General features: G+C 47.4%; 2 protein-coding genes and 1 long non-coding RNA gene across 3 annotated transcripts; 1 reads left to right on the top strand and 2 right to left on the bottom strand.

Annotated features, from left to right (window-relative positions):
- Positions 1 to 17,608: 17,608 nt before the first annotated feature.
- LOC123466148 (60S ribosomal protein L9) lies at positions 17,609 to 18,301 on the top strand. Its single transcript, XM_045166559.1, has one exon. The coding sequence runs from the start codon at positions 17,628 to 17,630 to the stop codon at positions 18,204 to 18,206; it is 579 nt and encodes a 192-aa protein (XP_045022494.1). The 5' UTR covers positions 17,609 to 17,627; the 3' UTR covers positions 18,207 to 18,301.
- A 4,513-nt stretch (positions 18,302 to 22,814) lies between these two features.
- SPARC (secreted protein acidic and cysteine rich) lies at positions 22,815 to 45,672 on the bottom strand. Its single transcript, XM_044947433.2, has 10 exons — positions 45,578 to 45,672; positions 34,783 to 34,852; positions 33,867 to 33,929; positions 33,175 to 33,262; positions 31,678 to 31,799; positions 29,780 to 29,900; positions 27,925 to 28,058; positions 26,771 to 26,919; positions 24,500 to 24,648; positions 22,815 to 24,030 (listed from the first exon to the last, which is right to left on the bottom strand). The coding sequence occupies exons 2-10, from the start codon at positions 34,837 to 34,839 to the stop codon at positions 24,002 to 24,004; spliced, it is 912 nt and encodes a 303-aa protein (XP_044803368.2). The 5' UTR covers positions 34,840 to 34,852; positions 45,578 to 45,672; the 3' UTR covers positions 22,815 to 24,001.
- A 4,410-nt stretch (positions 45,673 to 50,082) lies between these two features.
- Positions 50,083 to 55,450, bottom strand: LOC112586860. The gene is made up of 2 exons (XR_003111330.2): positions 54,768 to 55,450; positions 50,083 to 50,385 (listed from the first exon to the last, which is right to left on the bottom strand). It is a non-coding gene; the product is annotated as an uncharacterized LOC112586860 (long non-coding RNA).
- Positions 55,451 to 70,929: the final 15,479 nt, after the last annotated feature.

Below are 70,929 nucleotides of genomic sequence, written 5' to 3'. Positions count from 1 at the left end.
CTTACGCATCTTGATGCAGAGACAAGACGTTGAAACTAATCAAACCTGTGGTCTCTGGTGGTGGTGACTGTTGCTGGTTCCTCCTACCAGATTCCCTGCCCTTTCCTATCCTGGTGACTCAGTATTCCCTCTGTTCTGCAAGTATACCCCCATCCTTTTGTAAATTTCCGTTCTGCTGTATTCGCTGGCATCCACTTCTGTTGCTCACAACTAGAAAATCTTGACTGATCATTGAGTTTTTAAAAAATATTTATTTATTTATTTGTCTGTTCTGGGTCTTAGTTGTAGAACATGGGATCTCTAGTTGCAGCCATGTGGGATCTAGTTTCCTGACCAGGGATCCAACCCAGGCCCCCTGCATTGGGAGCACAGAGTCTTAGCCACTGGACTACTAGGAAGTCCTTGATCACTGACTTTTAAGGAACAATATCCTATAAATTTCTTTAATCACAAAATCCCCAGGGGGGTTGGGGGAGAATTGATAGATGTGTATGTATGGCTAAATCCCTTCACTGTTCACCTGAAACTACCACAACATTGTTAATCAGCTATATCCCAATACAAAATAAAAAGTTTAAAGTTTGAAAAAAAAAAAAAAGCCCCCAGAGAGCTAAAATAGAATTTGATTTCTTAAAATGCAATTATGCTGAAGCTGAAGGACGTCTCAGATTCATCAGTTGAAATGCTGCCTTCCATGCCTGCCAGTGCAGACACACCACAGGGACGACCCTTACCCTTGTTTCTTAGTTCAGCGAACACCCCAGCCCTCCCCAGCTGCCATTCATGCAAGCCCCTTGCCCTCTCTGGGCCTCAGTTTCTCCATCTGTAACATGGGGGTGGGCAGAGTGAACAACCATGGTGATTCAGGTTCCATCCAGCTCCAGGCTTTTGTATCAGGGTCTCGTACTGTGTGCTCAGCTCTGAACTGCAGAGAGATGTCAGGCATTGGTAAGCAGTAGTGACACGGGGCTGCCTGTGCAAAATGCCAGGTGAAGAAAAGAGCTACGGGTGATCAGAGGGAAGAGAGCTGCTGTGGACTGGAAAGGACTTTATTTGAGCCTTTAATAACAGATAGGCTTTGAATAGGGAGAGAAGGAAAAACTTCATGCGCTTCAGGATCCGCTTAGCCCTCAGACTAAGCTCTGGCAGCAGGTCCTGGCTTCATTTCCCTCCCTGGAGCAGCTGAGGATGAATGGAACCAACCAGGGGATGCTCAGGTCCACTTCTACTGGTGACATTATTTGTTGCATTCAGTTTCTTGTAGGTGTTTCCAGTTGTTGACTGCAGGGAGAGGGGTGTGGTCAGTTCTGAGCTCTCTAGCTAGAATATCAAAGTCTTGCTGAACTTGCTTGTTTTCTGCCCGTTCCAGCTGTCCAAGCAGTCACAGACAGCCCCCTGCGTCCTCCCCACCCCACCCTCCAGGAGGGCAGGAATGAAGAGGGGCTTGGAGTGTGTGGTTCAGGCCCCCAGGAGGTGCCTCTGATGGGAGGGAACTGGGAGGGAACACTCTTGTTCCTTTACCACAGGGGGTGCTGGGCAGGGTGACAAAAGGCAGCAGGGGGTGGCCCTCTCCCCTCCTCAGCTTTCTAGACGCCATCTGTTCCCAAACCCAAGCTTGCTTTCCGCTACACCCGAGCCACCTGTGGGACCGGTTATCCGCAGCACAAACACCTCTTTGTTTGCTGCTTTGTATTTGTTTGTTGGCATTTGAACAGTTCTCTGTGGTTCAGGTTTGAGGCCAGCATGAGACAAAATGAGATTGGCAAAGGTGGGCATGGGTGCCACACCTCTTTTCCACCCTCCTGCCCCCAAGTCTAGACCCCCCAGCTCCCCTTTATATTAATAACAAATACCACCACCACCACCTTTGGAATTTCCTCCTCCCTCAGGGTCTCATTCTTTGCTGTTTCATATGGCTTATCTCAGAAACAAATCTCTTCAAAGGGATGAAATTTTGATAAAGTATTTCTGTTTTAATAGGAATCTTCAGGAGACACAATGCCCAGGCATTGTGAAAGGTTTCTCACAGAAGATCAGGCTGCCCCTCAAATACAGTCCCCTCTCTGTTCTTTGTCTAAGCAAAGAACACCAGGGTACACTGGCCAAGCAAGAAGGGGGCCTGAGCTGCTAGCCTCAGTTCAGCCATTAATATCGATTTCTTCTACCCCTTTGGAAGAGCCTTAGTTTTCCCATCATTACGGCAAAGGGGTTGGATGGAACGATTACCCCCAGCCCCACCATTTACAAACCTGTGTGAGTGAGAGGGAGAAACTGATGTGCTGACCACCCCCCCAACCCCCCCCCCAAAAAGTTCTCTGCTTTTTAAGAACTGCTCGTGAAACTAGGAGACAGTAAGATTTCTGTAATTCTAACACACATGGCTTTTCTGCTACTTGGGGTGGTTTTCCCCAAGCCATAGCGCTTTACAGACTTCCTTATTGACTCAGTGGTAAAGAATCTGCCTGCAGTGCAGAAGACTCAGGTTCAGTCCCTCGGTTGGGAGGATCCCCTGGAGAAGGATATGAACAACCCACTCTAATATTCTTGCCTGGGAAATCCCATGGACAGAGGAGCCTGGTGGGCTACAATCCATGGGGTTGCAAAAGAGTCAGACACGACTGAGCGACTAAACGACAACCACAACATAACGCTTCACAGCTTCCACGGTGCTGTCACTGCCCTGACTCAATGCAATGCTTGTTCTGTAAGAAAAATTATTAAATAGAAACCTCAATTAAATAAACTTGAGAGACCTCAAGGAGGAGCTCTCACGCCATGCAATGATAACAGAGCCCAACAGGAAGAAGAAAGACTCCCGGCAAGGACTCAGCCAGTGAAAAGCCATAGACTCTTTGTTAACTAGAGCCCTCCCACCTTCCTTTTCCCTCTATAAAAGAGTTCTCCTTCCCTTGCCATGCTGGGACTTGCATGTGGCTTGCCAGAGTTGCAGATCCCAAATTGCAATTCTTTGCTGATCCCAAATAAACTCATCTTTGCTGGAGAGATATCCAGCAGTCTGTTCTAGGTCAACAGTTCAACAAATAATTTTGAGCAACTGTAAGGTGTCAGTCATTGTCTCACCTCTACAGATACAAGCATGAATGAGATGTTCAGTTCAGTTGCTCAGTTATGTCTGACTCTTTGCGACCCCATGAACCGCAGCACACCAGGTCTTCCTGTCCATCACCAACTCCCGGAGTCCACCCAAACCCATGTCCATTGAGTTGGTGATGCCATCCAACCATCTCATCCTCTGTCGTCCCCTTCTCCTCCTGCCCTCAATCTTTCCCAGCATCAGGGGCTTTTCAAATGAGTCAGCTCTTCACATCAGGTGGCCAAAGTATTAAAGTTTCAGCTACAACATCAGTCCTACCAATGAACACCCAGGACTGATCTCCTTTAGGATGGACTGGTTGGATCTCCTTGCAGTCCAAGGAAGAGTCTTCTCCAACACCACAGTTCAAAAGCATCAATTCTTCTGCGCACAGCTTTCTTTATTGTCCAACTCTCACATCCATACATGACCACTGGGAAAACCATAGCCTTGACTAGACAGACCTTTGTTGGCAAAGTAATGTCTCTGCTTTTTAATATGCTGTCTAGGTTGGTCATAAATTTCCTTCCAAGGAGCAAGAATCTTTTAATTTCATGGCTACAATCACTATCTGCAGTGATTTTGGAGCCCAGAAAAATAAAGTCAGCCACTGTTTCCACTGTTTCCCCATCTATTTGCCGTGAAGTGATAGACAGAGTGCCTGAAGAACTATGGATGGAGGTTTGTGACATTGTACAGGAGACAGGAATCAAGACCATCCCCAAGAAAAAGAAATGCAAAAAGGCAAAATGGTTGTCTGAGGAGGCCTTACACATAGCTGTGAAAAGAAGGGAAGCAAATAGCAAAGGAAAAAAGGAGATATACCCATTTGAATGCAGAGTTTCAAAGAATAGCAAGGAGAGATAAGAAAGCCTTCCTCAGTGATCAATGCAAAGAAATAGAGGAAAACAATAGTATGGGAAAGACTACAGATCTCTTCAAGAAAATTAGAGATACCAAGGGAACATTTCATGCAAAGATGGGCTCAATAAAGGACAGAAACGGTAGGGACCTAACAGAAGCAGAAGATATTAAGAAGAAGTGGCAAGAATACACAGAACTATACAAAAAAGATCTTCATGACCCAGATAATCACGATGGTGTGATCACTCACCTAGAGCCAGACATCCTGGAATGTGAAGTCAAGTGGGCCTTAGGAAGCATCACTACAAACAAAGCTAGTGGAGGTATGGAATTCCAGTTGAGCTATTTCAAATCCTGAAAGATGATGCTGTGAAAGTGCTGCACTCAATATGCCAGCAAATTTGGAAAACTCAGCAGTAGCCACAGGACTGGAAAAGGTCAGTTTTCATTCCAATCGCAAAGAAAGGCAATGCCAAAGAATGTTCAAACTACCACACATCTCACATGCTAGTAAAGTGATGCTTAAAATTCTCCAAGCCAGCCTTCAGCAATATGTGAATCATGAACTTCCAGATGTTCAAGCTGGTTTTAGAAAAGGCAGAGGAACCAGAGATCAAATTGCCAACATCTGCTGGATCATCAAAAAAGCAAGAGAGTTCTAGAAAAATATCTATTTCTGCTTTATTGACTATGCCAAAGTCTTTGATTGTGTGGATCACAAGAAATTGTGGAAAATTCTGAAAGAGATGGGAATACCAGACCACCTGACCTGCCTGTTGAGAAATCTGTGTGCAGGTCAGGAAGCAATGGTTAGAACTGGACATGGAGCCACAGACTGGTTCCAAATAGGAAAAGGAGTATGCTAAGGCTGTATGTTGTCACCCTGCTTATTTAACTTATATGCAGAGTACATCATGAGAAATGCTGGGTTGGATGAAGCCAAGCTGGAATCAAGATTGCCAGGAGAAATATCAATAGCCTCAGATGTGCAGATGACACCACCCTTATGGAAGAAAGTGAAGAAGAACTAAAGAGCCTCTTGATGAAAGTGAAAGAGGAGAGTGAAAAAGTTGGCTTAAAGGTCAGCATTCAGAAAACTACAATCATGAATGAGGTGAGGGGTTTGGAAATAATATGGTAGGGAAAAGGAAGTGTGGATTAAGAAGGAGCATCGTTCCTTGTGAGGGGAACTTTGAATGTATGTGGGACTGAATAGAGGGAGCCCATGTCTGAAAGCAAAATGAGCATTTAGGGGTAGCCAACCTAGGAGAAGGCAATGGCCACCCACTCCAGTACTCTTGCCTGGAAAATCCCATGGACAGAGGAGCCTGGTTGGCTGCAGTCCATGGGGTTGCAAAGAGTCGGACACAACTGAGTGACTTCACTTTCACTTTTCGCTTTCATGCATTGGAGAAGGAAATGGCAACCCACTCCAATGTTCTTGCCTGGAGAATCCCAGGGATGGCAGAGCCTGGTGGGCTGCCATCTATGGGGTCTCACAGAGTCGGACACGACTGAAGTGACTTAGCAACTTAGCAGCAACCTTGGGAAGGTCTAGAGGCAGCTTGTGCAAAGGCCCTGAGGCAGGAGCTAAAAAAGCACCTGAGGCCCTGGGGATCAGAAAGTGTGTTTGGAACTTAGGAAGCCAGGGTGATGGCAAGACATGAAATTGGACAGGAAAATTGGGTTGGATTTTGAGTGTAACCAAAAATCATTAGAGTTCTTTCAACATTAAAAAGTCATGCTGGGACTTCCCTGATGGTCCAATGGCTAAGATGCCACGCTCCCAATACAAGGGGTCTAGGTTCAATTTCTTGGTTAGGGAACTAGATTCCACATACTGCAACTAAGACCCAGTGCAGCCAAATATTAATAACTAAACAAATTTTCTTTTTAAAAAGTCATCCTGGCTGCTGTATCATTGTCATTAGCACTGCTGTGAACTTCTCCAGGGCACCATGCGCTGCGTGGTCAGTGTAGCAGAGCCCCCTGGAATTGTGCAAAGTGCAGCAGCCCTGTCTGTCCTCCTCCATCCCCATGAGCGTTGGAGGATCCTGAGGCTAAGTGACTTTGGGGTAGAAAGTTTTTCTTGGGGCTTTGATGATGTCAATCCTCTGTCATCTTTGAGAAGCCCAAGGGGAACTCTGGCCCCTCCAGGGTGTCTGCACTGATCCCCATAAACACTCCCTTCTCCCTTTCATCTGAGAGGCTGAGCGTGGCGGCAGACGCTTCCTCACTCTCTCCTCCCTTCAAACTGACACTCTCTAAGCCTTTAAGCAGCTTGTAACTCCATCATCTCAGTGCCCCTTGGAAGGGAGCAACCGGCAGATTAAGCGATTCTGGGATCCAGGCGCTAAGGAATTCGGGGCCTCTCCCGTTTCTTGGCAGGAGTTACAAGTACATGCAGAGACTCTTCTTCAGAACAAGTGAAAATAATTCCTTCCAGGGGCAGAAAAAGGCATGCTTTTGGCAAAGGACTTCATATGATGTTATCTCAAGAGACCCGCATGGGAGCCCTGGGAGGGAAGGCAGAAGTTGCTAAACCAGGTGAGGAAATGGACAGATGGGTGGGGAGATGCTTACTAGGCTGACTGACTGAACTGAACTGAACTGCATTTTCCACTCCCCTGGGACTTGGAGGGAGGGATGGGAGGGGAGAGGAAGGGAGGGGAGGGGAGTGTAGTGGAGCAGAGATCTGCTGAAGATGAGGCTCAGTGCCACTCCGCATGCTGGACATCTTAGAGGGAAAACAAGTCAGATTTAGAAAGTTAGGGCTGCAGGGGACCCCGGGTATCATCCAGTCCAACCTTATTCCTTGGATGAAAAGAATGAGACCCCAAAGCTGAGTGCTTCCCCTTGCTGGCTAGCAGGGGAGGTGGCCTTCTACGCCAGAGCAGAAATTGGAATTGTATGCATTTTGGAGGACACTTTGGCAACATCTGTCAATGTTTTAAACACACATATGTTCTTGGACCCAGCAATTCCACTTCTATGAATTCATCCTACAGAAATCTTATACATGTGCACAGAGCTGTATGTATGAGGTGCCCTATAGCATGCACCTTGTCAGTGCAAGAATCCTCAAGAAACAGCACAGGGCATGGTGTTGGTTGTTGTTCAGCCCCCCATTCGTGTCCGACTCTGTGTGAACCCTGGACTGCAGAATGCCAAGCCTCTCTGTCCCTCGCCATCTCCCAAAGTTTGCCCAAGTTCATGTCCATTGCATCAGTGATGCCATCCAGCCATCTCAACCTCTGACATCCTTTTCTTCTTCTGCCCTCAATCTTTCCCAGCATCAGGGGCTTTTCCAATGAGTCAGCTGTTCGCATCAGATGACCAAAATACAGGAGTTTCAGGTTCAGCATCAGGCCTTCCAAGAGTATTCAGGGTTGATTTTCCTTAAGATTGACTGGTTTGATCTCCTTGCTATTAAAGGGACTCTCAGGAGTCTTCTCCAGCACCACAGTTCCCACAGATTAAACTGTGGGACTTTTGTTTTATGGAATACTTTGCAGACACTGGGAAGAAGAAGGAGGCAAATGTGCATCACCGCTATGGGAAGATTACTAGTGATATTTTAAATGAAAAATAAATCACATAAAACGTATGGTATAGTAACAAAAAGCATATGTACTTTTAAATGACACACATGTCAGACCGAGAAGGACAAATAGTGTATGATATCGCTTATATGTGGGATCTAAAAGCATGAGCCAAATGAGCTCATTTACAAAACAGAAATACAGTCACAGACATAGAAAACAATCTTATGGTTACCAGTGGGGAAGCAGGGGAGGGATAAACTGGGAGATTGGGATGGACGTATACACACTGCTGAATATCAAATAGGTAATTAATAAGAGGTCTTCCCTAGTACCTCAACTGGTAAAGAGTCTGCCTGCAAGGTAAGAGACTTCAGTTTGGTTTCTGGGTTGGGAAGATCCACTGGAGAAGGGATTAGGCTACCCACTCCAGTATTCTTGGGCTTCCCTGGAGGCTCCTTATTATCCTGGTAGATAATTCATAAGAATCTGTTGTATAGCACTGGAAACTCAACTCAATGCTCTATAATGACCTATATGGGAAAAAAATCTAAAAAAGAGTGGATATATGTATACGTATAACTTTACTATACAGCAGAAAGTAACACAACATTGTAAAAATCAACTAGCCTCCAACAAAATTTTTAGAAATAAAATAAATGTACACACCTGTATTTTTATATATTATTAGTGTATTTTCCGGAGAAGGCAATGGCACCCCACTCCAGTACTCTCACCTGGAGAATCCCATGGACGGAGGAGCCTGGTGGGCTGCAGTCCATGGGGTCGCGAAGAGTCAGACACGACTGAGCCCGACTTCACTTTCACTTTTCACTTTCATGCATTGGAGAAGGAAATGGCAACCCACTCCAGTGTTCTTGCCTGGAGAATCCCAGGGACGGGGAGCCTGGTGGGCTGCCGTCTATGGGGTCGCACAGAGTCGGACACGACTGAAGCAAATTAGCAGCAGCAGCACAGCATATTTTCAGAAAGATATCTAAAGAATATCAACAGTTTAGGAAATGAAATGGGAACTGAAGAGAAAACATTTTCGTTTCATTTTATTCCTTTCTGCAAAGTCTGGAGTCTAATGTTGGGCAGGTTTTAATCAGGTTTGTGATGCTTCGTCACAGGGCACAGCAATGACAGCTTTGGGCTTCTGCTTCTTGAATTCCTTTGCTGGCTGTGTCCCTAAGATATGGAGCAAATGGCAAATCCCTTTTCCTCCCCGAGACTCAGTTTCCCTATCTGTAAAACACGGTGTGTGTGTGGCAGGAAGTGTGGTACAACAGGTGGTCCCTCAGTGTCCTTCTGGGGGCAACCCCCCCTGGAGTTGGGGCACACGCATGCACACACACACACACATCTAGGAGTACACACACATACCTAAGACACGCACACACCTAGGAGTACACACACACACCCCTAGAGCACACACATACACCTAGGAGATACACACACACACACCCCTAGGGCACACACACACACCTAGGAGATACACACACACACACCCCTAGGGCACACACACACACACCCCTAGGAGTACCACACACACCTAGGACACACACACACACCCCTAGGGCACATGCACACACACACCTTGGAATACACATACACACCTAGGACACACACACACCTAGGAATACACACACACACCCCTAGGACACACACACACACACACACACACACACACACACACCCTCAGTTCAGTTCAGTTCAGTTCAGTGGCTCAGTCATGTCCGACTCTTTGCGACCCCATGAATCGCAGCACGCCAGGCCTCCCTGTCCATCACCAACTCCCGGAGTTCACCCAGACCCACATCCATCGAGTCAGTGATGCCATCCAGCCATCTCATCCTCTGTCATCCCCTTCTCCTCCTGCTCCCAATCCCTCCTAGCATCAGAGTCTTTTCCAATGAGTCAACTCTTCACAGGAGGTGGCCAAAGTACTGGAGTTTCAGCTTTAGCATCATTCCTTCCAAAGAAATCCCAGGGCTGATCTCCTTCAGAATGGACTGGTTGGATCTCCTTGCAGTCCAAGGGACTCGCAAGAGTCTTCTCCAACACCACAGTTCAAAAGCATCAATTCTTCGGCGCTCAGCCTTCTTCACAGTCCAACTCTCACATCCATACATGACCACTGGAAAAACCATAGCCTTGACTAGACGGACCTTTGTTGGCAAAGTAATGTCTCTGCTTTTGAATATGCTATCTAGGTTGGTCATAACTTTCCTTCCAAGGAGTAAGCGTCTTTTAATTTCATGGCTGCAGTCACCATCTGCAGTGATTTTGGAGCCCCCCAAAAATAAAGTCTGACACTGTTTCCACTGTTTCCCCATCTATTTCCCATGAAGTGATGGGACCGGATGCCCTAGTTGTTCTCATTTCTTGCGTCAGGTTTCCCCCTGCTGGTTTCTTCAGGAAGCTGCTACAAGAGAGATTCTCAAGGGTGGCTGTACACTCCGTGATGGTCTTTTGGAGATGTGTGGGATTGTCTGTGGCTCTGGGGACAGTGGTGTTTAACAGGCGGGGCTGAGAGAGCCTGGACATCCTCCAATGCAGGAGACAGTCCTACACAATGAAGAACTGTCCTACATCCTGCGTGACTTTTGAATGAGCCAATGAAGAAATCCCGTTCATAATCATCTGAGCCTGGAATCTCACTCTCCTTTATAAGCATTAACCAAATCACTTGAGTGTTTGTTTGTCTGTTGTTGTAGTTTGCACTGTTTTAGGATCTACTGAGCCGCAGCTATCCTGTAAATCAATGGATGCTCGCGCTTTGCTTTGTGTAGAGCTTTATCAAGAGTTGTTCACCATCTCATTCCACCCACTTGTATCCACCTGCATTTGTAGCCATGTCAGTGTTAGTTGCTCAGTTGTGTCCAACTCTTTGGGACCCTGTGGACTGTAGCCTACCAGGCTCTTCTATCCATGGAATTCTCCAGGCAAGAATACTGGAATGGGTAGCTATTCCCTTCTCCGGGGTATCTTCCTGACACAGAGACTGAACCCACATCTCCTGCATTTTAGGCAGATTCTATATCCCTTGGAAAATATGTAGCCTAAGAAATCTTAGACTTCTTTTAACAGATGGAAAACTAAATATTACTAAATTAGCAGTTGTATATGAAATGCAGAGGTTTTGTTTATTTTTTAATTTTTTTGAGCTTTGAGATATTAGGTGAAATGTGATTTGATGCATGTGTGTGTTGCAAAATGCTTGCCACAACACCTGTTGTTGTTGCTGTTTGGTCACTAAGTCATGTCTGACTCCTTTGTGACCCCATGAACTGTGCCAGTCAGGCTCCTCTGTCCATGGGATTTCCCAGGCAAGAATACTAGAGTGGGCTGCCATTTTCTTCTCCAGGGGATCTTCCCAACTCAGGGATCAAACCTGCGTCTCCTGCATTGGCAGAGAGATTCTTTTCCATGAGTCAACAGGGAAGCCCTAGTTACCACCCCCATCCCCTCATAAAATTGCCTCTTTTTTGTGTATGATGATAGCATTTAAGACCTCTGTTAACAACTTTCGAGTATATAGCACATTTTTGTGGCTTATAGTCACCAGGTTGTAGATTAATCCCCAGAATTTATTCATTTTAAAGCTGGGAGTATGTGCCCTTTAACCAATATTTTCCCCACACCCCCCTCCCCAGCCTCAGGCAGTCACCAGGCTGCTGTCTCTAAGTTCAACTTCTTTAGATTCCAGATAGAAGTGAGAACACGCAGTGTTTATCTCTGTCAGATTTATTTCACTTAGCTCAATGCCCTCAAGGTCCACCCATATTGTTGCAAAGGGCAGGATTTCCTTCCTTTATGGCTGAATAACATTCCTCTGTGTGTGTACAATTTTTTTCTCTTTGTTGAAGTGTAGTTGACTTATGTTAGTTCCAGGTGTACAGCAAAGTGGTTCAGTTCTATTTTTCAGATTATTTTCCATTATAGATTATTACTATAAGATACTGAATATAGTTCCCTGTACTATGTAGTAAATCCACGTTGCTTCTCTATTTTTATATATAGTAGTTTGTATCTGTTAATCTCATACTCCTAGTTCTCCCTCCTCTAACCCCCTTTAGTAACCATAAATTTATGCATTTCCTTCATCCATTTATGCATTCATGAACATTAAAGTTGTCTCCATGTCTTGACTATTGTTAATAATGCTGCCATGAGCACAGAGGTGGCGATACCTCCTTAAAATAGTTTATTTGCTTCAGATATATACCTGGAAGAGGGAATGCTGGATCGTATGGTAGCTCTATTTTTAGTTTTTTGAAGAACCTGCATACTGTTCTCCATAGTGGCTGTACCACTTCACACTCCCACCAACAGTATATGAGGGCTCCCTTTTCCTACATCCTCACAAATACTCACCATCCTTGTGTTTTTGTTGACAGCCATTCTAATAGATGTGAGATGGTATCTCGTTGTGGCTTTGACTTGCATTTCCCTGATGATTAGTGATGTTGAGCATCTTTTCATGTACATATTGGTCATTTGAATATCTTTTTGGGGGAATATCTATTCAAGTTCTCTGCCCATATTTTAATTAGATTGTTGGCTTTTTTGCTGCTGAGCTGTTTGAGTTCCTAGCATATTTTAGATATTAACCTTTTATCAGATAGATGACTTGCAAACATGTTATCCCACTCTGTAAGTTGCCTTTTTATTTTGCTGATAATTTCTTTTGCTGTGAGGAATCTTTAGTGTTTGATGTAATCTCAATTTTTATTTTTGTTTTGGTTGCTTACACTTTTAGTGTCATAGCTAAAAAATCTTTGCCAAGACCAATGTCAAAGGAGTTTTTCTCTGTCAGACTCCAATATCCACCTGCCCTTTTTCTTGGTCCCAAGACTTTTACTATGCTTTGTCCCACATCTCATTAATTAACTTATTTTCTCTTAACAAATATTAATGAAATCTTAATATGTTCCAAGAAATGTGCTCAGGGTGAGGGCCACAGCAGTGAACAAAGAGATCAGGTCCCTATTTTCATGGACCTTACGTTTTCATTGAGGGAGGAGTGTCAGATTGGTGTTCAGTTGCTCAGTTGTGTCCGACTCTGCGACCCCATGAACTGCAGCACGCCAGACTTCCCTGTCCTTCTCTATCTCCTGGAGTTTGCTCAAACTCATGTTCATTGAATCAATGATGCCATCCAACCATCTCATCCTCTGTCGTCCCCTTCTCCTCCTGCCCTCAATCTTTCCCAGCATCAGGGTCTTTTCCAATGTGTTGAGGTCCTTTAATGGACCAGAACCTGGTGGTCCAGAGTCAACCGATAAGAAAGTAAAGGAGAGAGAAAGAGGCTGATATTCCTTGGTTTACGCAGAAAGCCAATAAAGCCCCTGGCACGGGGCTTGCTCTGTTCACAGGGGCCTCAGGCGCCTCTCAATGGGGGAAGGCACAGAGTGCCTTCTTGAGAGGGTCTTAGAAGCCCAGGCAGGAAAGTGAACTCAGAGGGCCTCTGCACTCCGATGAAATAGCCTGAGAAAGAGAGAGAAAGAAAGACACGGGGACCAGAGCTCTGATGGAGCAAAGGTGTTTTAATCAACATGGTGTGGGCATATATACTGTAGTTATTCTCAGCAAAGGTAAAGATTAAAATTCCAGACTTACAAAACATAGGTGATCCATATTAAAGAGAGAGAGAGTTGTAAATAATCACTTTTACCATATGGTTCATAAAAAGAAAGAGGGTACTTATCACCATAGAGAACAACTAACAAAGGAAATGCCTGGATCCCTCAGCCCCCGGAGAGGCTTGCCTCTCCTCTTAATTCCTGAATATTCAGGAATTAATAAGGAACAGAGAATTCCTGACAGATCCAAAACAGCACACAGGAAGCCTCCTATTAAATGCTTCCTGACACAGTAAGTCCACTGTTCACATCAGGTGGCCAAAGTATTGGAGCTTCAGCTTCAGCATTAGTCCTTCCAATGAATGTTTAGGGTTGATTTCCTTTAGGATAGCTTGGTTTGATCTCTCTGCTGTCCAAGGGACTCTTAAGAGTCTTTTCTAGCACCACAGTTAAAAGGCATCAATTCTTCAGCTCTCAGCCCTCTTTATAGTCCAACTCTGCACATGACTACTGGAAAAACTATATAGCTTTGACTATACAGACCTTTGTCAGCAAAGTGATGTCTCTGCTTTTCAATGTGCTATCTAGGCTTGTCATAGCTTTTTTTCTAAGGAGCAAGGGTCTTTTAATTTCATGGCTGCAGTCACATCCTCCTTGATTTGGAGCCCAAGAAAATAGTCTGTCACTGTTTCCATTTTTTTCCCCATCTATTAGCCATGAAGTGATGGGACTGGATGCCATGATCTTAGTTTTTTGAATGTTGAGTTTTTGGCCAGCTTTTCCACTCTCCTCTTTCACCTTCATCAAGAGGCTCTTAGGTTCCTCTTTGCTTTCTGCCTTTAAGGTGGTGTCATCTGCATATATGAAGGAGGGGAAAGAGGGGTAAGAGGAGTAGACCTGAAAGGTCTCTCTGAGGGTATGACATTTGAACTGAGTTCTGATAGTGGCAAAGAGGCAATGTTTTTGTTACTAATGAAAAGCTAGTAATAAAAGTGTTTTAATGTGGAAAGCTGGGGAAAGAGTGTAGTTTCAACAACTGGGACAGCAAGTGCAAAGGCCATGAGGCAGGGCAGACCTCAGCTATTTCAGGAATACAAAGTGGGCCATTATGGCTCTAGTAGAGTGACTAGGATGTGCTGGGAGACATGGCTAGTTATTGTCGTTCAGTCCCCCAGTTGTGTGCAACTCTTTGCAACCCCACGGACTGCAGCACGCCAGGTCTCCCTGTTTCTCACCATCTCCCAAAGTTTGCCCAAGTTCATATCCATTGCATTGGTGATGTCATCCAGCCATCTCATCTTCTGATGCCGTCTTCTCTTTCTGCCCTCCATCTTTCCCAGCATCAGGGACTTTTCCAATGAGTCAGCTGTTTGCATCAGGGGACCAAAATACTGGAGTGTTAGCTTCAGCATCAGTCCTTGCAAGAGTATTCAGGGTTGATTTTCCTTAAGATTGACTGGTTTGATCTACTTGCTGTCCAAGGGACTCTCAGGAGTCTTCCCCAGCGCCATAGTTCGAAGGCATCAATTCTTCGGCACTCTGCCTTCTTTACGGTCCAGGTCTCACAACCATACATGACCACTGGGAAGACCATAGCCTTGACTATATGGACCTTTGTCAGCAGAGTAATGTCTCTGCTTTACAACACACTGTCTAGGTTTGTCATATGTTTCCTGCCAAGAAGCAAACGTCTTCTGATTTCATGGCTGATGTCACCATCCACAGTGATTTTAGAGCCCAAGAAGAGGAAATCTGTCACTAATTCCACCTCTTCCCCCTTTATTTGCCATGAAGTAATGGGGCCAGATGCCATGATCTTAGTTTTTTTAGTATTTAGTTTTAAGCCAGCTCTTTCACTCATGTTCTTCAGCCTCATCAAGAAGGTCTTTAGTTCCTCTTCGCCTTCTGCCATTAGAGTGGTATCATCTGCATATCTGAGGTTGTTGATGTTTCCCCTGCCTGTCTTGATTCCAGCTTCTAACTCATCCAGCCTGGCATTTCTCATGTTGTGCTCAGAATATAGATTAAACGAACAGGGTGACAGCAGACAGCCCTGTCATACTCCTTTCTCAATCTTGAACCAATCAGTTGTTCCCTACAGGGTTGTAGCTGTTGCTTCTTGACCCGCATATAGGTTTCTCGGGAGACAGGTAAGATGGTCTAGTATTCCCACCTCTTTAAGAACTTTCCACAGTTTGTTATGATCCACACAGTCAAAAGGCTTTGGTGTAGTTGATGAAACAGCAGTAGATGTTTTTCTGGAATTCCCTAGCTTTCTCTGTGATCCAGCAAATGTTGGCAATTTGATCTCTGGTTCCTCTTCTTTTTCTAAACCCAGCTAGGACATCTGGAAGTTCTTGTTTTGTATAATGCTGAAGCCTAGCATGCAAGATTTTAAGCGTGACCTTACTAGCATGGGTTCAGTTCAGTCGCTCAGTCGTGTCCGACTCTTTGAGACCCCATGAACTGCAGCACGCCAGGCCTTCCTGTCCATCACCAACTCCCGGAGTCTACCCAAACCCATGTCCATTGAGTTGGTGATGTCATCCAGCCATCTCATCCTCTGTCATCCCCTTCTCCTCCTGCCCTCAATCTTTCCCAGCATCAGGGTCTTTTCAAATGAGTCACCTCTTCATATCAGGTGGTCAAAGTACTGGAGTTTCAGCTTCAACATCAGTCCTTCCAATGAACACCCAGGACTGATCTCCTTTAGGATGGACTGGTTGGATCTCCTTGCAGTCCAAGGGACTCTCAAGAGTCTTCTCCAACACCACAGTTTAAAAACATCAATTCTTCGGTGCTCAGCTTTCTTTATAGTCCAACTCTCACATTCATACATGACTACTAGAAAAACCATAGCCTTGACTAGACAGACCTTTGTTGACTAAGTAATATCACTGCTTTTTAATATACTATCTAGGTTGGTCATAACTTTCCTTCCAAGCATGGGAGATGAGTGCAATTGTTCAGTGGTCAGCACATTCTTTAGTACTACCCTTCTTGGGAATCGGGATGAGGATTGACCTTTTCCAGCCCTGTAGCCACTGCTGGGTCTTACAGAGTTGCTGACATATGAATGCAACACCTTGATGGCATCATCCTTTAGGATTTTGAAGAGTTCTACTGGAATTTCATCACATCCACTAACTTATTAGCTTTACTCCATCACATCCAACACAGCAGTGCTTCTTAAGGCCCACTTGACTTCACTCTCCAGAATGTCTGGCTCTGGGTGGCTGACCACACCATCGTAGCAATCTGGTTCATTTGGATCTTTTTTGTACAGTTCTTCTGTGTATTCTTTCCATCTTTTCTTGAGTCCTTCAGTGTCTACTAGGTCTCAACCACTTATGTCCTTTATTGTGCCCATCTTTGGGCAAAATGTCCTCTTGATACCCCCAATTTTCCTGAAGAGGTCTCTAGTCTTTCCTCTTCTGTTTTTCTCTTCCAGTTTTATACACTGTTCATTCATAAAGGTCTTCTTGTCTCTCTGTGCTATTCTCTGGAAATCTGCATTTGGTTGGATGTACCTTTCCCCTTCTCCCTTGCTTTTTGTTTCTCGTCTTTCTTTAGCTATTTGTAAGGCCTCCTCAGATAACCACTTTGCCTTCTTGTTTGTCTTTTTGTTCAAGATGGTTTTGTTTGCTGCCTCCCATACATTATTACAGACCTCCATCCACAGTTCTTCAGGCATGCTGTTTATAAGCTCTAATCCCTTGAATCTATTCGTTACCTCCACTGCATATTCATAGGAGATTTGATTTAAGTCGTACCTGGTTGGCCTAGTGGTTTTCCCAGCTTTCTTGGGTTTAAGCCTGAATTTTGCAATGAGAAGCTGATGATCTGAGCCACAGTTAGATCCAGGTCTTGTTTTTGCTGATTGTATACAGCTTCTCCATCTTCAGCTCTAAAGAATATAACCAGTTTGATTTCAGTATTGACCATGCATTCTCTTGGCAGAGTTCAGAGGCTGCCACAGCAAGTATACTGGGGTGGTTTGCCATTCCCTCCTCCAGTGGATCACGTCAGAACTCTCCACTATGACTCGTCCATTTTGGCTGGCCCTACCCGGCACGGTTCATAGCTTCATTGAGTTATGCAAACCCCTTCAATACGACAAGGCAGTGATCCGTGAAGGGGGGGCATGGCTAGAGGGATCATTTATTAGACACCATCTGTAAACAAGACACAACCCTCTCTCCTGGCACTTACTTTCTCATCTGCTCAGACTGCTTGCTTCCTGCCCATAAATACTTCCTTCTATTAATACTCCTCTGAGTCTTATCTACCTTTCAAGACCTGCCCCTGCCCATCTCCTCCCAGAAGCTTCCTTGACTCTCCCAGCTCTTAGACATGGCAGGGTGGGGGTGGGGAGATTGGCACCCAGTATGTGTTGAAGCAGGAAGCTCTGTTTACTCTCTTGCCTCCTAAGCCAGTGTTTCTCAGGGTGCGGTCTTCAGACCACTTGCATCACAGTTTCCCTAAAATGTTCCTAAGTTTTAAAAGTGTTTTTAGCTCTTTGCCGCATCTACTGCGAGAATGAAGACCATTCTCAGCAACCAGACTGTCGACATCCCAGAAAATGTCGACATTAACTTGAAGGGACGGACAGTTATTGTGAAGGGCCCCAGAGGCACCCTGCGGAGGGACTTCAATCACATCAATGTAGAACTCAGTCTCCTTGGAAAGAAAAAGAAGAGGCTCCGTGTTGACAAATGGTGGGGAAACAGAAAGGAACTGGCCACTGTTCGCACAATCTGTAGTCACGTACAGAACATGATCAAGGGTGTTACACTGGGTTTCCGTTACAAGATGAGGTCAGTGTATGCCCACTTCCCCATCAACGTTGTTATTCAGGAGAATGGTTCTCTTGTGGAAATCCGAAATTTTTTGGGTGAAAAATATATACGCAGGGTTCGAATGAGGCCAGGGGTTGCCTGTTCAGTATCTCAAGCCCAGAAAGATGAGTTGATTCTTGAAGGAAATGACATTGAACTTGTGTCAAATTCAGCTGCTTTGATTCAGCAAGCCACCACAGTTAAAAACAAGGATATCAGAAAATTTTTGGATGGTATCTATGTTTCTGAAAAAGGAACAGTTCAGCAGGCTGATGAATAAGATCTCAGTGATCCTGCTGCAGAAACAACAAGATAGCAGATGGTTCTATGGACTCAGTTGTGATGTTTTAAAGAGACAATAAAAACTTGATTTGAGAAAAAAAAAAAAAAAAAAAAAAAAAAAAAAAAATAAAAGTGTTTTTAGTGAAATATTTAAGTTTTAGCAAGTGGAATAATGTATATTTCTATGCTCACCATCTGTTTTTAAGAACTTTACCACTTGTCCATGCTTGCTTCAGTAATCATAAATACAGGTGAAACCTGAGTGCTTGTCAGAAGTGCAGATTCCAAGGCCCTAGCCTGGGTCTACTCATTCAGAATCTCTGGACAAAGAGCTGTGCATTTTTAACAATCCGTTTTCCCTCTTCCTACCTCACCCACCATGATTCCTATGCATAGTGAAGTTTGACAATCACTGACATATCTTGGTTAAAATCTGCTCCATCAAGCAGTGGTCTGTTCTTTTTACAGCCAGCTCCGAAGGTTTTAATCTTTGCTATGCATCAGAGGCACCTGGGGGAACTTTCAGAAATGCAGATCCCAGGCTCCTCCCTAACCTTGTAAATCAGAATGGGTCACAGGGATGTCAGCAAACTCTATGACCAAAACCTGGAAAAGGTGGATTTTGAACGGTTGCTGGGGGCTGGGGGAAGAGGGGGGAGGGAGTGGGGAAGACCCGTCTCCCTTGTTCTGTTTGAAACATTCCTGGCATCATCTAAGTCGGATTCTGATATCCTTACACTTGCTTTCCCCCAGAATAATGTCAGCAAGCATTTCCTATGGCTCTTTGTGCTGGGCAGAGCTGCTTGCAAGAGCCCTGACCCATGTCTGGGCTGCATTCCCAGCTCAGACATTAACTCAGTGAGTGGACTGGAAGTTGAGTCACCAGATTTAGCAAAGTTTTAAGTATGTAATGAATAATTTTCTAATAGAAGTATGTTCTAAACATTCCACGGGACATACACTAAAAAAAAAATTGTTTATATAAAATTCAAGTTTAACTGAAAGTCCTGTGTTTTATCTGGCAGTCTTGCCTTAGGCAGTATCTTCTGTTCCTGCAAACCTCCGTTTCCACGTTTGGAAGATGAGGGGGCCTCGGCTAGATGACTTCTGTGGGTTCTTAGGACTTGGATGCTGTGGTAGTCAATTCAGAGGCATCCCACAGTTCCGGGAGCTCTTCTCCCCGGCTCCACCAGAGGGCGCCCTGGCTCTCCTCAGCGGGTTCGGGGATTACGGTTCAGGGAGCAGACTGCTCGGTCCGTCTGGCTCTGTGGGGGCCATCTGGAAACCGGGTTGTGAGGCTTCGATGTCCCCAGGCCTTTACTCATCCCTGGTACCGCTGGTTCAGAAGGAGAGACGGGGAGAGCTCATAGGATGGGACCATCTTATCCAGCTGCCCCTCTACCATTATTTAGAAGGAGAGGCTGGACCCCTGAGGGGAAGGCCCTAATCCAGGCAAAGACCACTGTCCTGGAAACTAGGCTTTAACTCCCTCTTCAGGGCCCCTTTGCCTCATGAGGGTTCCCTTATTTCTATTTCCGGCTGGACATATTTTAACCCTTGCAGTTCTAAAACCAAAACCAGTGTAGAGACCAGGCAGCCCAGCACAGCCTAACCACTGTGACATGCCTGAGCACCTTCACAAAGAGGATGTGGTCTTGAAACTTTGTAAATGAGAGCGCACCAGGGATAAAGGACTCATCTAGGCAGTAGGGAAAGTGCAGGCCCCTCTCGTTTAAGTCGGGAATGTTGCCATCAACATCGTCTTCCTCTCTGCCAGATACATGACCCATCAGGCAGGGGCCATTATCATCAGGATTTTACAGATGAGGAAACAAGCTCAGCGTTTGGTCATTGGGCTAAATGGGGCTCAGACCAGTTCTGTAGCTGTTGGGAGAGAAGACCTAGAAGATCTCTAAAGGACCCCCAACCCCTTCAAGAAAAAGAGGAATTGCTCAAAGGGAGAGATACCCACCACTTCAGGACTGGAAATGATTTTAGGAGACTTACCAATTTGGCATTGAATTAGGTGTAATTCAATTCTCTTCTGGACCATTGGATTATCAAAGAGAAAGTCTTTTCTTCCTTTAATAAGAAACAGCATCCTTCAGGCACAGGGAATATTTGTAATTGCATCACATTTTTTTCCACTGTATTTTTTTTTCCTGTTTTTTTTTTTAATTTTATTTATGTCAATAGTAAATGATACTGATTTTTCTCTCAGGGTAATGAGATGATTTCCTTTAAACGTTAATTTTTTTTTTTTTTTTAAGAGATTTGACTTACAGGGAGCGAAGCACTGATGGAAGGAGAAAATGAGAACATTGCCTGTAAGGACTCTGAGGCCCCTCAACTCCGCTCCTCAGCGTTGCTGCCACCCCTCTTGTCCTCCGAGGGCTCCTTGATGCTGCCTTTCCCTTGAAAACTCAGCAAAACTCCCTAGAGGGAGAATTCTAGATATGGGCGGAGGGGGGAAGCTCTGGTTTCCAATTTCCCCCATTTTATGAAAAATGAGCAAGTCACTCAGCCTCCCTGAACCTCAATTTCCTCCTCTGTGAGTATGGGGAGCAGAGCTGTTCTGAGAGCGAGAGCTGTGTATTATACAGATGATCTCCCCAGGCACAAGGACTGCATCCTACAGTCTCCGGGAAATGTCACAGCTCCATCCCTACCCGAAGGAACAACCCATTCAAGCCAGGTTCCGTCAGAGCTCTCTGCTTTATGGCCTTTGCAGCACATGTTTCTGCCTCAAACGGTCTGACTTGTGCACAGTCTGCCTAGCCAGGATGAAAGCTCCAGGACAGCAGAGGCCATGCCTGTGCTTACTCAGGAGAACATAAAACGTTATTGCGGGCATCTGGTAAACACCATAGATGAAGGTATGAGCCAGTTCCGAAATGCACCCTGTCAGTCTCTGCCTGGATTCCTCTAGATGATGGTACTAGGCTGGACTTGCTTCCGCAAATGGCCAGGATTAAACTGCCCAGTTCTTGCCTGCCATTGTGTGAACAAGCAACACCGTAATACAAGTTTATGAGTTTTATGATTTTTTTAAATGACTTTGAATTGTTAGCAGTTTGAAAATAATGTAAGAGAGGGATAAACCAACTCTAGACTTGGCATCTGGAGACCTCGCTCTGTGTGTGGCCCATTGCAACGGACACTTCCTGGAACTATTTCTCTGTCTCAAAGGTGAGCCTCAGAACACCAGCCTGAAATATCACACCAGCATGATGGGCATGCATGGGCCTTGAAAAAATGCTCAGTGGACTTAGCGGTGGGCCTTTCCAGAACTAGAGCGTTCTTTTTAAAGGCAGTCTAATCTTGTCTCTGTTTCTCTGGTTTAAAATCCTCCTACAACTTCCACTGCAAACAAAAAAATAAAATTCAAACTCCTCACATGGCCTACCAGACTTCAGGGTCTGGCCTCTGCCCACTTGTTCAGCTTCATCCAGTACCAGACAGCCCTCAGCCTGGACACCAGCCACGCAGGGGGACTCGTCATGTTCCCCACCCACTCAAGACCTTTGCCTGTGCTGTTCCCCTGCCTGGAATGCCCTTTCCCCGACCTTTCTCCTCTCTCACCTCTGCCCCTCCAAACACATCATTCTTTTCCTTTGTGACCCAGGTTTTTTCAAGGAAGCCCTAGAACAGCCCTGTGCAATAGAACGCTCTGTGATGATGAAAATGTTCTGGATCTGCCCTGTTCAGTAGGGTAACTGCTAACCACATTTTGCTGTTGAGCACTTGAAATGTTTCTGGAGTGACTGAGGGACTGAATTTTAAATTTTAAGTTAAATTTAAATGTAAATAGCCAGGCATGGGGAGTGATTACCGTGGAACAAGAGTAATCCTGATTCCTTCTGTGACATACACTGCTGGTTTCTTATATTCTCCCTTCAGTGTGAAAAGTGGAAGTGTTAGTCACTCAGTCCAACTCTTTGTGACCCCATAGACTGTAGCCTGCCAGGCTCCTCTGTCCATGGAATTCTCCAGGCAAGAATACTGGAGTGGGTAGCCATTCCCTTCTCCAGGGGACCTTCCCGACCCAGGGATCACACCTGTGTGTCCCTCATTGCAGTTGGATTCTTTACTGTCTGAACCACCAGGGGAGCCCTTCAGTGCACCTATCACATATTGTCATTTGTATTTAGTTGGGCATTTTTAAAACCCATTCCTCGTTAGACTGTAAGTTCCAGAAGAACAAACGCTTTATCTGCTTTGCCACAGCTGTGTCTGTAGTACCTGGAATGGGATCAGTCCATAGTAAGTACATCATAAACATTTCTTGATGGATGGGTGAATGAATGAGTGAATGCTTAGCGAAGGCATTGCTTTCATTGGTGCTTTCCCTGGTTGCTTAGCCCCGTGCTCTGATAATGAAATGCAATCATGAAAAAGGTCAGCCCCCAGGTCATAAAATTAAAAGCTAAATCCATGCTTATAGGCACCATACATTCCCGTGTATAAGTAAGCTTGTGTGTACAAAAGGGTAATAATGCATTTGCGAGGCTTTGCATCTATGTATTCATGTGTGGACATGTTATGTCCACATATCTCCATGTCAGGGAAATGAGGTCACTAGGACACATGCAAAGTCACTCAGGGAGGCAGTTTCTAAATCAGTACTTTTTATTTTGAAAGATTTGTCAAACTCTTCACACCGTGGCAAGAGTTTGCATGATTAATAAGAAGCAGCTTTTTCATGAAATGCTTGGAGGTGAACGAGTTCTCAGCCTGTGAGATCCGACCATCCCATTGATTTTGAAATTTCTTTTGATTAATAGAAAGAAAAAGTGGGGAGGGGAGAAGAGGAGGAACATGCTAGCAACTGAATGAAAGATCTCTGGTGACAGCCATCCAGATGTGAAAAAAAGAAAACAGAAAACCCAAAAGAAAACCAATTTGCCACCTGCCCTTTTTCTGTTTTACCACGTTCTGCTCCTCGCTCTTGATTTTGGTCTTTCTGGCTGAAACAGCCTCCCTGTCCTGCATCTCCTAAAGGTAGTTTGGAGGGGAGCAGCCCTGCAGGACGTGGTGATCCACCTCTCAGAGGTGTAGGGGATTCCAGAGAACGGATGGGCCATGGCTCTGGAAAGTCTGAGCAAATTGCCTAATGCAAAAAGAAATGACACTGCAAAGTGAGGAGGGGAGATGGTGAAGAACTGGGTTTATGTGAGAGTTTATGTACTTTCAGAACACAGCCTCAGTTTCCTTCTCTCAGTCACAGCCCCTGACCACAAGATTCGTTATCTGCAGTTCTGGCTGGTGGATTCTGCAGGTCTCTCCAACCACTGATCCTCTAGCCCTAGAAGCATCCTTGCCAACATCACGTGTCTGTTACTTCCCTTTGTCCATCTTCAGGCCGCTTAGGGATGACCCCCTGGCAGCCAATACCCTGAAATAAAATTAACACAAAGTCTGACTTGGTGAATATTAGTTTCGAACAGAAAAGTAGAAAATCTGAAGATGCAATGTGTGTTGAAGGCAGACTCGAGCAGATCAAGTGTTCCACCCATGTGCCACCAAGACAATGGGTGGAGGTGCACACGGCAAGAGGAAAACGGGACCATTCGTGGGTGAGCAAGAGGCTGTGAGAGCTGAGTTACAGCTAAGAATGTCGTGACTTGGGTTAAAATGTCTATGTTTAGCACCGTTAATGTATTCGTTTAAGTCTATATTAGCACCTTGACCCCAGGCAGAACAACAAACCATCCAAACATTTTAAACATTGGGGAAAACAGGAGGGGGAAGGTCAAAGAGAGAGAATCTGGTTCTGCAGGAGGAGGCGTGGCTTTAGATCACGAGGTCCTTGTCGATGTCCTCTGCAAGGCAAGAAGGAGCAGAATTAGACTTGGGGGCCGGGGTCAATGAGGAAATGCTTCCCAAGGAGTTGGCGGATCCCACCCATCCTGGGGGCCGGGGGCCAGGTAACCAGTCCAAGGTCACCAAGGGAGTCTATGACTGAGAACTTCGGTCTCCCCCATCCCTGGCTGGTCCTTGTCACTTGTGCTGCCAAATTACACGTGCTGTTTCCTGTAGGTGCCTGTCAGTTCCCAAAGCAGTGCTAGACACAGAGTGAGTACTGATGCTTGAAAAGGGAGAGAGAGACAGCAGATGGATAGAGAAGGACCAGGAAGTCACCTGAAAGAGTGAGGCCCACCCAGGCAGGGAGAGCAGACAGGAGTTAACCAGGCACAGAGAAGAGATGGACAGGAAGGACAGACACACAGACAGCAGCAAAGAGGGAGTCTTTGTCCTCTCGGACAGTGGATCCTTTGCTCAAACACTCACTCTCCTTGATGCCGAAGCAGCCGGCCCACTCATCCAGGGCGATGTACTTGTCGTTGTCCAGGTCACAGGTCTCGAAAAAGCGGGTGGTGCAATGTTCCATGGGGATAAGGGGGGCGCGCAGTGGGGCCAGCTCGGTGTGAGACAGGTACCTGCAGGGGTGAGGTGGGGAGAGGCTGAGGCTGAGCGAGCCCCACAGCCCTGCTTGGGGAGACAGAGGGAGGGAGCCTGCCCCTTGGGGCTGAAGGAGAGGATGTTCCATGGGCTCTGCCACTGACCTGCTGTGGTTCTGAGCATACAGCACTGCCCCACTCTGACCGTCAGTTTCCTCCTCCATCAAAGGGGGAGGAGTTGATCATAACGTCTAAAAGGCCCTTCCAGGTCTGAGGTCTGTGGGTTCATAACACAGGTCTCTTGGTGCATTTCATTGTTTCCTAATTGGCTAAGACTTGAGGGCACAGACGCTTAAGATATTCAGCATTTCTGCTATTGGTAGATCAAAATCTGGTATGAAACAACAATGCATGATTTCTGCAGACACACATTTATACATCTGTAAATGCTCGGAAAAGAGATGAAAAAGAGGTGCATCAAAATGAAGAGAGTGCTGAAAAAGTTGGAGAGGAGGGGTGGGGTTTCCCTGGCAGTCCAGTGGTTAAGACTCTGCACTTTCACTGCTAAGGGCCCAGTTTGATCCCTGGTCAGGAAACTATGATCCCATAAGATGTGTGGCTGGAAAAAAAAAAAGGAAGAGGGTGCCGACTTCTGGGGAGGGAGCGTGGGAAGGGACTGGAATTGGCAGGCAGAGGGTGAATAGAACTTATCTTTTATGTACTGTGTCCCTTGTGAGAGGGAGGCCTTCTGGTTTCTCTCCCCATCTCCTATTCCTGTCCTCCCAGCTGGCCTGGACTCCAGAGCACATGTAGGATTTTTTCCCCTTGTTCCCCAGAGCCCTCCATTAGTTGTCCTCAAAACACTCTTCCCCAAGGAGCCCCAGGCCCTCCTATCTGGCCCAGCTCATGGAAGGGATTGGTTGAACTGAAGTTCCTTCCCCTTCTTTGTATATCAGTGAGGAAAGCGAGCCCCAGAGAAGGGCAGGGACTCAGGCAAGGTCACCGGGCAGCTCTGGGACAAGGAGAGGGGAAGGACGGAGACTCTGACCCAGGCTGCTTTCCCAGATGCAGGGTCCTTGCAGCCCCATCTGGAAGCCTCCCTCCAGGCCCCTTCCTTGCTCAGCCTGAGTCCAGATGTTCCTACTTCTCCCCTCCCCTTCACGGTATGACTCAGATGGATCCCAGCCATGGAAAGAGCCTGGGAGAGAAGCTACAGGCAGTTTCCCAGCACTCAGGAGACCCCAGCCCCCCAGGATCACCCACAGGGTAGGCTGGACCAGGAGGGAGGGTTGAGCCTCCCAGAGGGGCACAGCCCTGGGCATCCTGTGCAAGCAGAGTGGCCCTCCTCTTGAGCTGCTCCAGGAGCACACAGCAAGGGAAGGCGGGGCGAGAGGGGCTGGTCCTGCTCAGCTGCAGACCATCAGCCACCACCTGCAACTTCCGGGCACATTCCTTACTTTTTCCTTCCATTGTGAGAAACAGATCACCACCCAGAGGGTGAGCTCCATGGGGGCAAGGGCCTACGTGGCAGTTCTCACTACAGTTAAATCCCCTGCCTGGAATCATGCTGGACATGTAATAGACACTCAATAAATGTTGGTTGGCTGACCAACTCCTGGCCTATCCCACAGGGCTTTTACACAGCACTTCCTAACTCATTTCAACATGGGGCAGGAGTGATCAAACCAAAGGCTTGCCATGGAGATAGGATGGGCACTCTGATGGTCTTAAGAACTTCCAGAGCCAGTTTGCCCCATTGGGGCCGGGTCTCAGGGCCTTGCTGCCCCACCTCAGCCTTGCCACCCCATGGAGTCTGGCGCTCCTTCCCAGCTCCTTCTACCTTGCTGAATGGATACCCAAGGCTGGCACTCACGGGGTTAAGGAGGGGTTTTCAGTTCTGATGGCTTCTGCCTCTTAGGCAGTAAGGAGGGAATGTCTCATGGCACTAAATCCTTTCTACATTCTTTCTCCTACACCTATCCTCTCCTGTCGCAGCCCTTAGGCAAGCTATGGGCCTCCAGGGCTGGGAGCAGCAGAGGCCATTGGTCAGAAGTCTTCTGACCACATCTAGTGCACCTAGCAGCCCTGACCAGCGACTGCCCACTCCAGGGCCAAACTAGAGGCAGCTCCCCTCTGTGATCCTGAGGTTCTGGGGTCTTACCCGTCAATGGGGTGCTGATCCAGCTGCCCGAACTGCCAGTGCACAGGGAAGATGTACATGTTGTAGTTCTTCTCGAAGTCCCGGGCCAGCAGTTCCACGGGATGGTCACCAGCCTCCAGGCGCTTCTCATTCTCGTGGATCTTTTTCACCTGTGGGAGCAGAGATGCTGAGTGACAAAGGGTCCAGGGAGGTTGTCGGGGCCAGTCAAGGTCCCACCCCCCCGACAGGAGGCCAGAGTAGGCAGAGACCAGCCAAAGTCAGGGTTCAGAATGAGGGAAGGTGCTCCAGGGGTTAAGACTGTGCTTCCACTGCAGGGGGCACAGGTTTGATCCCTATTGGGAATCTAAGATCCCACATGCTGAGCAGTGTGGCCAGGAAAAAAAAGACCAAATGAGGGAAGGAAGTGGTTAGATGAGTACCAGCATTATCTCATCCACAGAAGTGGAGGCATGGGGCCATCTCAATCAGAATGACTGGGGAGTGTGTCAAAATGCAGCTTCCTGGGCCTTCCTTCACAGAGACACTGGTTCATTGTGCCTGAGGTGGGGCCCAGGGAGCTGTATTTTATCAGTACTCCTAGTGCTTGATATGTCTCTTAAAGTCCACAGACTCAGAAAGAAAAAGGAATAGAATTGTTTATGTCTCGTACTTGGCATGGAGCTAAACAAAGTGAGCAGGTCCTTTCATATCAGGACTCCTCAGAGGCTTTAAGATGTGAATGTGCTCTGCCTGCATGCTAAGTCACTTCAGTCATGTTCAACTCTTTTTGACCCTATGGAGTATATAGCTCGCCAGGCTCCTCTGTTCGTGGGATTCTCCAGGCAAGAATACTGGAGTGGGTTGCCATGCCTTCTTCCTCCAGGGGATCTTCCCAGCCCAGGGATTGAACCCATGTCTCTTATGTCTCCTGCATTGGCAGGTGGGTTCTTTACCACTACGCCACCTGGGAAGCCCCTGAATGTGTTCTAGGAGCTTTCAAAGGCCGCACGGAGGAGCCTGGGACAGAGGTGCTCGTTGGAGCAGGGATGTGGGCTTACATTTGGGGGCCTAGATCTGGGAATGGGACTGGGGATCTCAGCCAGCCTGGGGCCCAAGGTCAGGGCCAGTTCAGGGCCCAGCAAGTGCCCTGAGACAGAATGAAAAAAGACCCTTACTCGCAGCTTCTGCTTCTCGGTCAGGAGGTTGTTGTCCTCGTCCCTCTCATACAGCGTGACCAGGACGTTCTTGAGCCAGTCCCGCATGCGCAGGGGGAATTCAGTCAGCTCGGAGTCCAGGCAGGGGGGGATGTCTAGGGTCAACACACAGGGATGGTCAGCACAGACCCTGACTCCCTGCCCGAGGGCCAGTGTGCTGGCCAGGTCGCTCTCCCCACCCTCGCCCTTCTCCTGCTACTGCTTCAGTCTGTGGCCTTGGCACCGGGCTCAGCCTCTCTGGGCTGCATTTTCTACATACCTTTTGAACAAAGGAGATTGGGGGGAGGGTGGGGAGAATACTCTGCAAATGGACAAGTACAAAGGCACATCCCCGGTTCCCTTGACTTTGATCTGATCTGGGGAGGAAAATGGTTTGCTCCAGAGACTCCTGCTTTTCTGGATGTTGGGCCCTGAAAACAGAGGCCAGGACCCACCATGATGATGTTGACCCTTGAGAGGTGTTTGAAGCTAGGAGACTGAGGAACAGCATTCACTCAGAGGCCCGGCTTAGCCGGCTGGGGGTTCAGGTATGCTTAATCACCAGAACATTCTTAGTGATAGGATTGCATCCTGGTCTTTGGAACTCAAGGTGACATAATGTCGGTCCTGGAGATTTCATCTAAGTCCACCCTCTTGGAATTATTAGAGATCAGTGTGGAGAGAAAGGGCTTGCTTAAGGCCACATTATCAGAGCCTCATCCAGCACCAGGGCATGTGGGTGCCAGGGGACCTAGGGGTCCATCGTTCCCCCATCCTTGGGCCTATGGAAAGTCCCCTCAGTGGTTAGGACCATGACCTTCTTCACCAGCAGCTGGGGAGTGGAAGAGAGCATCTGAGAGGGAAACACTAGGAGTCGGAGCAAGCGATACGCCCCAGAGAACAGAAGAGCCACTGGCACAAGCGTCAGTCTCACTGCCCAAGGATTCCTGCCAACGTTCCTCCCCTGCCCTCCTTCCCCAGGCCTGAGCCGTCTCTTTTCACATCCAGGGCCCTGTAACTAGAAGAGCGGTGCTGACCACAGGAGAACCTGGTTCCCCCTCCTCCACCTTTCTGCACTCTGCACATCTGAGACAGGTGAGTGGCCCTCCCCGGTGTCATCTGGTGCCAGAATGTACCAGACACACCATGCAGATGTTGTCTTGGAGGGGAGCAGAGGAGGCCTTGCCTGTCTCGGATGACAGGGAGGCAGACACGCTGGAGCAGGAGCCTGGGCCAGCTGAGTCTGCACCTGGGATCACTCCCCAGAGGCCAGGCAAACCCTGGCATCCCTGCCCCCAGCACCTGGCTCCCAGGTTTCTAGAAGCAGGTGCTTAATCATATGTTTTACGCAGGCAGATGGGAATGTAGCAGAGTAAAAGGGCCTAGGATATGACAATATTGAGTAACAGGGCCTAAAGGGAACTGACAGGATTGCCTTGATTTTAAAGCATTCAAATCAAGTATTTTTAGGCCCAGGAAGAACATCATTTTTGCTTCACAACTTTGAAGCAGGAAATATTGTGGTTCTACCTGTAGAAGAACTTCCTTATCATTACAGAAAAGAAGCGAGCTGTCTCGGATGCTAGTGAGAGGCTCCAGAAATCCGCCCTGATCCTGTGTTCCCTCCACTGCTCAGTCCTTCCCTGGAGGGGTCCTGAGTATAGATATCAGCTCATAAACAATCATCTCATTTTATAACTGGGATCCCTGACGCTCAGACAGGGGAAGAGAGGTGCCCAAGATCACACAGCGCACAGGTGGCAGAACCAGCATCAGTGCCAGGTTGGTGCCTTTTCCCCGAGAAGGGAGGCTTGGCGGGGCCCGCGGAGAGACTCACATTTGCAAGGCCCGATGTAGTCCAGGTGGAGTTTGTGGCCCTTCTTGGTGCCCTCCAGTGTGCACTTGGTGGCAAAGAAGTGGCAGGAAGAGTCGAAGGTCTTGTTGTCGTTGCTGCACACCTGTCGGCAAAGCAGAGCGCCTCGCCCTCATTCCCAAAGCCCTTCACCAGTACTGCCATCCGTGCCCATTTCAGAGATGGGGACACTGAGGACCAGGCAAGGAACGTGATTAGCCCGGGGTCCACACAGTGAGTTAGGGGTGGGGCCCTGGCAAGGAGCCACTCTTTAGGCTCCTAAGTCAATGTTCAGCCCATGCTGAGAGCTGCTGCTGGTCTCTGAGCAGCGGAATGACAGAGTCAGGGCTGAGATATGGGAAAGCAAACCTGGGAGACACAGAAAAGATGAATTGAAGGTGAGGATGAGGGAAAGGTAGAGTATGCAGAAGAGTTAATACAGCAGGCCTGGGATTGTTATCCTTAGAAAGGCCTTCTTGTGATGTTGGCCCTTGGCTGGTGTCTGGGAGCGAGGCTGGTGAACAGTTGCCTGCACTGTTAGAAAACTGTCCACAAATGATGCAAGTGTCTCAATTTGCCTGGGTTGCTCATACAAATAGTATGGTTCATGCTGAACATCTCTTTTCCTGCTCGGAGTCTGGCATTTGGGTATATGCCAGGCATGGGATGCCTGCGTGGCCAGGCTTCAACTAAACAGTGGGTGCTGAGTCTGTAATGGGCTTCGTTGGGCAGAAGCCTTGCTCGCATGAGGCTGCAGTTCATCTTTGCAGCCAGGGAAAGAGACCCTTCATGGCAGGGGGAGAATAAGCAAGACTGTGCATGGATCCCTCCACATTCAGCCTGTATCCAATTCCCTTTTCATCCAGCTACGTATCCTTAACTATTAGCAGTGAGTGCAAAGATGTGGTGAGTTATGTTGGTCCTTCTTGCGAATCTCTGCGTATGAGGATGGCAGAGCAGAGATGCTGTGGGCTGAACAAGGGCAGTGACAGGAAGGAGTTGTGTCAGGAGGAGAGAAGCCTTGTCTTGAACACCTTGCACATACTTACTGCTTACATATCACTGCAGAGGGATTACTGATGGGCACTGGTCACCAGTGTGATAGGTGGTGAAGGGGTGAGGAGGAGAGAAGAGCTGACGAAGATGCTAAAATTTGGACCTCAAAGGGTGAGTTGTACTGGGGAGAGGTTGAAGATGGAGAGATCAGGTGGAGGTTGTGGGAATGATCCTGGAACTCAATTTGTGGCCCTGAGCTAGGTGACCACTAGCAAAATTGTTGATATGCATGAGTGCTCAATAAATATTTACTTGGATGGATGGATGGACAGATGAGTCCTATTGGAGACCAAATGGACAGCTTTGAAAGTTTTTTTTAAATAGTACATATTGGGTACTTACTAAGTACCAGGCATTATCTGACAAATCCCTGCAATAGCTCTATGAGATAAAGTCTATTTCTGGTCCATCTTTAGAGGTGAGAAAACTTGAAGAGGATCAGGAACATAGCTAAGATCTCACACTTGATGTCAACCTTTGCTGTGACCCAGAACCCACATGTTTGGACTTGATGCTTTGCCAAGATTCTCCCACATGAGAAAGTCCCTCGTGTGTGTTCCCTTCTGAGTCTCAGTAGGGCTGGAAGCTGGTGGTGCTGAGTAAATTCTTGCCCGTTGCTGGAGAGTCCAGTGACAGTCACTCTCCAGTGACTGCTGGAGCATCCCAGACAGAGACCCTCTCTGGCTGGGTCTCTTGCTGTGACTAGACCTAGCTAGGGGACTTCTGAGACTGGAGCTGCCCTGTGGGACCCCCCAGGCTGGCAGTGTTCTGGGCAGACGCCCTGAAGACCACAGTCCTCACCCCCTGCCCTGTCCCTTGGGCCTCACCTTCTCAAACTCGCCAATGGGGGCAGGGCAGCTGGTGGGGTCCTGGCACACACACATAGGGGTGTTGTTCTCGTCCAGTTCGCACACCTTGCCGTGTTTGCAGTGGTGGTTCTGGCAGGGGTCTGGTAGAGCATGAGGGCAACGTGGTTAGTCTCACCCGGGCTAGCACATCCATCGCGACCCAACCCACATGGATCCTTGGACAGAAGTCCTCAGCTCTGGCCCCCGACTTGACCTTTGGGCAGCCCTGCGCCCTCCCTTCTCTTCTGCTGAAATCAGCTTGTCGGGGAGCAGTTGGCTCTGTCTGGGGACTAGAGATTTGGTCTGAGGTCAGGGCCAGGCACACCTGCGGGGGCTGGGGATTCAGTCTGGGACCCAGGAGCACTGGATGCCATATGGCTCCCCCGAGGATAGAAGCAACCACTGTGTTCTCGGCTGTTCATGGATCAGTGACAGTGAGGTATTTTGGACTTCTAGAATAGACTTTCTAGGATGACTTGGAAAGTCAGCTGTTGTCAAGGAGCCAGGAAGCTATGCAGCCCAGCAAAACAGACCTGAGTGTCCGTAGCAGAAAAGGGAACAGAGCCCCAGGACCAAACTGAACAATAGAGTCTGCCTGTGTCTCGTAAACACCGGATAAGGGACGTGGAGGGGAAGGAACAGGACTCAGTAGATGCCCTTCTGCTCCAGTAGATACTCAGGCCCTGAGGATGAGAGCTCATCTAGCCTTTCCTCCTGGTGCTTGACTATGGTGTCGTAGTCTTCCTCTGTTAGATGCCTGACCTGCCAGATCCTGGGCAAGGGTGCCTCTACTTTTATCTCATAGTCCCTCGACAACCCTGGGGCGAGGGTCTACTGTCTTCACCCTTCCCCACAGAAGACATGAGCAAGCTGGGCTGAGAGCAGGTTTGAGGGCTGTCAGAGGACATTGCAGAAAGTTTGGAGGCAGACCTTGGTTGGTCCACCTCCAGAGTTAGGGCTTTAGCCCCTGGAGTGCGGTGAGTCTCCATTCTGCCGGTTAGGGATGCTGGATTGTGGGCAGGAGCCAGAAGCCCCAGGTCATGGTTCTCACAGCCTTATAGGAGTTGTGTCAGGCTTCCAGGCTTATTTCCTCATGGCCATGTGAAAATTAAATAAGCTTATAAGTGTGAAAGCGTCTGGGGCCATCAAGTGACCGGACGGGACTGGGGATCTCAGTAGGAACCTGAAACCCAACTCTGGAACTAGATTAAAGTGCTGCAAGGGTACAAGGCCACTTCCAGCTTGAGACTTCCCTTCCTGGCACTCACAGCCTGGCTATAAATAGATCTTTCCAGATTCCAGAAAACACTCCCAATCTTTCAGTCAAGGCAGTTTGTCCTTCACAGCCCCTCCCATAGGGAGGACCCCACCCTGCGTTTCCTTGGGAAGGAACCTCACACAGGCTTGGCCCACACCCCAGGCCCGGGCGGCAGAGGGCAAAAGCTTGGTGTAACAAGACAAGGAGAAGGGACCTACTCTCAGCCACCACCTCCTCCTCAGTTTCCTCGGCACCATCATCGAATTCTCCTACTTCCACCTGGACAGGGTTGGCTCCCACGGGTACCTGGGGTGGAGGGAGAAGAGTGAGTCAAATGCCCCACCCCACCCCCAGACCTGGAGGAAAGGGGCAAAGGCTGGAGGGGACTTGCCCGAAGCCTTGGGTACCCACAGGGGATGGGGATAGACATGCTGAAATGGGTGCTGGGTTCAGATCCCAGGAGGCACAAATGCCAGGTCCAGAATTGAGACTGAATCTATGGACCCACTCTACCTCAAGGGCCCAGAACTCTATGGAGATGCCCTAGAGGCCACCAGGGGTGTCAGGGCAAGAGGGGTTGCCAAGCTCCCTCCCCTTCCAGCTGCACCAGGGTAGTCTCCCTTTCATCAGTGGGTATTTGGGGAAACTGTGGATGACCATCTGAGAAAAAAAATGCCACACAATTCAAACAGTAAAAAACAAATTCAGAATCATAACTCCCACCTATGAGGTTGCAGGGAGAGTTTGGGGAGAACTCAGGCATGTGTCATCATTGGGGGATCCACAGGATTTACATCTGTGCTGTGCATGCATGTGGGAAGGGGAACAATGGCCTGCTTCGACAGCCCCTGTCTGGATTCCCCAGCGAGTGGATGTTGGCAGAGAGGAGTCTGGGGCCCCCACCACCTACCTCGGCCACCTCGGCCACGGTTTCTTCCACCACTTCTGTCTCATCAGGCAAGGCTTCCTGTTGCTGTTGGGAGGTGAAAATGGGGTTCAGAAAGGTTGGGGCCCAGGCCAGCTTCCCACCACTAACATACCTCAGCCTAGACCACTGAAGCTGGGGAGCTAGGAGAGAGGCTCATGGGAGACCCCCCGAGGCTGTGCCTCAGGGCCTGCCATGGGTGGACAACTCGGGCACAGGAGAAGCCAAACACACAGGCCCTGTGGGGCTCTGGAGCACCGCGCTTTGTATAGTTATATCTGGAGTGTCTATCAAAACCCAAAAAGCATTTCTGTAGCTTAGACTCCCATAATGATAGGAGACCAACTGGTCTGATGCAGACCAACTCCCCTCAGATGGGAACACTTGAGACCCATAGGGGATGAACCCTGAATTTTCACAGATGTCAGTATCTTCCCCACAAGTGTGATACTATCATCATCATCATTATTTGGCAATTCCTTCTTGGAGTCAATTTGGAGTGAGAAGAAGCAAGATAGCACATGACTTTGAGGTGCCTGGCTGGCTGGGGCTTGTTTTCCCATCACTTCCATCAGCATCCCCTTCTCTTCTGGAAGTCTTTATAAGATAAAGAGCTCACTTCCTTCTAACAATCCTAGTCCCTTTCTGGGGAAGCTCTGATCGCTAAACAAGTACTTCACATTACATGGAAATCTCTCTTCCCTGGAATCTCCTCCCAATGATTCTCATTCAGTTTTTATTTTGAGCTTATTAGTTTAAGGGAAAAAAATCTTAAAAAAAAAAAGACAACTCAAGATGGGGAAGTGCTTGTCTCCTCTGAACATCCAGGGCTGGTAGATTCAATGCCCCTGCGCTGGTGGTGGGAGGTAAGACCAAGAAGATGTGACTTTCAGGTACTCACAGGGGCTGCCAAGGCCCTCCCGGCCAGGCAAAGGAGAAAGAAGATCCAGGTCCTCATGGTGCTGGGAACCTTGTGGGGAGAAGAGAGATGAATAATTCAGTGAGGGCGAGGTTTCTTGATGGAGAGTTCCTCCTGACACTGAATTCCTGTGATATGCAAAATAATTTTAGATGGTCCATGGTAAACGATAGTGAAAGACAGGGAGAAAGTTGCTTCTACTTGGTTTTCTTTTAATCCTGATGGTATGAGAAAGTCTCAGTTTGGTGCTAACAAGTCTTTAACATCTAACACTCATCTCTCACCCTTTTGAACAGAGGGCAGGCCTCTGGCTCAGAGCCTCCGCAGGAAACGACATCCAGCTGGAATTCAGTACAGTTGTTCTGGCTCCTTTGTGTCTAGTTTAACAGTTTCCTTCTATTTATGACAAAAGTATGCAGGTTTTTCCATTTACGGTAGGGATCTTGTCCCTTTCCTCAGTACATTTAATTAAATTTTTAAACAGTGATTGGACAAAGACAACTGGTTAATTAATCAAGTCTGGGCAATGTTGAACTGGATCTTGTTCAAGGGCCCTTCAATCCCTGACGTTCTAGGATTCTTTTCTTCCTATACCCCAGACTCTTCCCCTCCTCTTCCTCCTCTCCCGTCTTTCCCCGACCTCCTTCTCCCTGCTGCTGCTGCTGCTAAGTCGCTTCAGTCGTGTCCGACTCTGTGCGACCCCATAGATGGCAGCCCACCAGGCTTCCCTGTCCCTGGGATTCTCCAGGCAAGAACACTGGAGTGGGTTGCCATTTCCTTCTCCAATGCATGAAAGGGAAAAGTGAAAGTGAAGTCGCTCAGTCGTGTCCGACTCTTAGCGACCCCATGGACTACAGCCTACCAGGCTCTTCCGTCCATGGATTTTCCAGGCAAGAGTACTGGAGTGGGGTGCCATTGCCTCCTCCGATCCTTCTCCCTACCCCTCTTTAATAAGAGAATTTAATAAGCAGCAACCCCTTGCCAATTTGAGACAATGAGGCCTACATTCTAAAACAAAGAACAATAGTTTTCAAGTATAGCCAGTGGAGACTTATGGCATACTTTCCTCCATTCTGCCCAGGAGGGATGGCACTTCTCTGGATTCTGTGTGGAAACTACCCAAATGCTTGCATATGTTTTGTGTTACCTTCTGTTTCCCCTTCACAGCTAAAAGATGTTAACTGAGATCTAGAAAGTTCTCTAGAAAATTCTCCCACCCTGGTCACTGCTGAAACCTTCCTCTAGATGCTAAGCTCTTGACTCTAACAATCTAATGACTGGAGGGCATCTTGGAGCAGAGTCTTTGATGATTTGCTGCCAGAATGCTGTCCCTAACCAAGGAACTGCGGTGGGGATGTTTTGTTTCTTGTCCTAACTCAATGAACTTCCATTTCCAAATGGCTTTAGAAAGTCCTTCCTTCTACTGTTCAGCTTGCTTCCCTTCAAGCTTCTCCTGGTCTACTGTGATCATCCATCTGTGCCACACAGAGCAAGCATGCTCCCCTGCTCCTAAGCAGCTTTTAGTAATGTGGGCTGTGGCCATGTCTTCCCCCATTTGTCCCTGGCTCCTTCCAAGATTTCTCAACTGACCAAGCACCTAGGTGGGAGGTACCGTGGCATCATGGAAGAAACACTTAGCTTGGAGCTAAATCCCAAGGATTCTGGTTCTGTCTCAATATTAACTTGGTATATTGGTTCAATCCTTCGTCCTCTCTAGACCATGCTTTCCCTCTTCTATTACTTGAGAGGGTTCGACTAGCTGAGCTTTGAGGTGGTAGCCTGAGCCCTTGAGATGCCCTTTAACTGTCCCAAGCACATGCTGGTCTGGACATACATCATCCCCTCCATTATCCCCATCTTCACTTAAATTATGGTATTTGCATAGCAGAAAGAGGCACCAGAAGGGAAGACTTCATAATGGTCCTCTATTGGGGTTGAAATAGACACTAAACCTCAGTATTCCATGGCATGTATAAGAAATAAAACCAACAGAAATTTGAAGAAATCAACCTGGGAGCTTGGCTTTGCTTCACGGTGTCCCCAACTCCAATCTGAATGCAGTCTTCCCTTTCCAGGAGGTTTTGGAAATGTTCCTCGCCCCTCCCCCCCACACACACAGAGTTGTATCCTTATCTTCCCCACTCCACTTCTCTCAAGCCTAGAGGTAGAAAAATCTCCTTTCTTGCTTCCCCGCTTGGAGACAAAAGCAAAACAATGCCTGCATGTGGCTTTGGATGAAAGGAACAGGAGAGAAAACATGAATGAACGGCTTGTCTGAGATCGTTAGAAATTGAAGGGTCAGAGACTCATAACAGAAATTTAAAAAGTCACCTTGTCTGGGCTCCAATGACAGACAAGTCATACTGTTAGAGAAGCAGCCCAGCTAGGGCTGGAAATGCAATAAGCTTCAGGTTGGAGAGCCAGGAAGATTAGCATCTCCAGGGTTTGTGTCCTTCATCCGAGCAGAGGAACTGCTCCTCCTCTGTGACCAGGGAAAGATCTATGGGTCGGCTCTTCTGTCTGTCCTACCTCACCAGCCTTGCTCTTTCCCAGTGGCACACTGACTCTTTCTGCCACCCCCATCCTTGGTGCTGCAGCCAGAAGAGAAAAGTCATTCTAGATCTCACGGTGCATTAAAATTTTTAAAGGCCCCACACACTGGCACCACGGCATGGGAGGGCTGTGAGTCCCGCTGTTCTGATGAGCGGTCTGAGGTGGAGAGGGAGGAAGTCAGACAACATTCAGGCCCCTTCCAAGCTGACAAAATTCCTCCTCATGGACTTGGGTTGGGCCTCATAGAGTTTTTCTTTGAGACTGGGGTGGGGATCGGGGAGAAGAGTGGGATGTTAAGAAAAGGACACACAGTCTTGGAGGAGGAGTTGTTTCCCTAATTTGGGGGTTTGCCCAGTTTTCCCTCATCCCAACATCCTCTCTATCCAGATTGTTTGATGGGAGGGAAGGGCAGCATTGGACGGTTCTTGAATGTATGACCATACTCCCTGCATACCCATGAGCTCCTTCTCTGAGGTTCTCTAAACCACCACTGGTCAAAGAGGCCAGGTGCCCATCCTGCAAAGGTCAGGGCATGCATCAGTAACCCTAGCAAGGCCAGAACACAGGGCCAAACCCCAGCATCCAGAAATGATCAGCTGTGCACACATCCTGTGCCAATCACACCTAGGCCTGGCATGCCCACCTGGTGAAAATATAAACACCTTTGTATAAATGAGCAGTATTAAATAAAAACTCTGTATCTCTTTAGTTTGTAATGATGCCTGTGTTTATCCTTTTAAGAATGTTTTCATAATCTGGCATCCCACTGGGGGCTGAAGGCATGTCTTTCTACCTTATAGTACAGAAGAGAGGGCTGAGGCCCAGAGGGGGAAAAAACCTGCCCAGAGCCCCAGGGAGTGGGTGGCAGGGCTGAATGAAAACCAAGGCTGCCCCCCTCCGCCTCTGGCCTGCCCTCTGCCTCACCTGCTGTTTCCCTTGGCAGCAGTTCCTCCGCTAGGTGCTCACCTGATGGGGCCCAGTTGGGCTGTGAACTGGCCCAAGGTACCCTGGAGGAAATGAGACTGGGGGGGTGGGCGGGGGAGCAGGAGGTGTGTTTCCCTTGGCCCAGTGGTCGTCAGATGCAGACTTAGCTCACTCCCACCCCGCCACTGCCCCTGCCTCCTGTTCCGAACATCCAGTCCTTTCCTTTTGCCTTTATTTGCTCTGGAGACGGCTGAAAACCCGTCCCTGGCTGCCAGCAGGACCCGAAGCTGAGGTCACCTCTCCTCCTTTAGAAAGAGTCTGGGGATGGAAAAATACAGCCACCTCCCCCCACCCCACCCAAGTTCATCTCCCTTGAAACATAAAGGGCCTCCTGTGGGCTCTCTCTGGACACTGAAGGGTTGCTGAAGGACAGCACTAGGGAAAAAATCTTGGAATCATTCAATTTTAGACTGTGGATCTTGGAATCATAGACCCCTAAGGACATGAAGCACAGAATCTGGATTACAGTCATCAAATCTGATTTGAGTAGAAGAGTTTATGAAGCAATGCAGTCTAATAGAACTTTCTGAGATGATGAAAATATTCTATATCTGCATTGTGTAACATGATGGCTAGTGGCCACCGGTGGTTATTGAACACTTGAAATGTTGCTAGTGCAAATGAAGGGCTGAAGTTTTCATTGTATTTCATTTTAATTAACTTAAATTCTACGTAACCACATGTGGGTAGTGGCTACCATATTAAGACAGAGCTTGCTTAGTCCCTCAGTCACGCCCAACTCTTTGCAATCCTGTGGACTATAGCCCACCAGGCTCCTCTGTCCATGGGATTCTCCAGGCAAGAACACTGGAGTAGGTTGCCTTTCCCTTCTTCAGGGGATCTTCCAAATCCAGGGATCAAACTCAGGTCTCCTTCATTGCCAGTGGATTCTTTACTATCTGAGCCACCAGGGAAGCCCATATTAGACAGAGTGGTTATCAACTTTTATAGAGGCATTATGGCAGAGAGGTAAGCCCAGGGGCTCTGGAGACAGAATATACAGGTTCAAACCCTGGTTCTGCCATATAGCAGTTGTGTGACTTTCAGAAAGTGATTTTCCCTCTCTGGGCCTCAGTTTATTTCTCCATCTTTAAAATGAAAATAACATACTTACCTTGAAAGACTCATGGGTGATTACAAGAGATAAGCATCAGAAGAGTATCTTAAAAAACAAAGATCCCAGAATCTCCATTCCCCTTGAAAATCCAGGACAAGAATCCTAGCTCTTTGTCCATGGCCCAGGGGGAACAGGTGCTGGGCTGGAACAAAGGAGGCATTGCTCCTTTTGGTCTCGGGCACTCCAGCCCAGCCTCCACAGGGCACAGTGATGAAGCCAGGCCCCAGGCTGCCCTCTCAGTTGGGCTGCTGACGCAAAGCAGGCATCTTGCTTCCACCATTTGGCTTACTAACAAGGGTTCCCAAAACACATGTTCCTGGTAAACAAGCCCAAAGAGAGGAAAACAAGTCTAGAGGCTAATAAAGGAACTCATGAGTGAGCCAGGCCCACCAGAATGCCAGGACTCAGAAGGAGGCCTGAGACGGTCCAGAGAGGTGCCACTGTGGCCAGTGTGGCCACATGGGCACTCACACCCCAGGGAGCACACACAGCCACTCAGAGGTGACGTGGAAGTCAGGAGCCCTGGCATTGAGTCTTGGCAGTGTTGCCCCCAGCTCACCCTTCAAATTAGGATAGGCTCCTCTACTCCTTGGACTTCACCTAGTGCCACTCCTCTGCACAATGCAGAGGTTGTTTTAGATCAGTGGTGTTCAGAGTCATACAAGCCAGGGAGCCTTTCTCTCAATGAAGTCTTCTGCAGAAGTCCAAGTTTGAAATAACTAAGAGCCGCTCACTTTTGTTGTACATATGAATGCACTATTATCTATTCAATGAATCAGCTTGAAATTTAATAAAAAAAAATTGTTGAGATGGGGGCTGGCACTGGGACACTCCCTGAGATGCCTTGGAGAGCCTCTAAGTTCTTTCATGAGAAAAGTTTGAAGACCCTGAGGCCATAGTCCCTAAGGTTCCTTTCAGCCCTGACGTTCCAAGTCAGCTGAGTCAGAAGCCTATCAGAGGACCACCTTTCCCAGCTTGGCCCTTGACTCCCTGCTTCCACTTCTAACAATTCTTGCTGGAAGGGAAGAAGCTAAGGAAAACATTTAGGGCAGCAGTCCCCAACATTTTTGGCACCAGGGACCGGTTTCACGGAAGACAATTTTTCCACAGACCAGGGTGGAGTGGAGCGTGTGATTAAAGCACATTCTATTCATTGTGCTTTTGCTACTAAGTCGCTTCAGTCATGTCCGACTCTGTACGACCCCATTGCTATTATTATTACATCAGCTCCACCTCAGATCATCAGGCATTAGGTCCTGGAAGTTGAGGACCCCTGTTTTAGGGTGCTTAAGCACAGGTTTGAAGAGGTTCAGAGGCAACTCAGAAATAGCCCCAGAGCATGAGACTGGTATCAGTCTGACAGATGTTCCATAAACACATCTAAGATGCCACGTTTTGCTGTGGTTAGAAGCCCCAGGGTGGAGCTTTAGGCTCTCCCCGTTGGTTCCCCCTAGCGACCACTGGTGCATCTGGGTGACCACAAATGGAAGGGATGAGAAATAACATCAAAGTGTCCAGGCTGTCACATCCTAAAGATAGCAAGCAAATCCATGGCACATGTGGCTCCACCTGCCCCTCCTGTGCATGTGGCAGACATTACTAATCAATCATATGACCTTTCCCCCTAAAGTCCAGTTCAGTTCAGTCGCTCAGTCGCATCCGACTCTGCAACCCCATGAATCGCAGCACACCAGGCCTCCCTGTCCATCACCAACTTGCGGAGTTCACTCAAACTCATGTCCATCGAGATGGTGATGCCATCCAGCCATCTCATCCTCTGTCGTCCCCTTCTCCTCGTTGGACTCAAATCCTGGACACAGTTCTTTTGGCAGCTGCTACCAATGGATTGGTGGTATCACGCCAAGCAACACCTCTTTGCCATACTTCTGATTTTAGAGATAGGAAGACTGAGGATCAGAGAGGGAAAATAATTCACTTGAGGTCATACATGGCAAGCTAGTATCTGGGCTGAACTTCCAGATATTCAGAAATATCAAGATGTTTGGGGAATTGTTTATTTTTTCATTTGATTAGTCTAGGATCCTATGGCCATAACTAACACATAAGGGGCCAGAAAGATCCTCATATGAAATGGGTTAATACCACATTTCTGAAACAACCCAGCTAGAGTGAGAGTTGGTATCTCCATTTCTACTTTGCCTACAGACATCAAGGTCTATAACTTGACAAGTGAGTGCAGAGTTAATGTCCTGTCTAGACATCTCCTGGATAAGAAGGAGGCTGTTTTTCTAAATAATTCTGTCAAGTCACTGGTTGCAGTCACCTCTTAGCCACCTCCTGTTGCCCTAATGACAAAGCCATGTGGGCTGTGTCAGGCCATGGCAAGCCAGCAAAGGAGGAAGAGGTAGCTCTTATCACTTGTTATCCATGGGGCTTGTGGACTACAGGGAGGAGTGTCAGGAGAGTACCAAACTGCTCAAAGGAAACCAACAAAAAAAGCCAAAATGAACATCTGGATGTTTCCAGATGTCTGAAAATTTGGCTCAGACATCAGTTTGCTGCGTGACTTTGAGTTATTCTCCCTTCCTGAGTCTCAATTTCTGTCTATAATACACAACAGGTGCTCAGATGGTAAAGAATCTGCGGGTAGTGCAGGAGACCAGGGTTCAATTTATGGGTTGGGAAGATCCCCTGGAGAAGGAACTGGCAACCCCGTCCAGTATTCTTGCTGGGAGAATCCCATGGACAGAGGAACCTGTTGGGCTACATACAGTCCATGAGGTCGCAAAGAGTCAGCCTGAGCGACTAACACTCAGGCGTCTATCTCTCCGCCATGACCTGTAGTTAGGTCTGGCTGTGCATGTCTGTGTGTGGCTACAAATGACGATTGTGTATTTGCATAAGTGACCAGTGACCTTGAGTGACCAGTCACTGACCAGTGACCAGTGACCACCGTGTGAAGCTTTGTATGTGATGCTGCGTGTCTACCTGACTCAGCATCTGTGGGTTTCAGCCCATATAGGTGAGGGTCAGAGTTTGCATATGCATCAGATGGACATCCGAGACTTGTCTGTGAGTCAAGGTATTCCTCAGAGAGAGCCGTGAGTACATGACCCACTGTGTCTGCTCATGTATTGAAACATTTATTTTCAGCTGTGCCAGTGGGTGCCTGTCGGTGAAATCAATGTTTATATACTTGGCATCCTCGTGGGTTTGTGTCTGTCCCTGTTTATCCCTGCACACATACCTGTTTAAATAACGTCAAAAATCAAATATTTTCCTGTTTACCTCACATCCTCAGCTCTTTCCTCCACCATCTTTTCTATTTATAGCTTATTTTTTAGCAAGGAAAACTGCTCTTGTGAATAGCAAACCCCAGCCACACAATTGGTTGACAAGTCTCTACAGATGGATAAAGATTTTAGCAGGACTATTATGCAATCCAAGTTCCCCTAGCCCCTCCTCTCTTGTTTCCTTTTCAACTAGGGGGCCAGGAGCTGTTAAAGGGGGCAGCCAGGGGGCTGACTATTCTTTCTAATGAAAGCAGCACCTGGCAGTTGGGTTCACAGGACTTCAGAGCTGAAAGGGCACCTGGAGACCCTAGGTTAGACTCCCCATTTAACAGATTAGGGAACTGAGTCAGGAGAGGGGAAGTGTCTTTCCAAATGTCACTGTGAGTTAGGCTCCACCTCTGCCTTTGCCTTGGACACTGGAGGGTGCAACACTCTTGGGAAATATGAAGGTGCCCAAATCAAAAGAATCTGGACAATATTTATTTTGCTTAAATGTGCGTGTCACCACTTTTAGTAAAGGGAAGTTATATCCAAACCCTAAGATAATGAAGCTGCTGGACAAAAAAGCAGGAAATGATGTCACCAAGTCTTTGGATGCCATCAATTCATCCATTCTAAAAACCCATCTCATTAGGTGAGAGGGCCACAGTGTAGCAGGCGCTTCTCTGTGTATCATCCCCATTTTGTCCACACAGTATCCCTTTGAGGTGGTGGTGTTATCACTTTTTGAACCAAGGAGGACCTGGTTCTCCTTGAACCTGGGGCTCAGAAAGAAGAAGCCATTAGTTCAAGGTCAAATGGCACCTTTGAGGTAGAGGTGGTTTTAAAACTTGGGTCTTCAAGTAGCCTATCCCAGGAAGCAGGAAGCATCTTATAGCCCCACAGCTGCCCTGGGGTCCCGGGAGATTGGGAGATCGGGAGGGCAGGACCTATAATTTGCCCTCTTGGGATGGAGTGGAGTGGGGGACATTCAGACCTACAGAGCCTGATATTCTGTTTCTAGTGTCCCCTCCCAGCCAGCAGGCAGAGACCCTGAAAAAAAGGTTACCGTGGCAACTTGCATTCCTCCTAGAGTGAGTCATAGCAAAGAAGAGCCTTTTGGTGGGTGGGACTTGGAGAAAGTTTCAAAAGTTGATTCCTTCTCCAGGCACCCTCCCTTCCCTCCTCCTCCCTCCCTCAACTCCAGCTCCCGGCTTTGTCGATGTGGCAGCTGATGGCTGCAAGTTAACTCTCTCTTCCCCCCAACCACTCCCATTTCAAAGCTTTTCATCCTTCAGCAAATACACCTTCACTTCCAGTCCCCACCCTCTCCATCTCCCACGTCATGCCCTCTGGCTACTTGGAGGGGCAGATGTCCATTTGAGAATATTTTTAAGACTGAAGGCTGTGAACACCCTCTTGGATATTGCCACTAACTCTGTCTCTATTTCTCTCTGTGTCTCTCTCTCTCTCACACACACACAACTGTATATACAATTTTAAGGGGCTTGCAATTTCCTTGAAACCTAGCCAAAAGCTAGTCCATGAATTCTGCTTTTAAGAGACCTTCATTGGAAAGTTCAGGGGATGTCGGGCATCCCAAAGATCATTGAGTCCATTCCTCTTACTTTACAAACAGGGAGACTAAGTCCAAGGGAGACATTTACCTAAGATCACATGTAAAATGCATGTCTTCAGTCTGCCCCCCTACTTCGGATGTGCTTCTCATCCTCTCTCAGCACTTGGGGTGCACAGAAATTCAACTGCAGAGAAAAAACCCTTTCTCTTTGTGTTCTGCATAGAATAGCATTTTCTGGAAGAAAACATGTGCCCCTCTGTTCCTTTTTGGGTGGACTGGGCTTCCTGGAAGACATGCCTTCCCCAAGGCCCCCCTTTTCCCTTGGTGCCCTTACGGACTCAGGAAGCCTGCTCATGAACCAGCCAGTGAAGCCATAGGTAGGAAGGGCTTTACCTGAAGACCTAACAGCAGCCTAGAGTAGAGTTTGAACTTCTCATGGCAAAGGTGTGAGAAGGTCGCCCTGAAACCCTCTCCATCTTGTCTTCTCCCTCCCACTCTTTGCAGCACACCGCCACCACACCCAGTCTCCCATCGGACCCTGCGCCTCTCTGGACCTTATTGGATATCAGGGGTCTTCAAATCTAGACACACGGAGGGCTACTACTGCTGAGTTTCCTGTGTTTACACCCTGGGGAGCCCGGGATGAGAACAATGCCTAACCCCGGGCTGATTGTCTGACAGTGCTATTTCAGGCTGAATGGCACCGGAATCGGGGTGTGTGTGTGTGTGTGTGTGTGTGTTGGAGGGGGTGGAGGTTGAGAGCGGAGAAATTCCAGGGCAACAGGAGCCTTCACAGAGGTGCTGATGAAAGGTGAAGACCCCCTCTTATCCCTCCAAAGATCAGTTTATCACCCAGGCCAAGTCCCTTTGGGAAAACAGAGTGCAAGAACCAAGTTTAGAAAGTTTCTCCTCCTGGAATGGGAAGCAGGGCAGACTCTGGTGGCCCATCCCTCTTGCAGCTGTGCCCAGATCATATTCCCAGGAAAGGAAGAGGTGGCCCCCATTTGTAAAAGCAGCCTCTGAAACCCAAGAGACAGGCACAGAGAGGGACAGGGAGGAAATACTCTCTCAGAGACAGTCGGATTACTTTCTGCAAACCCAAAGGGGAGACCACATGATCTCAGTTTCACCTGAGGAGTTAACAGGCAGCAAGTCCGTGTCCCCTGCCCTTCGGGAGAGCAAGGATGGAGTCCCTGCACCCGGAGACCTCCCAACACAGCTTCTTTTCCTTGTACACAAAGTGAGGAGTGGGCCAGGGTGCAGGGGGTGCAGACCTAGAGGAGGGACAGGCAGGGCAGGGGTCGGACATACCTCAGTGGCAGGCAGGCAGGCAGCAGGCAAGCTCCGGGCAGTCTGGAGGTCTGCAGGAATGTGAGGGGCTTAGAGCCTGGCAACAGGAAACCACTCAGAGCTCTGGGCTGGGTCTGTCTCCCCCTCCACCCCGCGGTCCCTCCTCCTCCTGTGTCTCCTCCTTCCCCTCCCCACCCCTCCCCTTCTCCTCACAGCCAAAGCTGTTTCTGTCTTCCAAGTCTTTCCTCCTCTCCTCGCGGTGGGCTGTCCTGACCCGCCTCCCAACCCCGCCCGCCACATGGGTTCTGGAGCTCTTGCCGAGACAGACTGACCGAGCAGAGCGCTGGGACTGGAAAGGCCGGGGGAATCACCTAGAACAGTCCCCTCCTCATTCAGAGGGGAACTGAGGCCTAGAGGGGGCAAGGGATCACCCACCCAGGGTTCCCAAGGGGAATATCGAGGCCCAGGTGTCAGGAGTATCTGACCGATGATCTTTACAAGAGCTCCCTGGCATCATGCAGTGCTGAGGAGGGCAGAGCCCTGCGAGGGGGTTGTATCTGTGGCAAAGGCAAGGCCGGGACTTGCCTCTGTACAGACTAAAGAAGCTGCCATTGATGGCGTCATCACTGATGGCTCGGGATACTGTCTAAAAATAACCACTCAAACTCTTAGCTGTGCCACCGATAGACACAGAAGGGGTTGGCCATCTAGCTGGGGAAATCTGTGTCATCAGTATAGAATAGATAAGGTGATTGCTGATACATATTACGATCACAGAGATAACTGACCAAGGTTTACTTGGGACTTGGAATTTTCTCGGCAAACCCTTGACATAGATACTGTTACTATGCTGATTTTACTAATCAGGAAACAGAGGCGCTAAGAGGCTGTTACTTGCCCAAGATCACCTGTCTAGAAGTGGGGTAGGCAGGCGGATTCTACATTCAGTCCGGGTCACTTCTTTTTTAAATAAGGTATTTATTTTTGGCTGCCCTGGGTCTTTGTTGCTGCAGGTGGACTTTCTCTGGCTGGCGATGAATGAGGCATACTCATCATTGTGGTGCTTTTGCTTCTCATCGTGGTGGCTTCTCTAGCTGAGGAGCACAGGATCCAAGGTGCATGGGCTCAGTAGTTGTGGCACACGGGTTTAGCCGCTCCACGGCATGTAGGACCTTCCCAGATGAGGGATTAAACCTGTGTCCCCTGCATTAGCAAGTAGATTAGCCTCTAGACTACCAGGAAGTCCCAACCTGGTTCACTTTGATGTGGATGAACTCTTGGTATGACAGGTCTTAGTTGAATATTTATGAGAATATCAGTGAGTGTATGAATATTTATGAGTGCACAGCTCACATCTGGAGAAGTGTAAGAACTAATATCTGGTCCTTGTCGTCAAGGTGTTTGGATCTTGCTGAGATCCAAGCCTTATGCATTCACCCACTCACATGAGTGGTTCAGACTCTGAGGTTTATCCCCGGGGGGTTAGAGTGGCAGGGTTTCTAAGTTGGAGCAGGCAGAGAAGGCTTCCTGCAACAGTTAGCTCTCAAAGCATGAACTGGGTTTGAATAAAATGAAAAGGGAGAAGGCAGAGAACATTCTCATGAACTTCTGCACGATATGGGCTCTGCCTTCTCTGCCATCCTCTCCTCCTGTCACTCTCCTCCTTTTTTCACTCTACTCTATCCTCAATGGCTTCCTTTCAGTTCCTCAACGACTGAAACATTATTGCCACCCCAGGGGCTTTGCACTTGCTCTCACCTCTGTTGGGAAATTTCTCCCATCTGATTTTCTTGTGCCTGGAGTTTTTTTGCCCTTCAGATCTCTGTCCTAATGTCAGCTCCTAAGAGAGGCTCTCACAGGCTTAGTTCAGCACCTTGCCCTGCTTTGCTTCCTTCCTGGCACTTGTCATGGTCAGGAGTGGTTTGTCACCTGTGCTGGACAGACACTGCCTGAGAACAGGCACTTCACGTGTCTTATCTGCTGCAATGCTCCAAGTCTAGAGCAGTGGCCAGCACAAAGCTGGTTCTCAGTCAGAGTGGAAGCTGTCTTTTACTAGGGTTCCAGCCTGCAATAGTGCCCAGTGCTGGTCTTCACTGGTCTTCAGGTGCAGTAAAGTCAGGGAGAAAAAGACAAATAGCATATGATATTGCTTATATGCAAATCTAAAAAGAATGATACAAATGACCTTACATACAAAACCAAAACAGACTCAGAGACTTAAAGAACAAATTTATGGTTAGCAGTGGGGAAGGGTTGGGGGGGCATAAATTGGGAGATTGCAATTGACATAGACACACTGCGGCTGCTGCTGCTGCTAAGTCGCTTCAGTCGTGTCCGACTCTGTGCGACCCCACAGATGGCAGCCCACCAGGCTCCCCCGTCCCTGGGATTTTCCAGGCAAGAACACTGGAGTGGGTTGCCATTGCCTTCTCCAGTGCATGAAAGTGAAAAGTGAAAGTGAAGTCGCTCAGTCGTGTCTGACTCAGCGACCCCATGGACTGCAGCCCACCGGGCTCCTCCGTCCATGGGATTTTCCAGGCAAGAGTGCTGGAGTGCGGTGCCATCACCTTCTCCCATAGACACACTACTATATATAAAACAGATAGCTAACAAGGACCTACTGTATAACACAGGGAATGTTCCTCAATATTCTGTAACAACCTAAATGGGAAAAGAATTTGAAAAAGAATAGATACACTTACATGTATAACTGAATCACTTTGCTGTATACCCGAAACTGACACAACATTGTTATCAACTGTACTCCATTATAAAATGCAAAGTTAAAAAAAAGGGAAGGGGGAGATTCTTGAACCTGAGAAAGTCTGGGTGTCTGTGCATTTTTCATTAGAGAAGGCCCATGGCTTCCTTCAGGTTTTGAAAGGGACGAGTCAGAAATCCATGAAAGTATTTCTGCACAAGCTGACCACCAAGACCTCTCCCAGTTGCACAGATCAAGAGCTCTGCCTCAGGTGTTTAGTACAGGGTGCTGGCAGATTCCTCAGATATCTGTTTGCACTGTGGACAGATGTGTGCTTTTATAGGATTGGTTGCTATAGCTCCCAGGGATCATGGAGACTAAAATTAACTTAAACGTTGTGTTTTTCTTCATAAACTAAGATAATGATTCTGATGAAAGTGAGCTGATGGAACCATTCCCAGTGTTTGGCTGGAGTTCTCACGAGGCCTTCAGCTCAGGAGCTAGAAAGCTGACTGGGGCTAGGCCAAAGCTCTGGGACAAAGATCCCATCTGGGGGCTCTCTGTGGGGGGACCCTGAGCCTGGATTCCTCAGAGGAAAACTTAGGAGGTTTTCTGTCTAGGTCCTCCCTAGCACCCTGGGGGGACAGGAGCCTCTGAAGCAAGATGGCTTGGACCTAGGAAGGGAGACCATTAGGACTAAGGCTGGTCCTCTGGCCACCACCAAGGGAAGAGAGAGAAGTGCGCTTGGGCCAGGGGTGCTGGTCCTGGGTGCCAGGCCCTGCTCTGACACTGTGTCGCTGAGTGACACAGGCTCATCCCTGCTCCTGTCTGAGCTATGCCTTTTCCTTGGTTAGTATACTGGACAGCATGATAGTAGTCCTGTGTGTGCTCAGCTGCTTCAGCTGTGTCCAACTCTTTGCCACCCTGTGGGCTGTAGCCCACCAGGCTCCTCTGTCCATGGGGTTCTCCAGGCAAGAATACTGGAGTGGGTAGCCATTCTCTTCTCCAGGGAATCTTCCCAACCCAGGGATTAAACCCAGGTCTCCTGCATTGCAGGCAGATTCTTTACAGTCTGAACCACCAGGGAAGCCCCATAGTAGTCATAAGAGCCAATATTTGTTAAATACCTTCTATGTGCCAAGCACTGAGCTAAGTGCTTGGTGCATATTTTCTGACCTAACCTTTATGAGATAGGAACTATTATCCCCATTTTAGAGATGTGGAAAGTGAAATTTCAGATCCATAATTTGCCCAAGCTCATGCACCAAGTACATGATTGAATCAGAGATTCAAATCCAGGTATAAGGGACACCAGAGCCCAAGTGCTTAACCTACTACACTCCACTTCTCCTAAGTTCCCCTCCATCTCTGCCATCTGTGGGCTCTGGACTGCACCGCCATTGGGTGCCCATCTCCCTAGTCGGGTGTGTTGCTGGCCCCACATCAGATTGGATCAGCTTTTCACCTTGCAGAATGAGAAGTCAGCCCCTTGGGGTCCCTACCAGCTGCCCATCACCCTGTCCAGCTTCTCACCCACTGTGCTCCTTTAGGTACCACCCCTGCTCCCTTGATCCTTCCCTTCTTGACATAGCACCCAGCACAGCTTTAGAACTAGGACAGTGCCCACAAGTGCATGGTGTCCAGGCTCCCATACCTCCCAGAACGTCAGCTGCCTCCATCACTCATTCATGGATTCCACTCCACAGAGGCTGTATCCATAAGTAGGGCAAAGGCTGTCTTCATGCCTTTTACATTCTAACAGCTAGAGGCAGGTGATAAATAAACTTTCAGGTTGTGATCAGTCCTATGAATGAACTAAACAGGATGACTTGAGAAGGTAATGGGAGAATTATTTACTGATAGGGTGGTCAGGGTAGGCCTTTGGAGGAGGTCAATTTTGGGGAAAAAATGAATGATGAGTCAGTGAGAAGGGCTGGGGAAGGAGTGTTCCAGGCAAGGGGAGAATAAGTGCCAAGACCCTGACTTCTTCAAGTGACTGAAAATGTGGCTAAAATTATAGATCAGAGATTTCCCTTCTCCTCATGGCCTTCCTCATCCTCCTCTCCTTCTTCTTCCTCTGCTTCATCCCTGTTCTTTATCTCCTTTCTCAGTGAATGACAGAGCCATCCTGTGAAGGAATTGGGGAAATAGGGAATTAGAACCTAGGTTGTAGATATAGAGAAACTGAGGCCCCAGTCCCTCAGTGGAGATGGGACTCGAGACCAGGTCTCCTGAGCCTGGCTCAGAGACCGAATCTCAGGCTCACTGAGAGCCTGCTCACCCTTCTGCTCATAACTCCAGAGCTTCTGTCGCCTGGACCACATGATGGACCATCTCTGGGAGCTGAACTGGCGCCGGGTGGGCCACCAGCGTTACCACGTACGAGCAGAACTACGTAGAGAGGAAGCGAGAGGTCCAAGCTCTGGAAACAGACGGGGCGACTGTCAATTTGACTTCTAGCAAGAAGGAAGGCAACCAAGCAGAAAGTTAAGTAAATAGAAGCGGTGCCAAGAAACGTCCCCTCAGGCCTCACATCAGAAAAAGTGTCAGCGTCTCAGTGGTTCAGAGCTCCAAGGCCATAAATCCTGAGTGGGCCTTGCGAGCAAAAACATAACAAAAAAAAGTTTTGAATGTGGGAACTTTAGGGCCTCGGGGAGACCAGGTCCCCTTGGAACAATTATGAGTAAACTAGAAAGAGAGATGACAATTTCCAATCTTTCTCAGCAGACACTGGGCAAAACACTTATGTTCATTATCTCTTTTAAACTTCCCTTAATATACACATTTAGCTAGGATATTAGTTTTCCATTATTGCTATAATAAATTATCCCAAACTTGGTGACTTAAAACACACATTTATGACTTTACATTTCTGGAGATCAGAGGTCCTAAAACCAAGGTCTTGGCAGGGCTGTGTTCCTTCTGAAGGCCTGAGGGGAGAATCTGTGTCCTTGCCTTTTTCAGCTTCTAGAGGCCAGCTGCCTTGCTTGGCCTATGGCCTGTTCTCCATCCTCCAAGCACATCTTTCCAACCTCTGTTTCCTGTGTTGCATCTCCTTTTACTGACTTTGACCCTCTCACTTCCCTCTTATAGAGACTCTTGTGATTACATTGAGCCCACCCAGATAATCTAGGATAATCTTCCCATCTCCAAGGCCTAACTTCACCTGCAAAGTTGGTCCCTTTGGCCATATTTATAGTTACAGGAATAAGAACATGGGCTTTTTGGAGGGGGGTGGGCATTATTTTGTCTACCATAGGGAGGTACAATTGCTTCCCAGGTGGCATTAGTGGTAAAGAACCCACCTGCCAATGTAGAAGATGCAGAAGACTCGGGTTCAGTCCCTGGGTTGGGAAGATCCCCTGGAGGAGGAAAAGACAACCCACTCCAGTATTCTTAACCTGGAGAATCTCATGGACTGAGGATCCTAGCAGACTATAGTCCATGGGCTTGCAAAGAGTCAGAAACGACTGAAGTGACTTAACATGCATGCATGGAGGTGCAAATACCGTTCCCATTCCAGAGATGAGGAAAGAAAGGTTCAGATAATTAAATAGCTTGCTCAAAGTCCCACTGTTGTAAAGCTAGGAATCTACACAAGTAGCTTAACTCCAGACCCCAGCTCTCTGTTGCTTCCCTAATCACAACCCTGCCTGTGCCATGTGAGGCTCCCTCCCTTCCCCTATCTGCCCCAAGCCCACCCATCCTTTGAGCTCAGGCTGAATCTTTGTTAGTCTTTCAAAGTTTAAAGCTGATAGGGCCCTTCAGCTCTATCCAGGCCTACTCCTCCTTGTATGGCTGGGGAAATGGAGGATGGTACAGCCCAAGGTCACAGTATAGAAAGCTAGGCTTAGAGCCCTGGTCTCCAGGCCCAAGTGGAGGCCAACTCTGGCAGCTCCAAGTCTCTGGAGGCAGGGACTGGGCCACCTGATCCCTTTGGACTTAAGATTATGTATCAAAACTCTGACACGCACCATTTGTGCATCTGGCTGAAGGTCAAGCCTGCCAAACTAAGACAGCCCGGGCAGAGGGAGACTGACTCAGCCTGTCTTCCTGTTACTGTATCTTTCCCTGGGCTGGCCCTCCCATTGGCTGAAGGGCACAAAGAGCCCATTGTTCTCTGGTTGTTGGTCCCCTGGGCAGAGTGGCTGATGACCAGGGCAAGGCCAAAGGGAGAGGAGGGTGGAATTTCATGTCAGCACTCACTGTACTCTCAGCACTCCCACCAGCAAATTCACATTCCCCCTCAGCTCTCTACAGTTCATAAAGGACTTTTCTTCCCATATCTTAGGGAGCAGCACAGTCAGTCCCTCAGGTAGAAAAGTAAGGATTCACTCAGCACATTCAGGGCTTGAGCAGACAGAATGTTCTGCTCATGGTCACCCAGATGGCCCAGTGAAGCTGAAATGACCACTCCAAACTGGTCTGAGGCTCTTTCTACTAACCAGCTGCCTCTACCTGGGGTCAAGGGAGAACTTACTGAGGCATCCTCTTCCCCACTGAGGTGGCAAAGCATTCATCATGTGTTGGCTGCACTTTCTCAAGTTGACACAAACCACCACCCCCCACCAATGAACAGCGTTTGAGTTGCAATTAGGTTCTGCCTTTAGTAGGACCCTGCCTGTAGTCTATCCTCGAGTGGTGTATCTTTTCTCTGCACCTCGATTTTCTTGTCTTATTAAATAAGTATGATTATACATCTGACCCTCCTGAGTACAAAGTCAGTGTTAGATTCAAGAGAGAGTAGGTTTCAGAGAGTGAGTTAACAAGAGCAAAGTTGAAAGGCCCAACTTTGGAGTCAGATCTCTGGGCCTGGATCCTGTGGCAAGTGACTTAACTCTAAAACTCTGGGCAGGGACTCCCCTGGTGGTCTAGTGGTTAAGACTCTGCATTTCCACTACAGGGGGTGAAGGTTCAAGCCCTGATCAGGTAATTTAAGATCCCGCAGACTGCGAGGTACAGCCAAAAATTAAGGGGAAAAAAACAAACAAACAAACAATAAAACTTGGGGCATAGTATTTCAGCTCCAACCTCAGTTTACTCAAATGTAATGGTACAATCCACCCCCTTCCCAGCCCCCTGCCTTTATGAGGATCTTGTAAGGATTAAATGAAATTATATATGTAGTGTGTTTGGCTCACTGTTTCATATCCTGCACTATCAAGAAATGTGAGCTATCTTATCATTAGAGCATTAAAAATTTCCCAAAGCATGTCCACATACTCTTAGTCCTCAGATAAAAAGGGGGACCCTGGGTTCAAGTGAGTTTGGGAAGTGTGGCATCAGCCACCTTCCTCATGTTTATTCCTGAGGCACAAGACAATGTTAAAGCCTCTGAGAAGTTCTGCAGGAAAGAAACCCTTTTTCAGTCTGTTTGTTTGTTTAGGCTGCGCCATTCGGCATTCAGGATCTTATTTCCCGTACCAGGGAAAACCTTTATGTGTCCCTCTTTTCAGTGAACTTCTGAATATGTCCCAGAGAACTCTGTTTCCATGAAAATGCCTTTGAGGGATGTCTGTTGGATCCAATGTCCTTGTCCAGGAAGGTGAAGTAACTTGTTCATGAGTGGGTCATGAGGCCAGTGAATGGTAGACCCGGGGCTTGACCCGGGGCTTGACCCAAGCTCATGAATTCTTTGGCATAGTGCTCTATTAAAGCACGCTGAGGAAAGGCCTCCTGCTAGAGGTATAGACACATCATCATCAAGTTGCTCAGTTGTGTCCAACTCTGTGACCCCGTGGTCTGACAGGCTCCTCTGTCCATGGGATTCTCCAGGCAAGAATACTGGACTGGGTGGCCATTTCCTTCTCCACGGGATCTTCCCGACCCAGGGATCAAACCTAGGTTTGATCTGCCTGCATTGCAGGTGGATTCATTACCATTTGAACCACCAGGGAAGCCCAGAAATGTAGACAAATTCTCTCTAAATGTCAAAAGATTCATGTACAGAGTACATAGACTTTTACTCTGTCTTTGAGGTCCTGTATCCATGACTGAAGGTGCCAGGCTCCCTCCAGACTGAGCTATCTCCCCGTAGCCCTGGGTGGGGTTGGAGGAGCTCGACGATGGATTAGTTCTGCCTCCTCCCATCCCTGGCTCTGTAACACTCCAGCTGCTGGTCTGGGTCCAGGGAACACTCACACGCAGGCACCAATTTTCTCCTGAAACCCACACGCCTGGAAATCTTTTCTGAAGGAGGGGGAAAGCCCTATAACCCAGTCCGGCAACGTGGCAGATCTTACATGTTCCCTGACGTGGCCGGCAAACCAAGCCTCTCTTCAGTTTTAGCAGCTGTGGACCCAGGGGTAATGACAGCCCCGCCAGTCCAGCGACGTGGCAACTGGTGCTATGACTCATCTGAGCTGGGGGACAGCCTAGAGCCTCCATCCTTCTTTTCTGGGTCTCAGGAGATGGGGACACAGAAGGGAGATCTGGATTAACCAATTACCAATTAACCCCTTACCCCTGTCTCCAAGTCTCTTTTCCCCCACCATTGCCTGGCAGACTCACTCTCTTCTGGGGTTGATCCAGTAGGTCATCTCTCCCCACTCCTGGCTTCAGTTCTCAGACAGCAGCTTCTTGTAATGAATCTTCGAGACTTTCCACACCAGTGACGTTCACACAGGCTTCTATGGGAGTTTCATAGAGGAGCCTTAAGGAGACAGAAAGAAAGCCAAAAGGGCAGATCTCCAGATTCCCAGTCCATTTCTGCCTTCAACCAGAGCAGAACTACATTAAAAAAAAAATTATTGGAGTATAGTTGATTTACAGTGTTGTGTTGGTTTTAGGTGTACAGCAAAGTGAATCAGTTGTATATAAACATATGTCCTTTTTTTTTTTAGATTCTTTTCCCATATAGGCCGTTATAGAGTACTGAGTAGAGTTCCTTGTGCTACACAGCAGGTCCTTATTAGCTACCTAGAGCAGAACTACTTTTACCTGTCTGACATATCAGGCTATTGCCTAAGATTTCATTACTTAATAAAAAAATTGAAATGCACGAGTTTATTTTTAGCCCACTGGCTTTACCGGTGAAGAAAAAAATGAGCAGAGAGAGAGAGAGAGCAATCTGTCCCAAGACACAGAGTATCACAAACTCACAAGCTGTACCCAGCCCCGTGGGAAAGGAAAGAGCTCCATGGGCCAAATGTGAGCCCCGGACAATGTCAGACCCACTCCCTGGAAGCTTGAAGTCTCCTCACCCCAGGTAGGCAGCCATGAGGAAGGGGCTCCATCCACCTGCCTGGTACATCCCTGGAGAAGAAACCAGCGTTACCAGGGAGACAGGGTCATCATCTTTGGGAGCAGGCAGGTGACAGGTTTGAGAAGTTCCTCTAGACAATGTGCTTGATCTAGCCGGGGCTGGGGGAGGGGCTTGGTCAACTTGGAGAGAACATGCCCCACCCAGAGGCTCTCAGATCCCTTGCTGCTGCTGCTAAGTCGCTTCAGTCGTGTCCGACTCTGTGCGACCCCATAGATGGCAGCCCACTAGGCTCCCCCATCCCTGGGATTCTCCAGGCAAGAACACTGGAGTGGGTTGCCATTGCCTTCTCCAATGCATGAAATTAAAAATAGAAGTGAAGTCGCTCAGTCGTGTCCGACTCAGGCAAGAGTACTGGAGTGGGTTGCCATTCTCAGATCCCTTACCCCCTTTTTAAATATTTTCTCCTTCAAACAAAATCCATCTGCTAGAGGTATCTCTTATCAGCCACCAGTCTGGCAGCTTTATTGATGGGAGCTGAGGCTGGTTCACCTTTCTCAAAGGTCCCTCTTCTGTATCCTTCTGGGAGAAAGACCAATGTCTTACTTTCTGGTTATGAAAACTTTAGAGAGACCTAGCCTTGTGCTTCCTTCTCTCTGCTTTTCTCTCCCTCTTCTCCATCTTCTCATTTCCCGTCTTCCTTTTTTTTTTATCTGAACCCTTTCTTTTTCAAATCCCTTATGACTATACAGTGGTGTGAGAAATAGATTTAACGGACTAGATCTGATAGACAGAGTGCCTGATGAACTATGGATGAAGGTTCGTGACATTCCACAGGAGATAGGAATCAAGACTACCCCCAAGAAAAAGAAATGCAAAAAAGCAAAATGGCTGTCTGAGGAGGCCTTACAAATAGCTGTGAAAAGAAGGAAAGCGAAAAGCAAAGGAGAAAAAGAAAGATATACCCATTTGAATGCAGAGTTCCAAAGAATAGCAAGGAGAGATAAGAAAGCCTTCCTCAGTGATCAATGCAAAGAAATAGAGGAAAACAATAGAATGGGAAAGACTACAGATCACTTCAAGAAAATTAGAGATACCAAGGGAACATTTCATGCAAAGATGGGCTCAATAAAGGACAGAAATGGTATGGACCTAACAGAAGCAGAAGATATTAAGAAGAGGTGGCAAGAATACACAGAAGAACTATACAAAAAGATCTTCATGACCAAGATAATCATGATGGTGTGATCACTCACCTAGAGCCAGACATCCTGGAATGTGAAGTCAAGCGGGCCTTAGGAAGCATCACTATGAACAAAGCTAGTGGAGGTGATGGAATTCCAGTGGAGCTATTTCAAATCCTGAAAGATGATGCTGTGAAAGTGCTGCCCTCAATATGCCAACAAATTTGGAAAACTCAGCAGAAGCCACAGGACTGGAAGAGGTCAGTTTTCTTTCCAATCCCAAAGAAAGGCAATGCCAAAGAATGTTCAAACTACCACACAATTGCACTCATCTCACATGCTAGTAAAGTAATGCTTAAAATTCTCCAAGCCAGGCTTCAGCAATACATGAACCATGAACTTCCAGATGTTCAAGCTGGTTTTAGAAAAGGCAGAGGAACCAGAGATCAAATTGCCAACATCTGATGGATCATCGAAAAAGCAAGAGAGTTCCAGAAGAATTATCTATTTCTGCTTTATTGACTATGCCAAAGCCTTTGACTGTGTGGATCACAAGAAACTGTGGAAAATTCTGAAAGAGATGGGAATACCAGAACACCTGACCTGCCTCTTGAGAAACCTATATGCAGGTCAGAAGCAACAGTTAAAACTGGACATGAAACAACAGACTGGTTCCAAATAGGGAAAGGAGTACGTCAAGGCTGTATATTGTCACCCTGCTTATTTGATTTATATGCAGAATACATCATGAGAAACGCTGGGCTGGAGGAAGCACAAGCTGGAATCAAGATTGCCAGGAGAAATATCAATAACCTCAGATATGCAGATGACACCACCCTTATGGCAGAAAGTGAAGAAGAACTAAACAGCCTCTTGATGAAAGTGAAAGAGGACAGTGAAAAAATTGGCTTAAAGCTCAACATTTGGAAAACTAAGATCATGGCATCTGATCCCATCACTTCATGGGAAATAGATGGGGAAACAGTGGAAACAGTGGCTGACTTTATTTTTGGGGGCTCCAAAATCACTGCAGATGGTAACTGCAGCCATGAAATGAAAAGACATTTACTCCTTGGAAGGAAAGTTATGACCAACCTGGATAGCATATTAAAAAGCAGAGACATTTCTTGGCTATGATTTTTCCAGTGGTCATGTATGGATGTGAGAGTTGGACTGTGAAGAAAGCTGAGCGCCAAAGAATTGATGCTTTTTCACCATGGTGTTGGAGAAGACTCTTGAGAGTCCCTTGGACTGCAAGGAGATCCAACCAGTCCATCCTAAAGGAGATCAGTCCTAGGTGTTCATTGGAAGGACTGATGTTGAAGCTGAAACTCCAATACTTTGGCCACCTGATGCAAAGAGCTGACTCATTTGAAAAGCCCCTGATGCTGGGAAAGATTGAGGGCAGGGGGGGAAGGGGATGACAGAGGATGAGATGGTTGGATGGTATCACTGACTCTATGGACATGGGTTTGGGTGGACTCCGGGAGTTGGTGATGGACAGGGAGGCCTGGTGTGCTGCGGTTCATGGGGTCACAAAGAGTTGGACACAACTGAGTGACTGAACTGACTTTCTTTTTCTGTTCTTCCCATCTCTTTCTTTCTTTCTTTCTTTGGCTGCACCAAGTCTTGGCTGCAGCATGTGGGATCCCATTCCCCTGCTTTGGGAGTGCAGAGGCTTTGCCACTGGACCACCAGGTAGTCCCTTCCCATCTTTTTGAAGAGAGTAGTGGACCAGGCATCAAGGGGCCCGAGTTCCTCACTCCATAAATAACTTAGGCAAGTCATCTCCCTTCTCTGGGCACTTGGCTCATTTGTAAAATGAGGCTGTCGGGTTAGGTCACAATTTCCAAATGGTGGGAGATGAGGATCAAGGTGAGGGGGCTCAGATTCTCTCCTTAGACACTTCCCCCCCACCAAGAGAGCTGTTGTTGGGATATTTTAATCAGGTTCTGCAGCTAAATAACTCTTGAAAAGCACTATGTCATTTAATTCAAGGCCTTGAAGACTTTCAGTTCAGTGTTTCCTCTTCTCTTTCTCTACTGTTTCCTGTGTCTCTCCCTCCCCCAGATTCTCAGGTTTTCTAGGGGAGCCTTGTGATTCTCCAGGGTGGCAACTCTGAGTCTGCCCTGCTATCTCTCAGGAGGCCAGACTTTGCCCTTTGACTTGCAATGTGGGAGAAGGAATCATTTCTTTCCTGAAACCCCAGAACCGTAAGGGCCCCACCCCAGAGCTATGAGTAGTCAGAGCCAGCCACCCATCTTGGCCCCTGGTCCCAACACCAAGATCTCCACCCCCTGCCTTCCCCCACTAAATGGCCCACTTCCCAGCCTTATCCCAAGTTGGATTATTCTCCTGATTCAGACATTTTTGTGGTGTGAAATCATCCCCGCCCCAGCCAGCTGAAGCCAGGAGCTCGCTCCAGCCCACAGCAGCTGGCCAGCCCTCCCTTCTCCTGCCACGTCCCACACCCTCAGCTCCTCTGCTCCAGGGGCTCAGAATTTCCATCTGATGTCCTTCCAAGGCTAAAGAGAAATTCAGACAGAGTGGCAGGGGCATGGCTGCTCTGTCCCTTCCCTGCAGCTCCTGTGCGGCTGCTGGCACAACGTGGCTAACTCCCAGGTCAAGGCGATTAAGATGAGTTTGTGAGATCCAGACAGAGGGACAGAGTCCAAGAAAGACAGAGAAACAGGCTCAGACAGAGAAGAGAAAGACATTGACCGAGCATGCCATGATCAAGAGAGAAGCAGAAGTGAGAAGAGAGGGGAAAAGTCACCCACAGATAAACAAATGTGGAGAAATCGACCCAAAACTCAGCAATAAGACCAGAGGGTGACTGCATGTCCTCTTGATGTTAGACTAGAGCCTGGACTGACACACCCATCCAGGGACCACCTTCTCTAGGAGATGTACTGTTGTTTGGCTTGTTTACTATTGATTAGGGGGCCTGGCTCTGAAGTTACATATTAATCCATAGATTTCTGTCCAGTTGAAGGAAGAACCCCAGAGGCTGGAGTTTTAAGGCCTTGTAGGACATTAACCAGTTTTGTATATGACCTAGCAGACTCTCCAGCTTTCCTTCAGTGCCCATGTAGACATGATCTCTCTTTGAACTCTCCTGGAATCAGCTTTACCACCCTGCTATTCCCTCATGAACAGGTTAAATAAATCATTGACATGTGCCCATTTTTTATTTTTATGAAAGTTTTTAACTTAAAAAAAAAACTGGTTTTGACAGGAGAAGCAAAAAATAGAATGAGGCAGATAAGGAAAGAGTGAGAGGCAGAGAGAGAAAGGGAGAGAGAGAGAGAGACGCACTGAGAGATCAGCAGGAAAAAGCAACACAGAGAAGCAGAAAGAGCTAAAGGCAGAGATGAGACTTCTCTGGTGGTCCAGTGGTTAGGACTCAGTGCTTTCTCTGCCAGGACCCGGGTTCAGTCCCTGGTTGGGAAACCAAGATCCTGCAAGCCTCGTGGCATGGCCAAAAGAAAAAAGAGATCAAGGCAGAGGAACTGGGACCCAGTCAAACCCATACACAAAGTCAGAGAGAGAGAAGGAAAGAGAGAGGAGAGCTAATAGCAGAGCACAGGGTCAGCCATGCATACGCACAAAACCATAAATAGTGGTAGCTTCAAGAGAGGGGATGGATTGAGCGGAAACGGAGGTGAGTGGTACTTTATACCAACTTATTACTTCCCTAGTGCATTTTTTATGGACATATAATTGCCTGTTGTTTGGTGCTTTTAAAATAGACACAGAAGGCAAGGCCAAAAGACACTGAGAGAGAAAAAGGAACCACCAAAGAGAGATGGCTGGCAGTAAGAGCAGCACAGGTAGGGCAAGTGAGACTTGATGGGAGGCCGTGGAGGCAGGATCAAGAACGGTTCACACCTGCTCCTGTGCTCACTGAGCCTGGAGCCCTTTTGGGCTGGGTGTGGGGCTGTCAGAAGTCTGTGTGGGAGGCAGGCAGGGAGCCAGAAGAAGCAGAGAAGAGGCAGACATGGAGGAGAGAGATGAGCAGGAACAAACAGATCCAGGGCCGGTTGAGAGACAATCAGGAGCTGTGACCAGGCCTTCTCCCTCCTCCCAGAACCTGGGCACCCAGGCCTGAAGGGAGGCACCTTTCAGAGACGTTGTGGGGGTCCAGGAGATAGAGGATGGGGGAGCCTCCCAGAGAGCTTCTCCAGGGCATGGAATGTGCCCTGAGAGCTGCCAGGTCCACAGGCAACCACCTCTGGTACATCAGCCTTATAAGGAGAAGCAGACTGAGGGCCCGTCACATTCAACCCCGTTCATGAAAGGAGATAACTCAGGCCCAGGCAGGAGGAGAGACTTATTCAAGATCACATGGTTAATTTGAATATCATCAGGAGGAGGAGCCAAGTCGATGACTCCTTCTTTGATGTTTTTTCCATTCAAGCCTCACCACTTTTCATTTTCCACACAGCAACTAGAATGGCTCTTAAAATGCACATCACTCTGTCCCTTCCCTGCTGGAAACCCTTGCAGAATTCTCTCCCCCAGTGCCATTTTCTAGCTAATGAGGTGTATGGCACTTGAGAAGGATCCTTTCAGGAATCTGACTCAGCTGGGTAGTCCATCTCTCTTTTAAAATATCAAATTATACAGATAGGGGCTCTACCCTGCCCGCCCACTGCAGATTTGGCCAAGGCCACGTACATCCTAGAGGCAGCTCTTCTTGTGGCTCAATCCAAATGTCTTATGTATAATGTCCTCAGCAGGCTCTTAACATGGGCTCTCTCCTCAGATCCCTACTGGCATGTAGAGTAGACTTAGCTGGCCCTGTTCATCCCTTCTCCTTCCCAAAGTAGTGAAGTCCTATCATGAGGTAGACACTCATTCTTGGTGGGATGAAAAAGGACTCCAAAGGACAGAGTTGTTATTTGAAGTCATATTTAGATTTGGCATGCAGAAGTCCACCTTTTCACCTTTTCTTCCTTCATTCTTCCTGCTGCCTGGAATGAAGGCATAATGGCCGGAGCACCAGCAGCTATATTGGACCACAAAATTACCTCAAGAATGGAAGCCATTAGCTAAGGGGATGGAGATGAAAAAAAGAGCCTGGGGTCTGATGACCAAAGAACTGCCATAACAACTCTGGACACACTACCTCCAGCCGTCTGATCTCAGCTCAGTGAATTCCTGAGAGAAGCCTTCACTAACCACCTAATCTCATGGATGGGTGGTATCATTGACTCAATGGACATGAGTTTGAGCAAACTCCAGGAAATAGTGAAGGTCAGGGAAGCCTGGTGTGCTGCAGTCTATGGGGCTGAAAAAGTCTCGCACTACTGAGCTACTGAACAGCAACAACCCACCCCTGATCTCCAGTCACTCTGTCATCCACCCTGGGGGGATTTTCTTCCTTATCACAAGATAAATTCACCTGTGCTTATTCATGGGCTTGTTCTCTATCTCCCTCTCCCCCAGAATCTAAGTGTTGCATGAACAGGGCTCTTGCATGTCTTGGTCACTGGTACAGCACTTGTTTTCACACAACGCCTACATTTCTTCAACAGAGATGGTTTTTCCTTTTTCAAGAACTCCCCATAGGAATTTTATGTTTTTTTTAATCACAGTTTTTAGAAAATCAGTCTTAGTAGGTGCAACGATTAGGTTTAAGGAATAATGATACAATTTTAAAGAAATGTACACTAATAAATCTTAAGGCTCACTGAAACTTGGTTTGATTTTTTTTTTAATTTTATTTATTTATTTTTTGGCTGCATTACGAGGCATGTGGGAATCTTAGTTCCCCGACCAGGGATCAAACCCACACCCCTGACACTGGATACCACTGGACCACCAGGGAAGTCCCTATGCATTTTTAAATTGAATGTTCTGTTAGATTCAAGTCTAGAGTAGAGATACAATGTGCTGGAAATTCAGGAGGAGAGCATGCTGTTGCAAGGGTCCAGGGATTAACAGTGAGGATGGAAATGTGGAAGCACAGTTGAGAGCTAGCTCTAAAGTACCATGAAGAGACTCTTGAACACGAATCTGATGATGTCACTGCCCTACATAAACACTTCGTTCCCCACAGAATACCCTTCAAGCTCCTTAAGGCAGATTGAGTCCCTGCATAGCCTGGCCCCTGCCTACCCTCCAGTCTCATCTCTCAACACTTCCTATACCATTCCTCCGCACCCAACACAACACACATTCTAATAAACTGACCCACAGTAACTGCTGCGGGCCACCAGAATCTCCTGAACCTATGGCTGCCTTTGTGTATCCTCTTCTCCCCACCAAGTTCTCTATGGACTTGAACTGCTCATTCCTACCCTCCATTAATGCTCAGCCTAGACATGGCTTCCTCTGGAAAGCTTCTCTGATTCCAGAGAACTGGGTTAGGTACCTCCCCTACAGGCTGTGTAGTTGTTTTTTCATCTCTCCTCCGCACTCTGCTGTTTCCTGGGCCAGGGAATGACACCTTGTTCATTGTGCCCCAGCGTTTGCACTGCGCCCCACCCAGAGGGGGCGCTCCGTTACTCATTTGAGTGAATGGGATTATACCAAGAGGAGGGTAAAGATAAAGCAAGAGAGCTGACTCCATTTACAATGGTCTCTTACGTCTCGTCCACCCCAGACTCATACAGCTTTCTGGCTCCCTGTCCTTAGAGAAGTCTTCTCTGAGGTCCACACTCAGCCCTCAGGCTGTAACCCCGAGCCAGGTGGGGCTTGGACTGAATACAGGTGGGGATTCTTCCACCCCTTCTGGTCCTTCTCTGGTTTCCAACCTAGAGTTTCAGCCCCAAGGACACGCAGCATCCATCTTCCCTCAACAGCTCAGCTGGTCAGAGGATAAGAAAGAAGGCCCTGTGCTCCCAGGGAGAGCAGCCAAGGAAGCGGATCTGGAGTAGGGGTGGGGATAGGACAGGACAGGGCAAGTGGAGAAGGCCGAGGGGGAGGGGGGAGGGGATGGGCGAGAGTTGGGTGGGGGGGTGGGGGGGTAGGGATCCACTTCAGGAGCTCTCAGAGCCCTTCACCTGTGACCTCCCAGGGCCTCTCCTCTTTGATGAAAAGCATCATTTCCCCTAATGTTTCTCAGCAACTCTCAAAGGTCCAGAGAGAGGCAGCCAGGGATGGCCAGGAGAGAGGAGGTTATCTCTTAAAATACGGGTATGGGGGATGGTGGGTAGGGAGAGGGGGACAGTGGGTCATCCTGACCAGGGTTTTCCAGATTCAGGCATAAGGCACCACCTTCACCACCCTTGTGGTGTCCTCCTGAAACCTATCCTCTTATTTGCTTTATTTAAGCTTATTTTTTAAAGCTTCAGATCAGATCAGATCAGTCGCTCAGTCATGTCGGACTCTTTGCGATCCCATGAATCGTAGCACGCCAGGCCTCCCTGTCCATCACCAGTTCCCGGAGTTCACTGAGACTCACGTCCATCAAGTCAGTGATGCCATCCAGCCATCTCATCCTCTGTCGTCCCCTTCTCCTCTTGCCCCCAATCCCTCCCAGCATCAGAGTCTTTTCCAATGAGTCAACTCTTTACATGAGGTGGCCAAAGTACTGGAGTTTCAGCTTTAGCATCATTCCTTCCAAAGAAATCCCAGGGCTGATCTCCTTCAGAATGGACTGGTTGGATCTCCTTGCAGTCCAAGGGACTCTCAAGAGTCTTCTCCAACACCACAGTTCAAAAGCATCAATTCTTCGGCGCTCAGCCTTCTTCACAGTCCAACTCTCACATCCATACATGACCACAGGAAAAACCATATCCTTGACTAGACAGACCTTTGTTGGCAAAGTAATGTCTCTGCTTTTGAATATTCTATCTAGATTGGTCATAACTTTCCTTCCAAGGAGTAAGCATCTTTTAAGTTCATGGCTGCAGTCACCATCTGCAGTGATTTTGGAGCCCAGAAAAATAAAGTCTGACACTGTTTCCACTGTTTCCCATCTATTTCCCATCTATTTCCCATGAAGCGATGGGACTGGATGCCATGATATTCGTTTTCTGAATGTTGAGCTTTAAGCTTAAAGCTTAGATCCATTTAATTTTTTAATATATATTTTTATTTATTTGACTGTGTCAGGTCTTAGTTCCTGCATGCAGGATCCTTAGTTTCAGCATGCAAACTCTTAGTTATGGCACGTGGGATCTAGTTCCCTGACCAAGGATGGAACCCAGGCCCCCTGCTTTGGGAGTCTCAGTCACTGGACCACCAGGGAAGTCCCAAATGCATTTCATTTAAATGAGAGCTTGTAAAACTTAAATGGAAAAGTATCCCTGGCTGTGCCAGCTGTGTCCTGCTTGCCCCTGGGATCCACTCCCCAGCCTTCCACATCTGCACACCTCAGTGGCCTGTTTCCACTTGGCAGGGGCCAGTGGGGAGCACAGTAGGAGACTGGGAAGAGCAGGAAGAAGAATGAGGTTGGTGTGTTGATTCCCCCCAGCTCCTTCCCTGGGGGATCACAGCAAACTGACTCTGTCCCCCAACCCAGGGGCCCAGCTCCCATCCAAGGCCCCCTTCTTGATCTTGTAACCATCTCTCCCGTCACCTCCTCAGGCCTCAAGCTATTGCTGGCCCTGGGGACTTGCACCGTCTCTGTGGCTTACCTACATGGGCCCACATCTGTATAAATAGCCCCTTGATTAAATTCTCAGATTACCCATTTTGAAAGTGCCATCTGTTTCCTGCCAGGAACCTGACTGACAAACTTGTCATACACAGAAAGCAATTGACACAGTGCTAAGAAAATGATGATGTCAAACTCTAACTCAGTCTAAAAAGGAATGAGGAACATTTTTTTTTTCTTTTTTTTGACCACGCTGCCTGGCATGTGGGACAGTAGTTCCCTGACCAGGGATCAAGCCAGAGCCTCCTGCATTGGAAGCATAGAGTCTTAAACAGTGGGCTACCAGGAAAGTCCCTGGTAATTTCTATATAATGCTATAAAGCACGGAGAAGGCAATGGCACCCCACTCCAGTACTCTTGCCTGGAGAATCCCATGGATGGAGGAGCCTGGTAGGCTGCAGTCCATGGGCTCGCTAAGAGTCGGACATAACTGAGCAACTTCACTTTCACTTTTCACTTTCATGCATTGGAGAAGGAAATGGCAACCCACTCCACTATTCTTGCCTGGAGAATCCCAGGGACGGGGGAGCCTGTTGGGCTGCTGTCTATGGGGTCGCACAGAGTCGGACACGACTGAAGCGATTTAGCAGCAGTAGCAGCAGCAGCTCTAAAACAAGCTCCAGGACATATTAGGTTAAAACAACAACAACGAAAAAAAACACAACAAGGTGCTAAACAGTGTTTAGAGTGCAAGAGACAAATAAAAATGTGTATATGTGTTTGCTTATATTTTCAAAGAGAAATGAATGAAAGATAAACCAAAACTTAACAGAAATGTTTTCCTTAAGGAGAGAGAAAAAGGCAAAAGCTAGCTTTCTGAATATACCTTGTTATAGAATTCTACCTTTGGAACTATGAAATGTTTTACATAATTTAAAATGTGCTGTGCATGCATGCTCAGTCGTATCCAGCTCTTTTCGACCCTATGGACTGTACTCTGCCAGGCTCCTCTGCCCATGGAATTTCCAAGCAAGAATACTGGGGTGGGTTGCCATTTCCTTCTCCAGGGGATCTTCCCGACCCAGGGATCAAACCTGTGTCTCCTATGTCTTTTGCACTGGCAGAAGGATTCTTTACCACTGTGCCACCTGGGAAGCCCTCATTTAAAATGCTTAATTGTATCAAAGAGATAAGTAAATTCTAAAGAGAAAAAGATACAGGAACAACTGAACCTCATTGTATATCAAGTTGGTGGCATAACCATCCTAAGAATCATTATTTCAAGTAAATTTAATAGTATTTTGGCTGTTCATCCTTAATGAGATATATATTCATTATATCTGGAAGGGGGGCAAGATGTATTCCACAGACTTACTTTTAGTATTAATATTATCCAGATATTATTATCTGGATACAGTAGGTAAAGAAATTATATGTGGTAGAGGAATCATATTGATACCGTTAGCACTTAGCATTTGGAGCCTAAGAGATAAATTTTTTAAAAATAAAAAATGAAAATGCTGGGCATTCAGAGCCCTGAGCTCATCACTTTTCTTTCCTTGTCTTTGCCAGCACCCTTAGAAGCAGCCAATCAGCTGCATCATCCCCCTTCATTTCACTAAGATGCTCTATGACAGCAAATACTTGATCACTTAGAGCTTTGGCTTCTCTGGGTACTTGGTTATGAGAATCTGTGGCTGATAGTTTGTTTGTTTATGGCTGCCCTGGTTCTTTGTTGCTGTGTCAGGGCTTTCTCTAGTGGCAGTGAGCAGGGCTTTCTCTTTGTTGTGGTGCTCGGGCTTCTCATTGTTTTGGCTTCTCTTGTTACGGTGCACAGGCTCTAGACGTGTGGGCTTCAGTGGTTGCAATATGTGGGCTCAGAGGCTGCCACTTGCCAGCCGTAAAGTGTGGGCAGTTTCAGCACATGGCCCTAGTTGCACCAAGGCGTGTGGGATCTTCCCCAACCAGGGATCGAACCCGTGTTCCCTCCATTGGCAGGGAAGTGCCAGCTAATAGTACCACCATTTGCCAGGCACTGCAAGTATCCCCTTTAGGACTGAAAACAGGTCATTAGTGCCTTTAAATCCAGCCAGACTAGAGAACCAATTTAAAAAACTTTTTAATATTCTGTTCCTCAGGAGCCATTCTCTTATCAATCTGTGTCTGAATCAAACCACCGGTTTACAGGAAATGAAGGATTAGAGGAGAATATTTAGAAACACTGAGAATCCAACCAGCCATATCCAGAATGTGAGAAATTCTGCAGGACAAATGAAATGGTTTCTTCAATAAATGGTGTAAAAAAAAGGTGGGTGGGGGTAGGAACTACAATAGATTAATGGGACGTATGAAGAGTATAGGGTGTGGGTTTCTTTGTATCTTGATTCAAATCAGCCAAATAGAAATAAAGATTTTTAAGATAATCTGGAAAATTTGAACACAGACTGGGTATTGAACGATAATAAGAAATTACTTTTTAAAAAAAATTGTATTTATTTTCACTTGGACTGCTTTACAATTGTTGTTTTGGTCTCTCCCATACATCAGTATGAATCAGTCATAGGTATACATATGTCCTCTCCCTCTTGATCCCCCCTCCCACCTCCCATCGCATCCCACCCCTCTAGGTTGTCACAGACCACTGCTTCGAGCTCCTTGTGTTATAGAGCACATTCCCACTGGCTCTCTGTTTAGCATATGGTAATATACGTATTTCAGTGCTGCTCTCTCAGTTCATCCCAGAGCCCAGTTCGTCCCAGGTGCACTCTCTCCTGCCCTGGGGCACTCTCTCCTGCCCCTGCTGTGTCGTGGGTCAGTTCTCTATGTCTGAGTCTCTATTCCTGCCCTGCAAACAGATTCCTCAGTACCATTTTTCTAGATTCCATATATATGCATTAATATATTTGTTTTTCTCTTTCTGACTTACTTCACTCTGTATAACAGGCTCTAGATTCATCCATCTGATTGGAACTGACTAAGATTTGTTCCTTTTAATGGCTGAGTGATATTCCAATGTATATATCACAAATTCCATTGTATGTACCCACAACTTCTTTATCCATTCATCTGTTGATGTACATCTAGGTTCCTTCCGTGTCCTGGCTATTGTAAACAGTGCTGCAATGAACATTGGGGTACATGTGTTTTTTTCAATTATGGTTTTCTAATGGTATATGCCCAGTAGTGGGATTGCTGGGTCATATGGTAGTTTTATTCCTATATATACTAAGGAATTACTTTCAATTGTGTTAGGTGAGATGAGGGAATTGTGGCTCCACCAAAAAGAAAGTTCTTATCTATTAGCTTTACATACTGAAATATTTATGGTTGTGATGGTATAATGTAAATACAAGATTTGTTTTTAAATACTCATAAGAAAAAGTGTGTGATGGAGCTGGGTATGTAAACAAGTTTGACGAACTCTTGATAATGATTAGAGCTGGATGCTGAGTACTTAGAAGGTTAATAATATTATTCTCTTTGTTTTGAATTCTGCTTGAAACTTCCCACAAAACATTTAGATAACAATATTGAATTAAACTAAATTGTTTCTGTTTCTTGTGAAGGTTCTGATCCTAACATGGGCTCCCTTGTTGTTAAAAAATAAAAATAAAAAAGATTATTAGCAAGTGAGTGGTGTTAGCAATTTACTAGCTCCAAACCATGACTTTCTCCTCTGCATGATCAGAAGGCTTGGAAAAATATTTAAAGGAATTTAGTTTATTTACTCTGTGGATTCAGTGTAGTTTCATACAAAAAATAATCTTCAGGACAGAAAGTGGTCTGTGTCACACCTGGAGAAGCTCTGGTATTATAAAGTGAACCCAGGATTCAGGGCAGGAGGCCTGGGATCTAATTCTCACTCAGTACTGTCTCACAGGAAGTTCCCTTGTCTTGGGTTCTTTCTCTGTAAAATGGGAGAAATCAGGCTAAAAGATCTCAAGGATCCCTCCAATTATGTCGTGCTGTGATTTAGTAAATGATCAACGTGTCTAACAACTCATTCAGTCATTCAACAACCGATTTTTTCAACACCTGCTATTGATGGTATTTATGCTGGGATGAGCCTGGACATAGCCTCTGCCTTCATAGAGCTTAAAGTCTAGCTGTAATTGGCTATTTACAAGAGAATGTCAATTATTCTGAAAAATAGACAGTGGCGTATTGGCACATTTTGGAAGGCGCCTGACCATTTTCTCCCAGATCTCCTGTCCACTCAAATCCTGACTCTTCCTCCCCAAACTGCCTGCATTTCAGAACAACTGCTGCCTCTGGGACCAGGAGATGCAATCCTCTGAGTGCCTAGCTTGGGGGGGGGTGGGCACTCTCCTGAAGAGTCTTCCCTCCCCACACGGGGGCTGAGAGTGGGGAGAGGGATGGGCCAGGGGAAAACTCGGGTGCAATAAAATGGGGAAAGGGTCAGTGAAGGCAGAGGGACAAAAGGTACCAGCCCGCTGCTTCCGTTACCTCACTGCAAGTGCTAGAATAAAGATACCACACTTTCCTATTCCTCTGCAGGGAGATAATGTAAAATGTCACTACGCGACTTTTTAACTAACCCATCGATGGGAATCCATGAATAGGAATCCATCCAAAGAACTGTTTTAACCTTTCTGCCTCAGTCTTCTCTGTGGGTTAGGGATAAATGTATCTATGCCCATAAAGCAATTAAGATCCTTAGCACAGTAACTGGAACATTTTACTGCTTCTTGTCCACTCCATGCATTCACCAGACCCAGAAACAACTCCCTAGCTTGCCTAGCCTTCCTGGAGTATAACTGTCTTTTGTTTATTTTATTTTATTTATTTTGGAGTGTAACCTTCTTGTTGATTATCTGTGACCCTTGCTCTCAGTCTCCCTTTGGACCCAGAAAACCCAACTTTGGAACCCTGGTCATTCAATTTATGGCCCCTGGGTTGAATGACAGAAGCAGGTATGCTTGGAACACTCAAGAAATCAATCAAATTCTTTTCTATGAGTGTTCATTGGAATACTAATGACCATTAAGAACAGCCAGGAGGCTAGGATGGATCTGATCCTTTTTTTTTTCCTAAAAGACTTTTCCAAATTCCCTTGGTAGACACACCCAGCTCCTGTCTCTATTAACACTAACCCCAGGCCAGTCCCATCACTTCACGGCAAATAGGGGGCAAAGTGCATCACTGACTCAATAGAGGGGAATTTGAACAGACTCCAGGAGATGGTAAAGGAAAGGGAAGCTCGGCATGCTGCAGTCCAGGGGGTTGCAAAGAGTCAGACACAATTTAGAAACTGAACAAAAAAGCGAGAGGCCATTTCTATGTGCCTTGCTCTAACGTGCCCTATCTCATCTCCAGAATAGATCATTTTACCCTTGGTTTAAAGAGGCATGTCCCAGTACCTCCATAACAATCCTAGACCCTTTAAAATTTATCTATCATCCAGTGGTTTCCCATCTCCCATGTAGTTAAGGCAGACTTCTCAGCTCTCCTTCAAGACTCTCCAACATCTGACCTCAACATATGCCATCATCTTTTATGCAACTTGTACTTAATTCATACTTTAGTGATTATTCTCTGTAGACTGCTCGCCTGCTTTCTTGGTTTTTCCCAAGTTCAACAAATGCTTATTGGACTTTAAACAAAACCTTTCCCTTTCTGTATGATCTGTTAGAAATTTCAGATGCCTCCAGGCATATGTGTAGATTTGGTTAAATAGCCCAGTTTAACACAAGAGGGAGGGATGGAGCCTTACTGAAC

Source organism: Bubalus bubalis, chromosome 9 (genome assembly GCF_019923935.1).
Source record: "Bubalus bubalis isolate 160015118507 breed Murrah chromosome 9, NDDB_SH_1, whole genome shotgun sequence".
NCBI classification, from domain to species: domain Eukaryota; kingdom Metazoa; phylum Chordata; class Mammalia; order Artiodactyla; family Bovidae; genus Bubalus; species Bubalus bubalis.
Note: the sequence above shows the minus strand (reverse complement) of the source record. Positions and strands in the feature narration are given on the sequence as shown.

Coding starts and splice junctions, on each gene's coding strand:
- LOC123466148 (XM_045166559.1), top strand. CDS start 17,628: ATGAAGACCATTCTCAGCAACCAGACTGTCGACATCCCAGAAAATGTC.
- SPARC (XM_044947433.2), bottom strand. CDS start 34,839: ATGAGGACCTGGATCTTCTTTCTCCTTTGCCTGGCCGGGAGGGCCTTG. Junction 29,901..31,677: donor CCATTGGCGAGTTTGAGAAG/GTGAGGCCCAAG, acceptor CTTTGCCGACAG/GTGTGCAGCAACGACAACAA. Junction 26,920..27,924: donor CCGAGAAGCAGAAGCTGCGA/GTAAGGGTCTTT, acceptor CTGCTCCCACAG/GTGAAAAAGATCCACGAGAA.